Genomic DNA, 72,089 nt, shown 5'->3' on the forward strand with positions numbered 1-72,089 from the left:
CTACCATACATGCCTGATTGGTGGAGTGCAGCAGAGATGGTTGTTCTTCTGGAAGGTTCTCCTCAATCCACAGATAAACGCTGGAGCTCTGTCAGAGTGACTATTGGGTTCTTGGTCACCTCCCTGACTAAGGCCCTTCTCCCCCGATCGCTCAGTTTGGCCGGGCAACCAGCTCTATGAAGAGTTCTGTTGGTTCCAAACTTCTTTCATTTACGGATGATGGAGGCCACTGTGCTCATTGGGACCTTCAATGCTGCAGAAATGTTTCTCTACCCTTCCCCAGATCTGTACCTCGATACAATCCTGTCTCAGAGGTCTACAGACAATTCCGTGGACTTCATGGCTTGGTTTGTGCTCTGACATGCACTGTTAACTGTGGGACCTTATATAGACAGGTGTGTGCCTTTCCAAATCATGTCCAAGCACACATAGTCTAAATACAAACCGTGTATGTTCTCAAGGGGAGTTTCCAATTTTGTTTATTAAGATAACCCAATCATGAACATCTATCCCACTGACCAATGACAGATCAATGCCTCTTTAAAGTCACATAGAATACATTGTAAATCGTCTCCAGTTACGCATGTAACCTCGGTTCACTGAGATGGAGGTAACGAGACATTGCTATGGGGAATACTTTCCTCGATGACCTAGTTCAAACCCTTGTACAATAACAACAGTCCTCTGATTGTGTTTGGCAATGGTGTTTGCAGGAGAGGAGAAGCAGGAGACACACTCTCTTCCTAATTAAAAAATCTAACAAAAGTATGCAGAGAGGACCATCCTGCCGCCATACAAATGTCTTCCAAGGAAGCACTCTAGCCAATGCCCATGAGGATGCCATGCACCTCATAGAATGGGCTCAAATACCCTGATGCAAAGGCAAACCATGCGCCTCGTAAGCACTCGATATTCCATCCGCAATCCAATGGACAGTCTCTGCTTAGACACTGAAACGTCCCTGTTGCGGACACCAAAGCACAAACAACTGCTCTGACTTATGCCATTGGCTAGTACAGTCAACAAAAACCTGCAAAGCCTGTACTGGGCATAGCATATGTTGCCTCTTATGCTCCTTAAATGGTGGTGGAGAAAAGGACTGCAAATTAATTAATAATCTCTACGTCCTTTCGTTCTTCGAAACTCCAGCCAGGTCTCCTAAGCAAACAAATTGGCCCGGTTACAAGAGAGGGTGGAGTTACATGGGTTAACCTCCTTGTGGTCACTATACTGTGGTTCACTCTCTGTGGGGCACATGGTGAGCTGTGCGTGGATGTCGCGGAGTATAGCATGAAGCATCCACACGTGCTATGTCTCCGTGGTAACACGCTCAACAAGCCATGTGATAAAATGCATGGATTGACAGTCTCGGACGTGGAGGCAACTGAGATTCATACTCCGACACCTGGATTGAGGCGAGTCACTACACCACCACAAGCAATTATAGCACATTGGGAATTGGGCATTCCAAATTGAGGAGAAAAGGGAAGAAAATAAAAAAGGCTCGAACGGAGCAGATGAGAGCAACTCTAACACCATAGATTAATCCCATAAAGGGACATGGACAGGACGGAAATGTCTAAGCCTGCAAGCTCCGTGCATAAAACGAGAGACAAGAGAATGTCTTCTAATATAAACTCCATTCACCAGCACATGCTCAGCCGCTATAGTGGCTGTGTAAACTTGCTGGGGTAACCCCAGTCCCAAAATATTCATGCAAAAAAAAATCCAGCACTGAACCAACTGGACAGTGGACTGGATCGTCACTCCGCGTTGCGCACCAAGGCAAAAATATGACATTTAAATTTATATAACCTTCTTGTTGATGGAGTTCTAGCATTTAAGATGGTATAAACCACAGCGGGGAATAAACCATCATTCAAAAGAGTGCCCTGTTGAGGGGCCAAACCCACAATTTCCATAACTTGGGCCAGGGGTGCCAAATGACTGGACTCTCCCAAGGCATTCTCTCTGGTAGAGAGACCAGATCGGAAAACCATACTAGAGATGGGCAATACAGCGCCACTTACAGTAGCCGAACAGGATCCTCCAAAACCCTCTGCAGAACTGAGTGCAGCAGTTGATTGCTGGAAATGCATAAAGACACGCTGTCAGCGACTGATGCACCAGCGCATCAATGCCCAGTGGTACCAGGGGCAAGAGAGACAAACAGAGGGGACAGTGTGACATCTCACTTGATGCAAACAGGTCCACTTCCGCTCTGCTGAACCTCATCCAGATTTTTTCTACAATCTGCAGGGTGTAATATCCATTCTCCAGGAATCAGGACATCTCTGGCAGGAGATCCGCCCCAAAATTCAACAGGCCTGGAACATAAACTGCTCGTAGAGCTAGCACATTGTCTTGTGCCGACAAAAGAATGTGATGTGCTAGCTTTAGCATGGCTTGAGAGTGCACCCCTCCCTGATTGTTGATGTAGCCACCACCGACCTGTTGTCAGTTCAGAGGACATGACTGCCCCTAATTTCTGGAAGGAAAAACCTCAAAGCCAACAGCACAGCTGGCATCTCCAAACAGTATATGTGCCAATTCAGCCACTGACCCATACATACTTCTTGAGCAGGATGGTTCTCGTACACAGTGTCTCAACTCAGAGACAAGGTGTCTGTCGTCATCACCTTGCGGCGACACACTTGTCCCAACGGAACACCCATCCAAAGAAAGCAGTTCCATTTCCATGGTAACAGAGCTTGGCAGCACCCACGCATCACTCTGATGGGACGAAACGGATGCATCAGTGGTTGAAGTCCCTTTCGGAGTTCATCCTGCACTGAAAAGATCTCAAATGCAACATGCCCAGGGGAATGACAGCCTGCGAAACATTCTCACAGGGAGAATGTGTCCCACTTTAAACATCACTAGACACTGGTGGAATGACAGAACGTGAGTTGGAAACAGGCGCCTGCATTGTCCGTGAGTCTAGCTCCACCGCTAGAAACGGCATCTGTTGCCTCTGCAACAAAATGCTCTTGTTTAGCTTGACTCGCAGCCCTAGATTGATCAAGTGACATCTCGGTGTTGGGCAGCCAAACTCTCTGAGGGAGCTAACACCGATCAATCGTCAAGATAATTCAAAATGTGGATGCTCTGAATCCAAAAGGGTGTCAGTGCTGCATCCATGCAACTTGTGAACATACGAGGTGCTAAAGTAAGTTCGTAAAGAAGGACGCAAATTTGGTTCGCTTATGCCCCAAAAGAGAACATGAGAAAATACCTGTGCCTTGGCATAATTTTAATGTGGAAATAAGCATCCTTCAAACATATTGTCACACACCAGTCCAAAAAGCATTCTCTTTCGTTCAGATTACCCAATTCAGAGCCGTCACATGGGCAGAGAGAGGAATGATGAATGCATGATTCTCTATTGTAGCATTATAAGTAAACACTAGGTGGCGCTCTTGGCTTTCCTTTAGTGGTCGCCTTGCAATCACAGTGGCACAGTGGAGGGATGCCCTTGCGCCTCCATCATTGTGACTTATTGAATGGGGTTTAACAATGTTTGCCTTATTATATTTAGGTATAATTATTGTCATCCTGAAGTGTGCTTACAGCAGGAATGTTTACAAAAAATATATATATATATTTTCTGGTGATTTGAAAGGGGAAAACATTTATGTATTTTGGAGAAGAGTACTTGTGCAGATTATATGGGTTATGCCAAATGTAAAATAAAGTGTTACAAACACTGTTGCCAGTTTTTATTGTAAATGCCTGATTACATAAAGTTACTCCAAAAGCTGTGTACAGTAATTTACTGATTACTGTTCTAGGTAGCTGAGATATATTACTGTAAAAATATAAATGATACAGTGACTATATGTAATTGTCCCATGAAACACACACACACATATATATATATATATATATATATATATATATATATATATATATATATATATATATATGTATTATAGTGCTTATTTTTAATAATAAAGAAAACAGTTCTTTTTTTTTACTTATTGTTTACATTTTATTGGAACATGGCAGGAAAATGGAACTGAAGCATGACATGAGCAGTGCAATGTCACAAAAATCAGAATCAACAGTTAAACTAAAATACTCATTTTATGGTGTTTTCATATGTTGGTCAATACACTTCACTCCTGTTATCAGCTGTTTTTATTAATTTCATTTTTTTAATTACTATTATTGTTAATCATTTGGGTCATCTCAAGCATAGAAAATGAAGCAAGTTACAATAAATTAATTAAATGATGCACAAAAGGATTCACAAGATATGTCTGTGTCAAGATTGGCTACTGTGTGTTTGTTTGTATGGTATGATGTCTGTGTGTAATGCTGCAATTCACTTGTTTCAAGTGACTAGAGCAGGGTATAGGGTCTCCCCTATTGCAGAGCTTTGAACACTCCCAGTTGTTAATGGTCACTGTCACTCGTGTACAGTAAGTTTGCAGCTCTTATTGACAATCAGTGAGTACAGGTCGCTTTGTTGCTTCAAGTCTCTGCCAGTGTAAATGCCCATGTTGTCGGTTGCTTGGTTTCTATTTCTCTGGTGTACATGCATCAATTGTACAAAATTGATGTGTATAATTGTGACACACTGTATGGCTAAGAAACAGAACAGAACAGTAATAGTATTGAAAATAAATTATTTCTCTTGTATAGAGAAAGTTTTAGCAGTAGAGTGACAAAAATATATTTTTAGTAATTTTAGAATTAGTTTTACATAAAAGATGGCAAGGTGAATCACATGCATGAGTTGAATACATAATCATTTTTTCACAGGACATTAAATGAAATGCATTTGTAATGATATACCTGATTTGTATTCAGATCTTCTGAGGAAAAAAAGGATAGGATTTGGAAGACAATAAATTATTATTTTTTTATATATATAAATACAAGGAAATAAAACACGATGGAATTATTGCATTTACATTCAATGTATACATTAAATACATTAAAGGGGGTATTTAGAGAGAATTTTGTACACAGACTTACCAATTTCAGGGAACTCATCCCATTCTGACACACTGCTAAGGGATCAGGCACATTTATTAATATTATTATGCACATTTATGGAATTCGTTGAAACATTTAATAAAGAACAGAAACTAAGACATCATCAATGTGAAAATAGATGTAACAGAACAAAAAAGATAAAACAAGACTTCGTATGTGGAAACAGTCAGAGCAAGAAGGACAGAAAATAGAGGCTTTTTTATTAATAAATTAATCAATTTGAGATACAACTGACATTCACCACAAGACAGAGGAAGAAAGAAATAGAAGAAAGTGTGACAAGAGAATGACAACATATACTATTATTAATTAATTTTAACTGGCTTACCAGCCCACACTCTGTTTTTCACCTGTAGCATCAGCTACATCTGAAATAGATATCAAAGAGAAGCATTTGTTAATGTAACAGCCAAAATAGCTCTATCAGGTTAACAGAAGAAGGGAATGAAAGGGAGAGAGAAAGATAGGGATAGGAGATGGAAGTAGCTTTCCTTTTTCAGATGTTCATATTCAAACAAAATGATGTTTCCCATCTTTTTGCTTTGAGGCTAACTTGATTCTAGTGTACTCCTAACAGTTGACAAAATAACTTTTAGCATTTAAAATGTAATGTTTAGGCATTTTGCAGTACAATGTTTTGTCAGAGAAAATGTATAAATTGTGAATGGAGATCGGTGATGTAGTCTGAAAGCCAGGGAGAGAATTCGTATTTTTGAGTCATGGTTTCCCTCTGGAACTCCTAAGGGGTTTTTCGACTAGAAAGATAGAATAAGTAAAATTATTTAAGTAAAATAAGTAAAATGTTCTGTGGTTAGCAGAACTTTAAGATGCTGCTGACATTTTTTCCTGCAGAAAGTCCAGAACTGAAGCAATCTGGCAGTTAACTGGATCTGCATTATGTGCATCTTTCAAAGACACCCCATTTATTGGCGTAACTTCTTCTGGTAGAGGGAGCCCTAGCACTTAGAATGGTCTCGATAACTTCAGGTGAAAACCCATGTCCCTCAGTTAGTACCCTTTAGGGGCCAAACATGAAGGTTCCACAGATCGAGCTGGGGATGAAATACTGTCCCCTGCGCCTGAGACAGAGCGTCCCTCCTTTCCGGAATCGCCCAAGGCGAGCCTCATGTATCCTCATGTATCTCCGAGAACCATACCCTGTTCGGCCAGCGCAGCACTATCATTAAGAGGCAGGACCCTTGCAGGCAAACTCTGGCCAAGACTCCCGGGAGCAAAGAAACCGGGGGCAAAGCATAAAGGCACATTCTGGGCCATGTATGTGCCATTCCGTGGGTGACTCAGAGAGAAGTAGAGGGGACATTGCGCTGTCTGTTGGGAGGCGAAGAGGTCCACTTCTGCTCTTGTAAAATCTCAACCAGATTTGTTCCACTACCTCGGGGTGTAGTTTCCACTCCCCCGTCGGTATTTTCTCTCTGGACAGTAAGTCTGCTCCCATTAAGGCATCTAGGGATATAAGCTGCTCTAATTAACAGGAGCTTGCCCTGGGCCCAAAGAGAATCTGCCATGCCAGTCTGTTGAGCTGGCGTGAACGTAGACCTCCTTGATGGTTTATGTAAGAGACTTCCGCTGTGTTGTCCACCCGCACAAAGACATGGTAGCCTCTGGAGTAAGTATTTCAGGACCAGAAATACAGCCATCAACTCGAGACAGTTAATGTGACAATCGAGCTGTCGACCCTCCCATTCCGCTTGAGTTGGACGACCACAAGGCCGCTACCCAGCTCGTCAGGGAGGTGTCTGTCATTAGCAACATGCGATGGCAAGACGCACTTAGAGTGGGACCCAAAGTGAGGAACCGGGGTCTGAACCACATAGAAAGGGTACGTAGCATGCGGCGCGTAACCCTTATCAGCCTAGGGGATTGGCCACTGGATGAAATCCCCTGGCTTTGAGCCACAATTGAAATGGTCTCATGTGCAAAAAGGCCCAAAGGGATCACAGAGGACGCAGTTGCCATGAGACCTAGTAGTCGTTGATACTGATGAACAGTGCAACCTTGGCCAAGCCTGACTTTGCTCAGGGTGTTCTGAATGGACTCGATTCGAGCGAGAGACAATTGTGCCTGCATTGTGATCGAATTCCATACGATCCCCAGATAGGTAGTTTTCTGAGTGGGAGAGAGGATGCTTTTCTTGGCGTTGAGCCTCAACCCCAGAGAAACCAGAGGAGACGATATCCCTGTGCTGTAATGCCAGTTCTTGTGACTGTGCTAGTATCAGCCAATCGTCTTTGTAATTCAGAATGTGGATGCCCCGGAATCGCAAAGGAGCCAGTGATGCATCCATGCATTCTGTGAATGTGCGGGGTGATAAGGCTAGACCGAATGGAAGAACCCGATATTGGAAATCTTCGCCCCCGAAACACCAGAGGTGGGGGAATGGAGAGGTTTCGTGGAGGTACCGGAAGGGTCAAAGTGGATGAACCCGTCCCGAAGGGGGGCTACCTCCACAAGGCTGGGCGCAAAACTGTCAGGGTTTTTTCCTTTTTAGAAGTAACTGCCCTGAGGTCTTGCTTTGGGGGCTGCTGAGGGCGATGAACCAGACCCCAGTCTTTACAAGGGGGAGCACGATTCGCCACGCTTTGTTTTTGAGCCTCCCGTCTAGAAGGACCAGTGCGGGGCTGGGTGGCCAACGGCCCCTCCCCCCGAGCCTCAGCACCCACAATAGTTGAATATGTCAACGTCGAGGGCATGAAGACATTGGAAGCATAAGGATTCCTCCATGAATGAGAATACTTGTTATGGAGGTCATAGAAGAAAGGAAGGGACTGATATAGCATTCCTTTTTTTTTAAAGAAAACAGAAAGAGAAAGGTTTCTGCACACTGCCTAACAAATTCTAACTCTTAACAGAGGAAATAAAGTTCTGACAGGCTCATGAAGCACACAAACACAGAGTGATCTGAAGACAAAAGATCTGACGATGCACCTGTGACGCATCTATTTATAGCCCTGCCACAGGTGCATCCAATGATTACACTGGCAGAGGCTATAAATTCTGGTCAATGTTCATTGACGTGTTGCACACATATTCACAGCTGGTCGTACCTAAAGTTGTTCTCAAAGCGCTTTTCAGTGCAGCATCATAAGTGTAGCTTTTTGAAAGGGAACAGCAAAATGTATACAAATAATACCTTCATAGACAACTTCGGTTTCTCTGAGCTCCACCTCATTTTCTGTGAGTGATCTGTGAATTAGAAATATAGCAGTACTTTATATATAATTATATATTCAGATTTATACTTAGATATTCAGGATTTATAACTATATTTTCAGATTTATTTATTCATAACAATATATTCTGGAAATATTATTAAAAAAAATTATGAACTCACAATTATATATTCAGATTATAACTATGTATTTAGGATTTCAAACTATTTTGGACTTACAATGATACTTTTTTATATAATATAGATAATGTAATATAATATAATATAATATAATATAATATAATATAATATAATATAATATAATATAATATAATATAGGGTACAATGGGGCTAAAGGCTTTTTCAATAATCGTTCCATAAGTGAAAGTATAGTATTTGGGGTAAAAAGCCCACCTGTTGCAGGGGCTAAAGGCCCCTTTTAAAAATGCCAAATTTGTTTGATATTTACAGGAAATTATTGAATTTTTCTGAAGTTGTTATTTTGAGTAAGCATCATCTTAATTTGTTCCTCAAAAAAGCATCTAGCTGTCTCAAAATTTGTATTTGTTGAAAATTGTGCTCTATAACTATTGACCCTATATCTAAATAATGATATCACTTTAAACCCCCAGGTGTGGGTTAAAAGGCTCCCTCACCACCATTTTTTATTTTTACTGAATTTTAATTGAAACAGCCTTCCGTTATTATTACTTTTCAAACAAATGATGTTGCTCTGTCAATATTCAATACACATAGAATAGAACTCTCAAAATGACCTTTCATTATGGAATCCAGGACATTCAATTACTGTAAAGAGAAAAGAGAAAATACTGTGAGTATTAGGTGTAAACAGAACTATGAAATACTCTATGTCATTGTTGGAGGATGAGAGGATGTGTTCATCACTACCTTGCTTTTTCACCATTGCCCAAATTCCCAGAAACAGACAGAGGATCAACAGTATGCCAAAACACACTAGCATAATGCTGTTGGATGCCACTAATGTAAAATACGACCACACATTATAACAGAAACAAAGAGAATACAAAAAAAACATGTTTACCTTATATTGCCCAATGTAATCGGTTGCGTTATACTGATTCAATTAAACAAAGACACAATTCTCAAAACTATAAACACAATTCACCCGTTTTCACACGTTCCAGTTTGTTTAATATTTTCTGCAAAACTCTTGCTGAAAAATATCAAAACCTATCACTTTGCATAGGTTTATCCATGTTCTCATTTAGAAAGCACATTTCTCCAAGTGTAAACACTAAGTATCAAAAATGTTCACACACCAGTCAAAATTTCAGGAAAGATCAAAATGACTACAGGTAATTATAGTAAATGATGTGGAAAATTAATTCAAAACATTTTTAAGATATGGAAGGCAGAGACACTGCAAACAGAGACGGGGAAGATGAAGGGATTGAAGAACAGAGTTCCCTGATGATATTTGCTCTACAGTTTTCTGGTTGATTGTTGGGAAAAAAAAGTCATTTTACAGTTACATCTATCATTTATGTAAACCTTCAGACAAATAAAATGTAGCTACAGTAACTGCAGTAAATGAAACTTATTGTAGACAGGTAGGTAACCTACAGGGCTTCTATATTACATTACTGCAGTTTAGAGGCTACACACTGTTCATGACACTTGCTCTGATAACTTGTAAAAACAGATGCCTACTTTGTGTAATAGTATTTGTTCTTCTGGAATGTACTTCTACAGAATGAAGGAGCAGAGTACTCTTGCAATGCAGAGTAGTACTTTTTTTGTGCCAAATCTTACTTACAGTTTAACTGTATATTATATTCATTCATTTGTGCCATCATTCTCTGTATTATGATTTTTTTTTTATTATAGTCACTGATTTTCCCTTTTGAAAGTGATTTTCTCTCAGCATCACTTTCTCTCCTTACTCTCAAAATAAACTTTTTGAAAACTTTAATATAGTTATAATGTGTTATAATAGCAAAACATATAGAGACTGACCTGCACATATCTCCCTGGTTAGCAGAGGTTTTAGTAGCAGTGTTTTGTGAATTAATCCCACTGATGTTGTGTTGCATGAGCAGTGCAACAGTTTGTGTGTTTGCTGGGTTTGTGTGATATTTGAACTTTTGTCATTGACAGAAGATAAATGTGTTTGAGTGAAATGTTTGATGTTGATGTGGAAATTTGAGGTTGTACAAATTAGTGTGTAGTTTTGTGGTTGTGCTTATAGTTTTGAGAAAATGGTGAAATGTTTCATGAAATGTTACTTAGTAATATAAAAAATATATATATTAAGAGACAACATGGACAATATGTACTATTTTAAAATTAACCAGTAAAGGCACAATGCAATTAAAAATCGTAATAAATAAACGTATTACCGGACAGGAGAAAATGTTACAGGACCTAACATATGCGTTCCCTTATACATGCATTTTGATGTTGAAATAGAGTCACAGGTTGATATGTAATGTGTCAACTACCCCTTTTACATCCTTTACAAGCACCTTAAACCTTTGAAAGTAGAGACATTGTGAAAAATTATCCAAACAATTATCCTCTGCAAATACACTTGTACAGAGCATTCACACCATCACTTATCTACTCTATGTCAACACTGTGCATGTTCCCAAGGAGAGTTTCCCAATTTTGTTAATTAAGATCTCCCAATCATTAGCATCTACCCCACTGACCAATGACAGATCAATGCCACTTTAAAGACACATTGAATAAATTGCAAATCTAAGCAGTCACCTTCCATTCTTACCAGTTATCTGAAGATTGACTTCATTACTTCCATTGAGTCTCATTTCAGGATGAGGGAGTATATTTAACAACAAAACACAGCTGTATGTTCCAGCATCACCCATCTGGACCTTTCTGCGTGTAAATGTTGTCTTCATATCCTGTGTGTCCCAAATGCTGACCTCAACAGCCTTTCTGTCTTTGATGAGATAGGCCAAATTCAGATTCCTGGACTGGTTTGTATTTAAAGTGTATGATGATGTACAAGTAAACTCAGCATCACTTCCCACTGACACCTCAGACTCAAGCAAATGTATCTGTGCACGAATCAATGAATCTGTGAAGAGAATGAGAACTTGTAATATGGCTAAATGGTGTGGATTTTCCCTTAATGCATTTCCAAAACAACAATAATATACCAAACAATAATAATAAACCAAAATAATAATAAATAAAATTAAAAAAATAGTTTTTTTGAATATCACAGATCTGCCTATAATTAAAGGGCTATTTGTAGAACATTATGTGAATTTTGCTAAAAGTGTGAAAATGGAAAAATATCTTACAAATATAGATAATTTTTTTAAATATATGTAAAAAGTCAGTTAAGTAATTAAGTCTTCTCATTTACAAATGTAAGTAAACATGTTGTACATCTTACCGATCACATTAATGAAGATGTAATTATCACCATATCCCATCACTTTAGATGTTTCCTGCTGTTCTTCTGAGTACACACAGCTGTAGTTGCCTGAATGCTCCTTTTGAATCCTCTCTATTCTAAATTCTGTGTCATGGTTTTAGCTTTGTTTTTTCATATCTATTGCTTTACCATTTTTACAAAGATATAAAAAAACTGCCATTGTTGTAGAACCAAATGTGCTGCACTTAACCTCCAGTTTACCACCTTCTGGTACCTCTGTATTTTCACTGTATATCTTTGCCTTACGGAACATTTGACCTGTTGTTGAGAGAAGTATTTGGAATCTGTGATTGTCTCCATTTGCTCATCTTGATAGATAAAAAAAAAGTATATCAACTGCAAAGTAATTATTTTATGTTAAAACATACCTTGACTCTGATGGAATAGATTTACTGAGATGACTGAAAAAAAGATGAATCATCATCATTATCCAACTAACTCCACAAATAATGTGCTAAATAAAAATGGATCAGTTAAAAATTATTTATTGTAATGTCAACGATTAATAGATAAGTAAAATATTTATGAGTAAAGATACGTGTATTATAGATTTAGTAATACTTACATGCAAAGAGATACACAGCAACCATGTCAGCTTTGGAACAATTTTACTTCACTTTTCCTGCACCTCAAATATGTAGTTTCTATTTCAGCTTTTGACCAGTTTGCTATTGCAGGGTCAGTGCACTTTGAGCAGAGTGAAGCAGTGCTCACACTGAAAGGTCTGTTAGAGTTACATTGTGAAGGGGTTGTGATGACGTTGCAAAGGTAGAGGAACAGATACAGTATCAGTGCTTAAACAAGCATGTAGATGCATTTTATTATTATTGTACTACTTTATAATTGCACAATAAGAAATGTTGATTGTATTACATTAGTGATTTTTGATTTGGCAAGTAAAGAGAGTCACTATAGTCTACCAAAATTACATCTTCATTACACATTGTCACGATTCATTGTTGTTTGCCTTGTGTTTATCTCCTGTCATCTGTTCCTCCCAGACTACACTTTCCATAATTCCCTGCCCTTATTACTGCCAACTGTCCTCGATTGTTTTCACCTGTCCTTCATTACCCATTGTGTATATAATGCCCTTTTGTTTGCTTAGTCCTGTCAGTTGTTATGTGTTTTGACCTCCTGTTTATGACCAGTGCCCATCGTGGATGTTTCCTTTGTTCCTGTGTTTTCCCATCATAGATGTTTTCTTTGTTCCTGTGTTTAAACCGTTACGTTGTAATTTTTTTAATATTTAATAAAACTCTGTTTAGCCGGACCTAGATCCATCTCTTGGTATGAATGGTTTAAAAAACTGTAATCTAATGTACTGTACAGGGCAATTTATGCATCAAACCTACAGTGCATTCAGAAAGTATTCAGACCCCTTCTTATTTTTCATGGAAAATGTTTGTAACATCCAGGACTCTTCCAAGAGCTGGCCGCCCAGCCAAAGTAAGCAATTGGGTTAGAAGGGCCTTGGTATGAGAGGTGACCAAAAACCTGATGGTCACTCTGGTTGAGCTCCAGAGATCATGTGTGGAGATGGGAGAAACTTGCAGAAGGACAACCATCACAGCAACACTCCACGATCTGTGCTTTATGGCAGAGTGGCGAGATGGAAACCTCTCCTCAGTGCAAGACACATAAAAAATGCCTAAAGGACTCTCAGACTGTGAGAAACAAGATTACCTGGTCTGATGAAACAAAGACTGTGCAATACCATCCAAACGGTGAAGCATGGTGGTGGTAGCATCATGCTGTTGGGGTTGTTTTTCAATGGCAGGAACTGGGGGACTGGTCAGGGTTGAAGAAAAGAAATGCAGCAAAATACAGACATATCCTTAATGAAAATCTAGTCCAGCGCGCTCAAGACTTCAGACTAGTTCGAAGGTTCACCTTCCAACAGGACAATGACCCTAAGAAAAAGAGCCAAGACAACGCAAGAGTGGTTTAGGGACAACTCTGTGAAATGTCCTTGAGTGGCCCAGCCAGAGCCCGGATTGAACCCAATCGAACATGTCTGGAGAGACCAGAAAATGGCTGTCCACCAACGGTCCCATCCAACCTGACAGATCTTAAGAGGATCTGCAGACAACAATGGCAGAAAATCCCCAAACGCAGGTGTGCAAAGCTTGTCACATCATACCTCCCAAAAATGAAGGCTGTAATCGCTGCCAATGGTGCTTCAACTAAGTACTGAGTTAATTGTCTGAATATTTATGTCAATGTGATATATTCGTTTTTCTTTTTAATACATTTTCAAAGTTACTAAAAATCAGCTTTTTGCTTTGTCATTATGGGGTATGGATTGTAGATTGATGTGAAAAATATTTTATTTAAAGCATTTGAGCATAAGGCTGCAACATAACAAAATGTGAAAAAATGTAGGGATCTGAATACTTTCTGAATGCACTTTATGCTCTGTGTAGTGAATTTACTGCCATTTTTTCTGATATATTAATGTGTTCAGTTTTCATAACTGTGGCATGGGGGGCATGGTCATGTGTTGGTCCACGGGAGTGGGAGAGCGGTAAGGCTCGTCACCTGGGTCATAATTATCTCTAACACCTGTCTCTCATTATAGTGATGGTGGAGGGAGACCTGAAAAGGCATGCTAGAGCATCAGAGAGGTGAGAGTGACCAGAAAGCATGACACCCAGAATAGAGAGAGAGTGTTTATTATTTTAGAGTGCTTTAATTTATTTACTAATCCTTGGTTATCAACAGTTACCTTCGATTGTGTGTCAAAAGAGAGAAAATTAAAGGACTGACCTTGAAACTGCTTCATTGCCCACGAACCTTCACAATGGTGCCAAAACCCCGCTTTGGAGGAAAATGCAATTATGGAGTCCTCACCATAAAGACCGCAAAATCTTCAAGACCCTCACCAGCGTCTATCAAAACCAGCACCAGGCCCTCGTGGAGGTACGCCTGGAACAGGAACAACGCTTCGAACTCCTGCTCCAGGCACAAGCGGAGGACCGGCAGGTGCTCCAGAGCCTGATCGCCAGGGAGGGGGCTGGCGCTTTGACCTCCCCAGAGCCTACCCCACCAGTGTCCCTAACAAAGATGGGGCCAAATGATGACATGTTTGAAAAGACAGCAGAGGATTGGAGATGCCTCCTGATCAGTGGGCGGCCCGCCTGTTGCCCTTACTGTCTGGGAAGGCACAGCAACTTCCCGCCGCCAGCCTCCTGGATTACAGCCACCTGAAGAAGGCCATCCAGCAACGGGTCGGTCGGACCCTGCATCAGAGTTGGCAGCTTTTCCAGTCCCTGAGTTTCGGGAAGCAAGGTCACCCATTTGCTTTTGCGCAGCAGCTCCTTGACCCATGCCGGAAATGGTTGCTGGTAGGGGGAAGCCGCAGAGTCCTGGAAGTCGTCGATCTGGTGGTACTGGAGCAGTTAGGCAGTGAAGCAGTGTTTTCTTCCCACTCTCCACTATCTTCTCTCTCTCCACCCCCTGTGTCTCATGTTCCCCTCCTCTCCCATCCCCCTCAGTCCCGCCCAGTTCCGGCTCCTCGGAGGAGGGGAGGAGCCTCGCCCAAACCCGGTCCCTCCTACTCCCCCTGTCTCCCCCCACTATCCCCATCAGGTTGGCGAGACCGCCCCCACGAGTGCGGAAGGAAGACCTGGGCCGGTCTGCTGGAGCTGTGGGGAAGCCAGACACAGCCAGGTGTGGTGTCCAGTGAAGGAGGTGGGGACACCGGTCCAGATACCTGACGCTCCACAGGCCGCCAACATTTGGGAAGGGGTGTATTGGTAAGAGTAAAAGGGATACACATTAAACTTTTGTGGATACAGATTGTTCTCAAAGCTCAATCCACCAATGCTTGGTGCAAGGCAGGGCATTGGATAAAAAAGTGTGAGGGTAAGGTGTTTGCATGGTGACATTCACAAGTATCCAGTGGTTACCACTGAGATACGATTCAGGTGAAAAAGGCATAAAGTCGAGGCTGCGGTTAATTCCCGCCTCACCCATCCACTAATTCTGGGCACCAAATGGCCCGGCTTTAAAAATCTTTTGAGGGTAATGTGTATAGGGCTCACAGTTTAGGAGCGGGTTTGGTTATTAGCAATAATTAATGATTATCATAGATAATCATTAATTATTAAAATCAATAGAACATTGATTTGAATCAATGTTAGTTTTTTTAATCCTTTAAATCAACAATCATCAAATTTAACAGAATATTAATTATCAAAGATAATAATTAATTATAAAAATTAATAGAATATTAATTAGGATTAATGTAGACGGGGCACCACCCTGGAATCAGGGACTAATAACCAGACCGTATAACAGTCTCAATGTTAGATTGTTCTCGTAGGAAAATTGATGTCCGTAGATCATCAAGATTAAAAAGGGAACAACGAAGGGGTGAATTCGAGCACTGGCATCCCCTGCCAGCCTTTGACACATGTGTATGCAAAAAAAAAAAAAAATACTTCTCTTTTAATTTTAACAAAGTTTATTGCAGATATAATATCAATTAATAATCAGTACAATGCAGTCAATAAACTTCCGTCATTCAACGACAAACTAAACAGTGAGATGACTAGATATAGTAACCAAAATAAGCCTATAACATATGAGAGAAAGGTGTGTGTGTGTGTGTGTGTATATATGTGTGTGAGAGGAGTGATGCACACAAATGGCAGCGGACTCATGGAGTGTACACCTGAGATTCCGCCAGAAGTATGGCCGAATGTGGCAGTGAAGCGGTTAATGGCGTCTGCCCATGTGCAGTGTGTCTTTCGCTTGTGTGTGTGTGTGTGTGTGTGTGTGTGTGTGTGTGTGTGTGTGTGTGTGTGGTTAGTACGACGAGAGAGAGAGAGAGAGAGAAAGTGGCTGCGCCGAAGCCGGTTTCGCGATCGTGGGAGAGAAGGCAACTGTTATGGATAAACAGTTTGCCGGAACGTGAAAAGTGGCATGTGAAACAGAAAACACGGGGCAGACAACACAGGAACGTGACACTCCCTTTGTTTGATTTTGGTTTTTATCAGTAAGATTTATGACTTTGTTTTTGTGGGCCTCAGTCAGGCTTTACGACTGTGTTAGGCCTGCCTTTGTCTTGTATCTGAATACATGAGGCCCTACATGTGTGTGGATGGGCCCTGCAAAGTAGTGTTGTGGGGTGTGACGTGCGTTACTATTACTGGAGAGGTGGTTCCAGGGCTGTCAACGTCGCAGACAAGGAAATTCCCATTCTCAGGGTCTTCCCTGTGGAGGATTTCCCACTGGAGCAGTCACATGATGAGTCCTCATGTAGTGTTGTGGAGATACTCTTCAGTCCTTGCTGGACTCAAGATGGCTCCGACTGCAGTTTATTGTTTTTTTTGTTTACAATTTTTTTTGTCTTGGATGTTGTCTGCCTTATTGTATACAACAGACAAATGCTTTTGGACATTGGTTCTGCAATTACACACCAAAAATCGGACTTCAAATTCCTCAATGCCGACCCACTGTTTACAAACACGCCAGCGGAGCCCTTTGTCTGGGCTGCCCGGCCATGGAAACACAGAAGGAAAATGGGAAAAAGAGCCAGCGTTCTCATCAGAGTAAGACGTCGTGCAAATCGACCCCCGCTACCCAGTATACTACTGGCAAATGTTCAGTCTCTGGACAACAAGCTCTGCGAGCTGAGAGCGTGGATCTCTTTCCAATGAGAGACAAGGGACTGCTGCATTATCTGCCTTATGGAAACATGGATGTCTGCGGAGATTCCAGACTCAGCCATTGAACCCGTGGGGTTCTCCGTGCACCGAGTGGACAGAGCGAAAGACCTCTCAGGTAAAAGCAGAGGTGGTGGTGTATGTTTTATGATCAACAAATCATGGTGTGATCAGAGGAACGTACATTTTATCAAGTCTTTTTACTCTCCTGATCTGGAATTTCTCATGCTTCTGTGTCAACCATTCTGGCTACTGAGGGAATTCACAGCAGTCATTATCACTTCTGTGTACATCCCCCCACAAGCCGACATAGACCGGGCACTCAAGGAACTGTATGGGAGTATAAGTGAGGAGGAAACCACGCACCCTGAGGCCGCGTTCATTGTTAGCAGGGACTTTAACAAAGCGAAATTTAAAACAATCGCACCAAAATACCACCAACACATTAGCTTCAACACCCGAGGGGACCGGGTTTTGGATCATTGCTATTCTCCTTTCTGGGATGACTACAAATCCCTCCCCCACCCACCATTTGGCAAATCAGACCACTCTTCCATTCTGCTTCTGCCCGCTTACAGGCAGAAACTAAAACATGAAGCACCCACCCTCAGAACAATCCAGTGCTGGTCGGACCAATCAGACTCTATGCTACAAGACTGTTTTGATCACGCAGACTGGGAGATGTTCCGGTCCGCCTCTGATGACGACATAGAGGTTTACGCTGATAACATAATGTGTTTCATCAGGAGGAAGTTCGGTACCTGGGTTTACACCAATTTGTGACTCCTCCATTCGGTTTGTTCAGGGCCCCCACCACGTTCCAGCATCTCATGGATAAAGTTCTCATGCTTATAGTAATAATTGGCAGTGGCACATGCAACATCTGAGAGCTGTCCTGAGATCGCTGTGATGGGCGGGGCTCACAGCCAACCCAAAGAAGTGCGTCCACATGAGACTGGGCCAGCCCAAAGGTTCTGGTACCTAAGAGCAATGGGACAGTCCAGTGTCCAAATTTGATGTGTATCCAATGCCCCAGATTCACGAATTGCTCGATTGGTTGGGCATTGCTCCATTTTAGTTGACACTGGATTTAACAAATGGTTATTGGCAGATCCCCTGAACTCCAAAATCCAGATAAAAAAAAAATGCTGTTTTCTCACCGTTCGGCTTACACCAATTTGTGACTCTTCCGTTCAGTTTGTTCGGGGCCCCCGCCACGTTCCAGCATCTCATGGATAAAGTTCTCACACTGTAATGAATGGCAGTGACACATGCAACATCTGAGAGCTGTCCTGAGAGCACTGCGATGGGTGGGGCTCACAGCCGACCTAAAGAAGTGCGCAAATGGGCAGGTGGAAGTTCGGTATCTGGGTTTCCACTTGGGTCATGTGCAGGTGCGTCCCCAAGTTAACAAAACCTCCATGATCGCAGCCTGCCCAAGGCCCAAGATCAAAAAGGAGGTGAGAGTTTTTGGGGCTGACTGGCTACTACCGAAGTTTTGTGCCTGGTTACTCTGACGTCACCAGCCCGCTGACTGATCTCATGATAAAGGGGCCTCCCGATCCGGTCCAGTGGATGGAGCCATCAGACTTTTCTCAAAATAAAATCTGCACTTTGTGGGGGACCACTCTAACATGCTCCAAATTATTCTCTCCCCTTTATTTTGCAGACAGATGCATCAGACAGAGGACTAGGGGCATGGCTCTCGCAGGAGATGGGGGGAGGACGACCAGTGTTGTACATTAGTCGTAATCTCTCACTGAGGGAAACTAAGTACAGCACCATGGAGTGTGAGTGTCTAGCATTCAAGTGGGCCATCGTCAATCTCCGCTACTACCTGCTGGGGCGGGTCTTCACCCTCTGTTCAGATCATGGCCCAGTCCAGTGGATCCATTGCAAGAAGGATACCATTGTTGGTACCCGCTGGTACCTGGCACTTCAAGATGGCTGTGGCTGACTTTCTCTCCAGGAAAGGGGGGGGGGTTGACAAGCCAATGTTGCCCTGGCCTGAGTCGGGTGGTGGGGGTATGTGGTGATGGGGGCATGGTCGTGTATCTGTTTGCTTGAGAGAGGGAGTTGTGGGGCTCGTCAAGCTAGTTGACATAATTTCTAACAGCTGTTTCTCAGTAGAGTGATAGGAGAGAGCCCTTAAACATCTGAACACGCCAGAGAAGAGGGAGAGAGTACGATACGAGTGTGCAGCGACTGGCGTGTCTTATTTTAGTGTTCTAATGTTTAAGTGTTGTGAAGCTGAAATTTCAATTAGTTTATGCCTAAGTATTGTGAAGCTGAAGATTTAAAGCAGTTTATGCTGACTGAGAGTTTTGTTACACTGAACTGTTTGAAATAAGAAACGTCCTGAGAAGAACGCACACAGAGAGTGTGGAAGGCAGAAAAATAAAAGCCTACCTGAAGCGTGCCACTGCTCCCCGTCTCCTACTTTTCCATACACGAATGAGTGTTACAACCATATATCGCCCTTAAAGCTGATGTGTGTAATTTCTGTGCCACCAGTGCCACTGAATGGAATTGCAAAAATTAACATTTTTTCAAAACAGCTTTCCAAATTCGCCCCTTCTCCTGTTGATCGAACAAACAGATAGTCCCATCCACAACTCGTGCCACTAGTTGAGTCATTGTTATTGTGTCAGGCTGGACGGGCTGCTCAATACAAAAAGAGGACATTTTATAGTGCTGCAGAGAAACAATGTTTACAGTTTTCAAGGAAATTAACCAACAATCGGCTTACTTATATTTATTTGTCTCTGCATATTAAGGTGGGATTGGTAAGTATTTTAACACAGAAATAGTTACATGCTTGACATTACACATTTCAGAAGAAAACTACATGACAATACCAACACTTATCTCTTTTTTTCAAAAAAGTCCTTTCAAAACTATGACTGAGTATAAAAATAAACTACAATTGCTTGGTTGCATTGTTTATTTTGATTTGGCTTGTGAGGATTAAATTTTATGTCATAAGAAAGTGTATTTTAATTGTTTTTGTTTGTGTTAAACTTGGTCAATTTTGTTGTATTTGGGCTCTTTGTGGTTTTTGGTCATTAGTGGTGCTGTGTTGAAAAGTATGAGTCATTATCTGCAATGTCTAGCAAAGACTAAATTATTTATCTTGACACAGCATTCGGCTGATTAGTCACAACACCAGTCCATGCTACTGTCTAAGAATAGTATATAACATCATTGAATTAACCTGAATACATCAAGTTACAGTAACAAATTCATTCTAAAAGTTAGATCAAGTAGAAATATCTCCTCAAAGTAACACATGTATGTTACCACCACTGTTTAAATTGTATGCTCGTTTATCCATCTAGCACTCTTAAAGCTTGGTTCTAATGTCTAATGCCAAAAGATGTGTCGGTTAGTAACAGTTCTGCGGTCTTTCACTAGTAAAGTCACAATAGAATTGCTGGGGGAAGTGAATACGGAGTGTGTTTTCATGTCAAGCTAAGACAGAACTGAAAAGCAGGGAGGCAGACACAGTCACCCTTAATATATTCAGCACTATTGTGTTGAGTCAATGCAGCGTACTGAAATGGGGAATGTGGGGGAAAGAAAGAGTGGAGAGAGGAAGAAAGAAGACAAGGAGGGACACACATGCTATGATGCGGTTATGAGGACATATTGGGTCTCATGGACCTCTATCTTCAAGCCAGATTCATCAGGTTGTATGTGATTTTTATCTATTTGTGTTAGCTGGAAGTGCTCCTCTAGAAATATTTACAGCAACCAGAGACAATCATCAGAGCTTTGAAACTTGTTATTCAACTTCTGTTTTTCAAAAGGCTGCACGTAATGTGGTGAACAGACCCGTCGCAGACAGCATCTCTCTCTGTCTGTGGTTAAAAGCCACATCATGCTCACAAGAGCAATTTTTGAGTGCTGTTTAGTGTTTGTACCTGTCAAATGGAAAAACACACAAGAATACATGCTGAAAAAAAACTTTAATGAGACCACAAAAGAACTCTTGAGAGGTAAGATAAATAGCTCTATTATTATATCCCTTTTGTGCTAAGATGTATTTTGATTGGTGTGAACACTCTAACAATCCCCACAAATAAAGAAGCAATTGATGGCTGTATTTTAATAAATACTTGTATAGTTTTATCAGCAGTTCAATAAATTGAGCAGGTGGATCAAGCCACACTCTAATCTGTCATGCCAAAAAATATATATATTTATTTATTATTATTATTATTATTAAAATTTCTGGGGTCTTATTTTGGGAGCAATTTACATTTATTAATTTAGCAAACACTTTTATCCAAAGAGACTTTAGGTCCATCAGAATAAGTTTAATCAGTACGTGATTTCCTTCAAACCCCTGACCTTGGCGTTTATAGTACCATGCTCTACCAGAAGACATTTTAACTAAAACTGAAAGTAAAATGTTTGTTTATTTGTCATTAAGTTTCAGAAAACAATACAATATAATAATTATATATATATATATATATATATATATATATATATATATATATATATATATATATATATAAAATTGGCCAAACATGACCAAAATGTAGACCTAACTAATCAATATTAAAAATAGTAAGGCCTGCTGTAAGGACCCTTAGAATCTTTACCCATAAAAGTATGGAAATGTAAACATGCTGAGAAAAATAATATGAAATAATAAATGTTATGTGCCACCAATGCTATTTAGGCTAACTGTCTTTAGAGCCAAACAGGGCTATTTGTTAGCTCTGGTGCAGTTGATAGGCAAAGAGAGTGGCACACATAAGATAAGACAGCACAGCACATCCTGTAAACATCAACAGCATGTTTGAGTATTATGGAAGCCTCACCACGTATGAATGTTTGCAGCTATGATGCATCTTTCTATGGCAGTTCTGGTGTTGTGACCATTGTGGAATTATGGGTGAACGTGTGGGAATAAGGCCTTCATCACGACTGTGTGCCCTGGTGCTGGTCATGAGCTTTGTGCCAGTGTGTCAAGCTTTTTTGCCCAACTTCTGGTCTAGTGTATTGACAATGTCCTGGGATTCATACACACATCAGTATATGACTGAGCACGCTATACTCAACATCACCATGGAAACCCTGAGCAGAATGAAGGAACACCAACAAGATGTAGATAATGAAGTTCTGGTAGGTATCACACTGCAAAAAATTATTTTCAATACAAGAATTTTTGTTCTGTTTTCCAGTAAAATTATCTAAACATTCTTATAATGTGATTTATTTACTTGTCAAGCAAAAAGGGATATGATGTTAAGTCACATACATTTACAAAATGTATCTTGTGTTATGTCTAAAGTTCACTAAATTTGATTAGATTTTTCTCAAAACAAGATTTAAAATCTTATGCCAGTTTGCTTGTCAAGTAAGTATGTGATGTGGGTATTTATTTATTTATTTATGTTTAAGACATATAATAATGCAGATACTGCACTACCATAGTATGTTTCTTTATTTGGACATGCTTTTATTTTTTATTTTTTCATATATTGTTTCATTGTCAATGCTACTGCTTTGCAAAATCTTATATTGCCACAAGCTGTCCATCCAAATCTGAAAAAAACCCTGTTAAATACTGTAGGTCAGCATTGCCGTTTACTAGAGTATACTGTATACCCTTGATCATCCAGTTTCAGAAAGACCTTCTTGGTAAACGGCCATTTGCCATTCAGTAGATACTTTTTCAACATCTGGAGTGGCTTAAAATGGCAAATGAGTGATTCAATCCTTTGTTACTGAAACAATATTTCTACAGTAGATTAAGGTATATGGTTAGTCAAAAAATGGATCACTAAGAGATACTGTCTGTCACCTGTTTGTTCTAGTATACTGGGTTAGGTCGAGGTTTTTGGCATGCTGTGGGTGAGGTAGCAAGCGCCAATGCTGCTATGGACTTCCTAAACTCCACACGGTCTGATCCAATCTACCACTTTGACTCTGAGCGGGTGGAAGGAGCCACAGAGATGCTGCGAGATTTCTGGAGCCAGACACTGATGCTGACCAGGGCTAAAGAGTACCAGGGGGCCAGACGCAGCCTCGGCCAGCTCTTTCACTCACTGCAGGTATGCACAAACACACACACAAACACACACACATGTACTGTATACTGTTAATGTGAGAAAGAACACAGATTACAAAGTTAAAGATCATCTTGTTATTATGATTATCAATCTGCTAATGTTTCTCACTTTGAAGTAATATTACTGTTACTGTCTCCACATGCATATCCACAACAATAGTTCACCCAAAAATGTAAATTATGTCATTATTTACTCCAATTTATGTCGTTCTAAGTCAATATTCCTGTTTTTTTGTTTGTTTGTTTGTTTGTTTGTTTTTGGCTTCTTCCCATGGATACATGAGGAAGCTCTTTAATGTACAATAACCGTTCAAACAGTGACTAGCTGTCAAGCTCAAGAAACTAAAAGCTGTCCATATGACTTGTGTTTTATTTCATGTTTTATATATCCATACAATAGCTTTGTATGAGGAACACACTGAATTTTTTATTTTTTATTCCTAGACAAATAAATTATATGAATAAAGTGGCTTTTGGAATTTACAATTTTTTTTAAGGTAATTGGTTTCAAAAAGTATTTATCTTCATTTCAGAAATATGTAGAGTTTAAAAAAAAATGTCTTTAGTTAAAACTCAATTATATTAAGTAAAGTAAATGTTACATCAATGAAACACATATTTAATAGTGACATTTCATTTGTGAACGAATCAGTTTTTATGAACAAATTTTTTTAAGTGAACAAATCATTCTCGTTCACCTCCATACAATGACACATATTTCTCGTTCACTGCAGTCTCTCCCTTTCTAAACCAGTGAGCTGTAGTTTGAAGCACGAGACTGCTTTGGTGGCTTTTCATGTCTGTAAAGACTGATCATAGCACGAGCCAATACCTTTCAAGTTCTAACTGTGAAGGAGAATATCATTGGTTTGACCCACTGAACAAAAAATACCCTTTCACTGAACCAATCGGTCATCTCATTCATGAACAAACTGAATGTACTGGTAAACTCATTTGTGTCACGGTTATGCCATCTTTGCCAGTTTATTCTGTTGTTTTGTTTTTCTCCCTCCCTCATGTCACACATGCATTATCAGCATTAATGCGCATGCTACACCTGGTTCAATCTGATTGCACTCCCTATATATTCCATGTGTTTTCTCTCTTTCTTTGCTAGTTTATTGTTTGACCTGTCAAACGTTAACCTTGCTCTCTTGTCTAATTGGAGTTCTCTCATGTGTCTATTGGTTGCCTGTCTCTGCCCACGTATCGGGAAGTGTGGTTACCTTCCAGGTTGTCTTTGCCTGTTTTCGCTGCCTATTATCACTGGAGGAGGATTCCTCGTCTCTGCCTACATGTTGGGAAACACCAGCCCTCCTTGCCTGGGCTTTGCTTCGCACCACAACAGCTTCAACAGACACATCCTGCGGATCTGCTCCTGACTTCCACAACACATGCACTTATCCTATGAACATACTCCTCCCCTAACCCACTGCGAGACTACCGCTCTTCTCAGACTGATCTCGCCACTGCCGCCGGTGCCGGGTCCGCCTACCATTGCCTATTCATTAACGTTGTTGTTAAAAAATTCTTGAACTTTTTTCTACTGCATTTGAGTCCCTTTGTCTCACCCTCACCTTTGACAGTTTGTGAACTAAATAAATGAATCAGTCACTATGAACGAGTATCAGCTGGCCAGCTGAACGAGAGGAGGTGGCATGTTGATCGTTTAGCTTGTCTATCTTTTTTAACAAGAAAAAGGGGCAAGATTTAATATGAATAAAAGTGAGCGCTGACCAGCCATTACAATGACATATGAACATCATTGAAAATCATAATTACATTTTAGGCTTTTCCGTGGGTGAAAGGTGTTTTCCACTTCACCCGTCACCGTTCGCGCTCCATGTCGTGTTTTCCTTGTTGTTCGCCCCGTGTTTCACTGTCCTTGTCAAAACTACAATTCCCACAATTCCTGGCCTCTCTCACTGCCTGCACTCTTCATTGTTCTCACCTGTGTCTCGTTTAGTCTTCATTGTGTTTGTGTATTTAACCTGGTCTGTTTCTCCTTTCCCCGGTCGGTCTTTGTTGTAAGTAGATGCCCGTTTCCTATGCTCCCATCATTGTTTTCGCTGTAGTTATACCCTTTGTTTGCCTTTCGTGTTTTGTTTACCTTTTCCCATCGTGGATGTTTCTTTTGTTGGTGTTCTTTTGTGCTGCCGTTTATGTTTAATAAAACTGGCTGCGTTTAGATCCTCGTCCCGAGTCTACCTTCACCGTCATTCGTGACAGAAAGACCGACCGCAAAAGATGGATCTAGCAGCGGTTTTCACCATACTGGCCCATGCAAATTTTCCCGTTCGCGAGTACTCACGGCTCTTCTCCGGGGTCGCCACCCACACCGGGTTCGACGACGCTTCCCTGAAGCTCATCTACCGGGGCGGGTTATCATCAGCCCAGTGGCGGGAAGCGCCGGAATTCGGAGAGCACACGTGGAGGGAGTACGTGAGTCTCACTGCTCTGCCTCTTGAGACCCAGAGCCTCCCTCAGCTTCATCTCCAGAGCCCCTTGCAGCTCCGCCCCCAGGGTCTCCTGCGGCCTTGCCTGCGCCTCCTTCGGTGCCACCACCCAAGTCTACGACTGCACCATCTCAGAAGTCCTCCTTGGCTCCGCCAGCTCCCCTAGTGGCTACTCTTCCTCCCAGACCTCTTGAACCTGTCCCTGCCCGATGGCCACCTCCCAGGCCCCTAGACCTGTCCCTGTCTTGTGGCCGCCTCCCAGGCCTCCTCGAACTGTCCCGGTCCTGTGGCCACCTCCCGGGTCCCCTGAACCGGCCCCTGTTCTATGGCCACCTCCCAGGCCCCCTAGACCTGTCCCTGTCTTGTGGCCGCCTCCCAGGCCTCCTCGAACTGTCCCGGTCCTGTGGCCACCTCCCGGGTCCCCTGAACCGGCCCTTGCCCAGTGGCCAGCTCCCAGGCCCTCTAAACCTGTCCCTACCCGGGGGACGTTCCCCAGGCCACCCGATCTGGTTCCCTGCACACACCCCCAGAGACTGCTCACCTGCCCTCTTGGCCTCCCTGGTCTGCCCGTCTGCCCTTTGTGCCCCCGTGGACTGCCTATTTGCCCCTTTTGCCTCCTTGGACTGCCTAATTTCCCCTTGTGCCCCCGTAGTCTGTCTCCATGTCCCTGGTGCCCCCTTGGTCTGTGTCCCTTGTGCCCCCTTTGGTCCGTCTGTTTTTCCCCTTGTCTAGCCCCTCTCGCCTTGAACATCTGTTTATTCCTGCTATTGTTTCCTGTCTTTGTCTTAAGTCCGTCTGGAATCCGGTCCTTTTGAGGGGGGATTCTGTCACGATTACCTGTTGTCTGCCCTGTGTTCTCTGTAACACGTTTATGTCATGTTTCCTTGTCTGCTCCGTGTTTTCCACTTCACCCGTCACCGTTCGCACTCCATGTCGTGTTTTCCTTGTTGTTCGCCCCGTGTTTCACTTTCCTTGTCAAAACTACAATTCCCACAATTCCTGGCCTCTCTCACTGCCTGCACTCTTCATTGTTCTCACCTGTGTCTCGTTTAGTCTTCATTGTGTTTGTGTATTTAACCTGGTCTGTTTCTCCTTTCCCCGGTTGGTCTTTGTTGTAAGTAGATGCCCGTTTCCTATGCTCCCATCATTGTTTTCGCTGTAGTTATACCCTTTGTTTGCCTTTCGTGTTTTGTTTACCTTTTCCCATTGTGGATGTTTCTTTTGTTGGTGTTCTTTTGTGTTGCCTTTTATGTTTAATAAAACTGGCTGCGTTTAGATCCTCGTCCCGAGTCTACCTTCACCGTCATTCGTGACACTCTTCTATACTGAACAATATGCAGTTACAAAATGACTTACCAAGTGTAATCAACAAGGTTTATATAACTTTAAAGGAACACTAATCTCCATGATGGTGACCAAAAAACAGCTCGGCTGAAAGTTTTTTTTTTTCTGATTGACATTTAACGAAAATATTTTTTCTTTAATTTTACTTAGTAAAAATATAGAGCAAAATGTTATCATGCAATATACTATAATTCTTTTTTTTTTTTCAGTGTTTGGAACAACATGGATGTGAATAAATAATGACAGAATTTTCATTTTTGGTTGAACTATTAATTTAATTTTCAAGTCATAACATTGTTAGTAACACAATATACAGCATGCAATTGTGTACATATGTTTGCATGGGTAGGACTTCTACAGTCACAGTAACTGGGTTGAGATGGGTCAGCAAGCTGTATACCTTCACCTGCTGAATCCTAAAGACCCTGCAGTACCTGTGGCCTCAGGTGAGCTCCTCAAAAATGCTCTACCCTAATCTACTGCAATAGATAAAAAAAAAATTAAGCCATTTCTCTCAGTTTGTGTTGCAATCTGCATTTTGGCTCTGTATGGCAGAGGCAGAGTAGCTGAAACCGGTATCACAGCAACAGTTTTGGCGGGAAGAAAATGTGTATATATGCATCTGATTTCAGGGAAGGCCATCTCAATGAATGCCTTAAATCTTCTCTATTCTCTATTTGTGGTTTTCAGAGGATATTCCTACATGTGCAGAGTGCTACAGATTCAGCTGTTATAACAATCTACTCAATGAGCTGATCCGGGGTAAGACAGAGCCGCTACTGACCACTGGCTATTTCAGCACATACCCACTCAAACCACCAGGTACCTAATAAAGTTCTAGTCTGATGGAAAATCTAGCAATATGTTTTCACATTCTATACTGTATTTCATATTGGTAGCTCTGGTATCAGCAAATGTTTCCAGAAAGGTATAATACAGTGCTCTGATCAACTGCAAACCCACCCATCTCTTCACCTGAACATGAATCAATCATGACAAACAATGGAGTAGAATAAATCACTTTCTGAATCTTACTGTGTCCTTTGGTGAATCTCATGAAAACATGTCCAGGTCAAATTTGAAATGTAGTTTAAAACATAAAAAAACACATCTTGTGAACTATGTATTCTGGTGTGTTTTTTAAACCTTTTTGAAAACATGCAAGAGTTTTGCAAATCATTAGTAATGCAAAATTGACACTCTTCAACTTTAAGTTATGGTTAATGCTGCTGACCGTCTTGTTGTTCAAAGGCAAATGCAGCCACGGTGGAATTCTGGACAGCAGTCGTCACCAGGGAGCTGAGGGAGGCATCAATAAGGACAGCACCTCTCCTCTGTTCTCCCCTCATCACTACCTCCATAAAGAGGCTGCTTTTCTAGCAACCTCAGCAACCTTCAGAGTACTGAAAGACCTCTGTGATGAGGTGGGGCCCATGAGCTTCCTCAGGTCAGAGGACAATTCAGTTTAACTACTGTTTACAGTGATCTACAATGAAAGGTTAGAAATTGTACTTTATACATCAGAGAAAGTGAAGAGAGTAGGGTGAGGGGGAATATCACATCTCATGAAAAGTACATGACTGTGGCAACATTTCTGCAAAATGATAGTACATGGTTCCTTACACATATTGCGACAGTTCCAAGGTTAAATATCCAGTGGTGTGTGGCGCTACACAACTCACCCCAAGCAGGATTCGAACCAGCGATCCCTTGGCGATGGAGCCGGACGCGCTAGCAAGGAGGCTATAAAACCCATGGCCTCTAGCCTTGGTCACTAGTGCATCTCTTAAGTCTAGGATAGTGAGGTTTACACACTGCACAGCTATCACCTACCAGCTGGCTACTGTTACACTCACCTCTCTAAACCGCACTCCCGTCTGGGTCACGTCACCAGTTCTAATCAACCTGCCCCAAGCGGGATCCAAACCAGTTATCCCTGGCATGGGAGTCAGATAAAAGTCTATATGAGAGACTATAAAAGTCATGGCCTCTGTTGCTAGTGTGTCTCTTTAGGCCAGCAGAGTGAGATTTATACACTTCACAGCTATCACGTACCAGCTGGCTACCTTTACACATATCGAACGCAGCTATAATGTCATTAATACAAATGTGAGATAAAGAATAATTGAGGACTCATACTCCAGTCCTTTGCATCACAAATTCAACACTCCTTCTGTAACTGCACTTGAACAAGCTTGTAACTGTACTTGGTTATGTAATGCAAGCATTAAAATCATGCACCATAGTAAAAGTGTTTTGATGGTATAAGATAGCATCGTGTGAGGAACAAGGTGAAAAGTAAGTGTTTATGAACTGATAATCTGCCCTTTTACTTGTGAATTTCGTGAAGGTGCATAAAAACCATTGTTGTTCTAGTAGGTATTGTAACATGCTTCTTTGAGACCGGGTTGGTTTTCTTTTTTGTTTTTAGTAGTTCATATTAAACAGGAAGCTGAGGTGGGGCATATTGAAGGGATTGTCTCTTCCTTTAAAAAAGCCAATAGGTTTGGGTTTACGTCACAGCCATGAACCATGATTTGCTTCTTGCTATTGCTAGTCAGTGGCCAGCGGCAGGTGGTATTTTGTACATTCTCATTCTAGAGAACATTTTACTTGTAACAACATTTCCATACAACTTTGATTTCAAGATGAGTTACTAATCTAACCTTAAAGCTTAACAGACATGGACTAAAAGACACAAAACTATTTTTATTTTGTAGATTTAAGAATTAAAAAGAGTGTATTTCAAATAAATAAATTAGATAGGCTAAATAAAGATAACTGAATATCACAGCATAAGTGTTGTCATTTGTGGGAACCTGCAGGCTCTTCAGTGTCCAGCAGCTTCCAGCACTGGTCTTTGTCATGGACACCACCGGCAGCATGTTTGAGGAGATCACAGCCGCCCGCCTCCGAGCCCTCTCCATCATTCAGGCCCGAGAAAAGAGGAGCAGCACTAGTCTGCCTGGCACCTTCATTCTGGTGCCCTTCCATGATCCTGGTTAGAGTGACCTCCTATCTGCTTATAAAAAAAAAAAAAAGACTGCACTACAGTAAACATTTTCTTGGGGATAAAAATATTCAGTTTAGCTTTGGTGTTTCTACAAAGTCTATTTCTGTAATGCCTGGGCAAATGTTTGTAAATGTTAAAAGGCTTGACACTTTTGAATCCATACATCCATACTTTTTAATTATGATTATTAGTGCAAGCATCATTATTTTTTATTGTTTTATAAGGGTTTCATAGAATTGGTTATCTCTTACTGTGTTGTGGTGTGGTTAAATAACATTACACTGACCATTAAAAACAGGCTGACAAAGCTTGTTAAAACTGCTTCAAGGTGATTGGAGTGCAACAAGCTCAGCATAAGGAAATCTATAACAAACAAGAAATAGAGAAAGTGTACTCAAAACTCGATCACCTTGATCATACATTTTATAAAGAATTTGATTTCCTGCCTTCAGGCTTTAGCTATAGAATGCCCGGGGGAAAAACTTAAATATTTACTCATTCTCAGATTAAATTCAATGTAGTTTTTGACTTATTTATTCTATAAACGTTTTAATTTTGTAATCTTTCCCTATTGCACTTGACCTGAATACTGATTTCTTCTCTATTTGTATTATTGACTTATGAGTTAAACTTTAAATTTAAACAAATTAAATTTTCCATGGGTATAAATAATAAACCAAAACTAATAACTTTTGCTCTTCCATAATGTTCAAGATTTGCACAAACCCCAAGCCCTAAGGATTAAACTTCAGCACATAAATTGTCTCACCATTTGAGCTAAAGACATGTATGATACCTCAATTTTTTTTAAGGATTGTTAAGGAGAGGTCTGCTTTTATATTCCTAAGTGAGTGGACATTTTCCACCTGGCGGACATTAAAATGGGCAAACAAAGTCCCATAATATTACATTAAAGGAGGGACACTAACCATTTTTAGAGACCAGAATATTATAGAGACTTGAGGGGCTGGAGTTCACTTCGACATTGAGACTGGATAGGAGATTCCTTCCTCGACGACCTAGTTGAAACCCTTGTACAATAACACCAATATTGTGATTGGCAGTGGTGTTTAAGCCCACCCCTTTAGACAAATAGTTGGCCTTTATAAGCGAGTGTAAAAACACAATTTCTGCAGAATTTTCTTCCTTTTTGACCGAGGACATCTTCATCTTGGAAACCTTTATGTTTTGCCGTCGATATACACACCTTCCAGAAAAACTCTCCGGTGAAGAGTTTCTCCACTTTGCCATTGAAGATACTCTTGAAGCTCCTTGAAGACACCATCGAAGCCCCCCGTACGCCTGATAAAGTGTCCTCGTCTGTGCAATATGCACGTGATAAGCTCTGGCCCTCTATTGGAGCACACAGCCTCATTATGTTTGGTGGCTCTGACAATGGGGTTGACGCTGTATCCCTCGCAGCATCAGGTGAGTGGTCCACGGAGGATGTCGCCGCTCATTTCCCCATCGTCAACAGACTGTGGCCCGGAGACATGTCCATGAATGTATGGGTTCATCGCGTGACAATGCAAAGTTAAAGCAAGATACCACTTGTTCCAGCAGCGCTCCAGCTGGAGTTACATTATCATTTACATATACATAATGTTTATGAGCCTCAGGGCTTTCACAAAAAGAGTAGCTTATGTGTGAGTATTTTTTAAAATGTTGTTCCACAAGCGACATCCTGCCGTCAGACGAGCATGAGAGCTGCATTCGTTGCCTGGGCTGCACGCACGTCAAAGCGACTCTCGTTGAGACAAATCGACCTCATTACGAGGGCATGATTTATGCTCTAGGATCGCCCTCATTTTTGGGACGATCCAGTCTCACGCGCCCTCCTGACTGCCTCCTCTGTGTTAGATCCTGAGGATTCACACAAGAAGGCAGGGTTAAAAATTATAACTTGGAAACAGATTTAATCGCACATCCATCCCCAGGAAAGTTTTGCATCAATAGATCTGAAGAACACATACATTCATGTACCAATTGTGCTTGAGATTCACCTTCGATGAAACTGCATATCAATTCAAAGTCTTTCATTCCTTCATTTCTTTCGGTCTGTCTCTGGCTCCTCCCACATTCACAAAATGTATCGATATGGAGCTTGACCCATTGAAAATTAATGGTAGGCACTGTAAAGCAGTCAATGGAAAGGAACCGGCTTGACAATATTAATTATATTTTAATGATAAACTTAAAAGACACAAACACACACGACGGACATGTCCGTAAACGATCTCTCTCTCCCACACAATCCTCCGCAGTCGGCCTTTATCCCTCTCGGAGGCTTAATTAGCCTGATAAGGGACCGGGTGTGTAGAATCACGACCCCAGCATGACGTACACCCCCCCCCTTTCCCTTGGGGAGGGCGTGCCCGAAGCCCCGTCTGCCGGCAGGTCATCCCCATCCACCTGGATGAGGAAGGGGACAAGGGGAGGGAAACAGAAGTAATAAAAATGGGGGGGGGGGTTACTTCCTGTAACAGTGTAGTACCCCCCAAAAAACACTGTAAAATTTAAACGAGAGGAAATAGGCCAACGCAGAGCGGCAGTGAGAGAGAGAGGAGAGAGAGATGAAAAAATAAAAAAAAAACACTTACTCGCCAGTTCTCCGATATGCCGTAGCTTGTTCCTCGGCCACTCCTCCATCCTAAAACGGACGACAGCCACGCCTCTCCGGGCGGATCGGAGGCAGTCCTCCAGCCCCTGGCCGACGGAACACCCCGCCGCGATCTCGGGGAACAGAAGGGTTCTCCCCGCCCCTGGCAACGATTCTCCGGCTCCAGGCGGTCGGCAGCGAGCCCCTCCCCGCTCGCGGTTTCTGACCCCGCCACATTTCAGTGGCTGGTAGGGGTCTCCTCCGCCCCTGGCCTTGACCTTGACCCCTCCATGCGGTCGGTTATGAGCCCCTTCTCCCCTCGCAGTCGCCGACCGTTCCTCTGCTTCCAGGCGGCCGGGCTCCTCCATTCCCCAGCAGATGGCCACGGCCGCTCCGTTGGGGTGGATGGTAGCGGCGAGAACTCCCCTACGGCGTATGCATATGTGGCCCCTGAACGTAACACACCGAACAAGGCAGAATTGCCTGAACATTATTTGTAACATATTACAGGCTAGAGCACCATCCACGAGATGCATCTATGCTCTGAAATGGTTTGTGTTTGATAGTTGGTGAAGTACCTGGTGAAATGCTCTAAAGCTGAGATTCTCACATTCCTTCAAGAACGGTTGGATTCAAGGATTACCCCGTCATAGCTTAAGGTTTATGTAGCAACTATCTCAGGATATAACACCCCAGAGGCTGGCTGCTCTATAGGCAGACATGATCTTCTCATCAAGTTCCTAAGAGGAACGAGGCATTTTAACCCCCCATGTCCTGCTAAAGTGCCGACTTGGGACTTAAATCTGGTGCTGAAAGCACTCATGGGACCACCGTTCGAGCCATTGGAATCAGCTGAGTTGCATGCATTCTCTCTAAAGGACGCACTCCTGTTGAATTTGGCATCATTTAAACGGGTGGGTGGCATGTGCTGTTGGTCGACAGCTCATGTCTGGAGTTCAGACCCGATCTTTCAAAGGCCACCATTAAACCTAGAAAAGGTTTTATCAATGCCCTTCAGGGCTCAGGTGGTTCAATTGCATGCCTTTTTTACCCCACTGTTTAATTCAAATGAAGAACAAACCATACACTTGTTATGCCCGGTGCAGTATTACACACGTATGTAGAGCTTACCCGTCAGTTTAGGCTATCAAATCAGCTCTTTATTTGTAATGGAGGTCATAGAAAAGGCATGTCCATCTCCAAACAAAGGCTCTCTCACTGGATTGCTTATGCAATCACCCTCGCTTATGAATCACAGGGTGTGAATTGCCCTATTGGTTTAAAAGCACATTCAACTAGAGGCATGGCCTCTTTGTGGGCATGGACAATTGGTGTGTCCTTACAAGACATATGTCTGGCAGCAGGCTGGTCTTCACAAAACACGTTCACAAGGCTTTACGACCTAAACATGGCATCTATCCATTCACGAGTCATAACCTAAAGAGCACTCATTCACCTACATTCAGAAGTGAGCCCAAACATTTCTTGTGAAGGCTACCTAATAAATATTCATACGGTTGCCGATATGTAGACTGAAGTTGAATTACCCCCCTAAATAACAAGCACTTATATGTATAATACTACTTTCACAACCACAGTTGCGAATGGTTTAAGATTACACTGAGTCGGAGTCATGTGACGCTTTGTGAGGGTTGGCTGCTTAAAGGTGAGCTCCGCTTAAACTTTGATGTGATTATACATTAAAGCAATTTTAAGCAGTGAGAACTGTGACAGTTTTGTTTGTTAAACTATGCTGGCAGGGCAGAATGTTGAAAAAATCTAAATTGTCCACCTGTGGGGACATTAAAAAGTATTTATGAGAGTCGAGTGATGCCATGTGGGGGTCAGACGTGTGAACGATGAGCTCTGCGCACTTTGCTAGTTTTTAATAATTTTTATGTCTTAGAACAGTGAGATTCGATACAACTGTTCAAAGAAGTCAACATGTCCAAAAATTCTAAATCCTCGGGCTCTTGAGATAGTAAGACACTTACGTCCTGAAGCTGGTACCTCTGACAGGCCCGCAGACCAGGGATTCGGTTTGGATGGGGCGGCAGGAGAAATCCAGCGGCAACTGTCGAGCATATCTGTAATACTGACACAAGTCGTTGCTGACCTGGAGGATCTTGCTGTAATACGTTGATCGATTACAGTGAAATTCACTGAGTTGGTTACAAGATTGTTGGATGTTGCGAGGCGGATCGATTATCTGGAGTCATCAGAGAGGGAATTAGCTGCTAATCCGCAAGAAACCAAGACAGACTTGGAACGCATTTGGGAAAAGCTGTAAGACCTTGAGAATCGTAATCGCAAAACAACGTCCAAATTGTTGGAATTCCTGAGCATAAAGAAGGTAACCGATATGGTGAAATTACTAGATGAGCTCTTCCCGAGTCTGCTTGACATAACAGGCCATAAGCTGGAAATCGAGCGAGCTCACAGTGTTCCGACTCTGAGATTGACTGAGGGAGACAGGCCCATAAATTCTGCCCAAATTTCTGAGATCATCTGATAAAGATCTTGTGTTACGTGAGACAAGGAGCAAAAGAAGGCTTTCTTGGAAGAACCACAGCATGTTCTTGTTCTCAGAATTTGAGAATTCAACTAGAGAGTAACGTGATCGATTCAAGGAATGCACTTACATCAATGGAAGATCGCTATTGCACTGATGTTCTCGGCCAAATTGAGAATGGATACTAAGGATGGCCTCAGGGTATTTGCATGCCCACAGAAAGCGATGTCTTTCATATAATTAATGGATGGAAGAATCATGGTGTGTTTCTAACATTGCCTCCAAGTGAGCTTGTCTTGCTGAACATATACTTGACCATCCATGGAAACTGGTTTTGTTTTGGTTTTTTTGTGCTGGTTCCGCCTAGCAGCTGGAGTCTGTTTTGTGGAATAACACTCCTTTGGGACAGTTGTGGATGAATCTGCTCATTCTTTGTGTTTATGCATCCTGTTGGCTGGAGTTCATTTTGTAGAGTATTTTGTGCAGGATGTTGGAAGGATTAGGTCATCTGCTGCACTTATGAAACAGTCGGTTCATTAAACATTAATTTGACTGTCTGAGAAAACTGAACGGCCCTTTTTTTCTTTTTTGTGCTGGTTCCGCAAGAGGCTGGTGCTTGTTTTGTGGAGGAACACACCTTCGAGACATTTCTGTGAATTAATCTACACGTTCTTTGTGTTTATTCTGCCTATTGGCTGGAGTTTGCTTTACAGAGTATTTTCTGTTATGTAATTATGCCTCACAAAATTTGTACAGAAACACTGGACTTGAGCAATCCAACGGCAAAGTTGTCGCAGAGAATCTGGTAGGCATTCATGGACAGTTTGTGTTTAGAGGGATGGACGCCAGTTGGCGCAGTCATACACGGGGTTAATGTGCGTGTTTTTCTTTTTTCTGTTTGTTTGGTTCTTGTGGGGAAGTTCAGGGCTTGATTGTTGTACTAATGGGGAATGTGGTCTTTATAATTTTGTATTTGGCACACAATCTATTTTTTCTAAAATGTCAAAATGTCAAGTGGACTGTCTTTCTTCACATGGAATGTGAATGGGTTAGGGCAGTGATGTCCAACACAAAGCAGAGTCTTTTGTCTAGACATAAACTGAGTGAGTGTGTCTGCATCTGTTAGGGAGACTTTTCTATAGTTTAGGAGCCGAATTAGAAAATGATCTACCTCCTTTTGTGGATTTTGATATTCTAGGATCTATTAACAGGCCAGAATTTTGCGATTGTAATGAATATGATGGAATATAGCATGGTAGAAGGTCACTTAAGTGCTCGGAGCTAGAACATTCAAAGCTTTGTATGTAGTTAACAGAATTTTAAAATTAATCAGAAATTTAACGGGTAGCCAACATAACGATGATAAAATGGGGCTAATATGATCATATTTCTTGTTCTTGTCAGAACTCTGGCTGCTGCATTTTGAACCAATTGAAGTTGATTTATTCTTCTTGCTGGACATCCTCCCAGTAATGCATTACAATAATCTAGTCTTGAAATTATGATTGCATTAATTTGTTAATTTGCATCAGCAATAGAGAGCATGTGTCATAATTTAGCAATATTTCTTAGGTGAAAGAATGCTGTTCTACAAACATTGGTAATTAGATTTTCAAAGGACAGATTGGTATCAAATATAACACATAAGTTCTTCGCTGTTGAAGACAATGTTAACAGTACATCCATTGAGAGTCAAATTATATTTTAGCTGTTTATTTTAGAGGTTTTTGGTCCAATAATTAGTACCTCTGGTTTGTAGGAATTGAGTAGAAGGACATTTCTGGCCATCCAAACTTTGGATCATCCAATTTCATTGATACGCTCTGCTAATTTGGAGAATTGTGAAATATCATCAGGTTTTGAAGAAATAGAATGTTGGGTATTATTGTTGAAACTTATTCCACAATTCCTGATAATATCTCCCAGGGGAAGCATATATAATGAGAAAAGCAGAGGCCCTAAAACTGATCCCTGTGGCACTCCATACTTTTGTTTGGTTTGACAATTCCTCATTTACATAGACAAAGTGGTAGTGGTCTGCTAAATAGGACCTAAACCATGCTAATGCATCTCCACAAATGCCCAGATAATTCTTTACCCTGTTCAAGAGAATATTGTGATCTATCATGTTGAATGCAGCACTAAGATCTAAAAGCACTAGGAGTGAAATGCAGCCACGATCAGATGATAAGAGCAAGTCATTTGTAACTCTGATAAGACCAGTCTCTGTACTGTGATGAGGCCTAAATCCTGACTGAATTGTTTCATATATACGATTTCTCTGTAGAAATTAACATATTTGGGAGGATACAACCTTTTCTAGTATTTTCAACATAAATGGTAGATTTGAAATCTGTCTATAATCAGCCAGTTTGCCAGGATCAAGCTGTGGCTTCTTAATAAGTGGTTTGATAACAGCCATTTTAAAGTTTCTTGGGACATATCCTAAGGCGAGCGAGGAATTAATATTATTAAAAAGAGGTTTTGAGATTACAGGGAATTCCTCTTTTAAGAGCTTATTTGGTATTGGATCTAACAAACATGTTGTGTCTTTTGATGTTTTGATAAGTTGTGTTAGCTCTTCATGACCTATGACAACGAAGGATTGAAGTTGCACATGAGGAAAATTATGAGACACTGTTTTCTGAGGTACTGTGTTACAATCCCTGGTTGTCTGCCCCGTGTTTCTTGTATCGCCATCACAGACTTCAATCACCATGATTCCCGGCCCTCATCACTGTGTTATTGTGCTCACCTGATTGTTGTTTGGTCATCATCATGCCTGTGTACTTAAATCCCACTGTTCCTCCATTCCCTTGTCGTTCGTTGTTCTGATGATTTGCTTGTTCTGATGTTTGCTCATGTTTGGAAGTGGTTGTCGTGCCTGTCTTGTCGTGTTCATCCCAGTTCATGTGCCCTTGAATGTTTTTGTGTTTTAGTTTCAGTTTTCCCACCGTGGATGTTTTCTTTGTTCCTGTTTGCCTTGTTTTCACTATTGTTCAATAAACCCGCGAGTAGATCCTCACTCCTCGTCTGCCTCCGCCCGCTTAACGTTACACTGTGACAGATGATTGCATAATTCCAATTTTATTACTGATTATTAAAATTTTATCAGTAAAGAAATTCATGAAGTCATTACTCTTGTGATGCAACTGAATATCTGGTTCTGTTGAGGCTTTATTCCTAACCAATTTAGCCACAGTACTGAATAAACACCAAGGATTGATGTGGTTATTTTTTATGAGCTTGCAAAAATATGCTGAACTGGCATATTTTTCATGCTGCGAAATACCTCTAATTTTCTATTCTTCCACTTGTGCTACATTTTTCGAGCGGCTCTCTTGAGAGCATGAATATGATTATTGTACCATGGTGCAGGGCTTTTTTCTTTAATTGAAGGGGGGCAACACTATCAAGAGTGCTAAAGATAACTGTATTTATATTTTCTGTTATTTCATCAAGTTCTTCTAGGCTTTGGTGTTTACTGAGTGTATGAGATAGATCTGGAAGATTATTAGTGAAGCTATCTTTAGTGGTCGAAAGAATAGTTCTACCTGAACTATAGCATGGTGTAGATTGAGTAACATTAGCTGATCGCAGCATACAAGAGACTAAATAAATCTAGCTTATGATTAAGCCGATGAGTTGACCAAGAGAGTTGAGAATATCGATAAATGCTAATCCCAATTTGTCTTTTCCACTTTGTGAATGTTGAAGTCACCAACAATTAAAGCTCTATCTACAGTAACTACAAAATGTAAAAAATTCAAATTCACCAAGGAAATAAGAATAAGGCCTGGGTGATCTATATACTGTAGCAAGGGTAAAAGAGTTTTTTTTTTTTATTTATATCTATATCTGACTGTGTCACATTAAGCATTATTAGTTCAAAAGACTTAAAAGTAATATCATGTCCTCTGAGTAACACCAAAAACTTCACTGTAAATTGTAGCAACACCTCCTCCTCTCTTTAACAGGCCAGGTCTACCCCAAAAACTCTTCCAATTGTCTATAAATCCTATTCTTTTCTCTAGACATCCAGCCAGTCAGTGACTCTACTATTAACATTGTCACCTGACAAGCAGGGAGGGGGCCAGAGCATATTACAGTGTCTGACATCATTTTTGCAAAGTCACACACCTCTTTATCATTATCTTCAGTGATTTCCTACTAGCGTAGCCAGACATCATTAGTGCCAACATGAATAACAATTTTTGAAAATCTACGCTTAGTATTAGCCAGCACTTGTAAATTTGATCTGATGTCGGATGCTCTGGAACACAAAATGCATTTAACAGTAATGTCTGGAGTCTCTATTTTCACGTTCCTTACAATAGAACCACCAATAACAAGGGCTCTTTCAACATGATTCTCAGTGGGTGCATCACTGAGTGGAGAGAATCGATTGGAAACCCTAACAGGAATGGGAGAGTGGTGTTGCTTCACTGAGCAAATATGCCACAGAGACCTCATCCAAATGCCCTGCTGCAGGGGCTATACAGTCGGAACCAAAGTGTGAGTGTTGCTCTCTGTTCTGCCTGCATCCGAAACAGTATCTGCTATGTTCTCAAATGGCTTCAATCAGAGAAGCCGGTACAGTCTTTCATTTGGAATGGTAAGTGTCCCAGATTACATTTCAGTAAGCTGCATAGGCCAATTGATAAAGATGGGCTAGGCCTACCAAAGATTTTGGTTTATTATTATGCATTCGTTCTCAGACATTTGGCTCATTGGTAGCTTCCACCTGAAATAGCCCCTTCCTGTTTTTTCAATGAACAGGACGTTCTTGCCCCTATTTTGCCATTGCAAAGCCTTTCTATCAATCTAACCGGAGAAGTGAAATTACACCCTGTTATCTCGCATTTGCACTCAGTATGGGCAAAAGTTTTTGATTTGGATATGTATCTAAATTTTGCCTCAAGCTTATGGCTGAACCCCAAACTACATATTAATAAGTTCCCTTTCTGCTGGTCACAGTGTATTGTGAGGGGAGTTACTACACTCAGTGACCTATATGAGAGTAGTGTGTTGAGATCCTTTGAACATTTGGTTCAACATTTTGGGATCCCCAGATCCCTCAGTTTATTAGGTATCTACAGCTGCGCCGCTTGCTCTGCACTATTTTTGGGAATAGCATACACCCCCCTAAAGTGGCAGATACTTTGAGAGTGGTGATTACTGCTTTTGGAAAAGGTCATGAGGCATCAGTTTATTACTCCATGTTAATTCAGAGTCTGGGGGATGGAGCCTCAACCACTCTCAAGAGATTTTGGGACAAAGATTTAAACTAGGAATTGGAGGAGAGAGAGTGGGCCAGGATTCTAAAATGTCAAGACTGCATCTAGAGTGGTGTGGCGTAGTGGGCTAAAGCATGTAACTGTTAATCAGAAGGTTGCTGGTTTGATCCCCACAGCCACCACCATTGTGTCCTTGAGCAAGGCACTTAACTCCAGGTTGCTCCGGGGGATTGTCCCTGTAATAAGTGCACTTTATGTCACTTTGGATAAAAGCGTCTGACAAATGCATAAATGTAAATGTAAATCTAGAGACGCAAGAGAGTGCCTTATGCAATTCAAGATTTTACATTGGTTCTATTGGACCCCCTCTGGTGTACGATGTATTTGGCACTCGGGTATCATTTTGCCCCAGACTCTGTATTTCCGTATTCGTCAATTCTCACCGGAGCTTATGCTAAGCCTGTCATACGCCAGAACTCGACTCTCTCATGAACACACGGACTGCCGTTACCGGAAGCCAGTGATTATAGTTTATAAAGTTATAAATATGGATATTTTTCGTACAAAAATGCTTCACTTCAGAAGGCCTGTATTAACCCCCTGGATCTGTATGGATTACTTTTATGATGGATGGATGTGCTTTTTTGGGCTTCAAAATCTAAGGTACCATTCACTCCCATTATAAAGCTTCGAAGAGCCAGGATATGTTTTAATATAACTCTGATTGTGTTTGGCTGAAATAAGAAAGTCATATACACCTAGGATGGCTTGAGTGTGAGTAAATTATGGGATAATTTTCATTTTTGGGTGAACTAAACCTTTAAGGCAGATCTTAGGGGGCGGATCATACAATAAGCCTCATTCATTAAAAGACCAAAGCACAGAAATTCATAGAACTGGAAAAGAGTTTTAAAACTGCTGAAACAGAGCAGAAGCACTGAATGTCATCCAATGGTCTTAGTGTTGACTCAGCTAAAATATAGGTACAACACTATTTTGTCACAGAAGGTAGAGTTTTGGTTATTCAGGGCAAGACAGACATATTTTGAGTTGGGGGACAAGGCAGGGAGACTCTCACAGATATTAAAAAAGCCTTCGAACAATTAAATTTGTATCATTAAAGATAAACGCCAACCATGACGCAAGCCCTCATCAGTCTCATTCTTAATAAAGATAAAGACTCAAATTAATGTAAAAGTTATTGTACAATTTCCTTGATCCAGATGTAAAAAATATTGTCTAGAACACTGGCTAATCAAGTGGGGTTAATATGTAATTGTAGTTCTGATAATATTAGACATTTATAAATATTATGTGGTCAGTAGTGAATGATCAGACCCCGATCGCTGCAATCTCACTTGAGAAGGGGTTTGATAGGGTGGAATGGGGCTATATTTTTTATATTTTGGAAATGTATGGGTTTGGAAACACTTTTATTGGGTGGATTAGGTTACTTTATAAACAACCAGTAGTGGTAGTGCAAACTAATGGATTCATTTCAGATTTAATTTCTCTTGGTAGCGGAATCCGGCAAGGCTGTCCTCTTAAACTTCTACTCTATGCAGATGATATATTATTATTTGTCTCCGACCCTAAAATATCTATGACTTTCCTCCATAGAATTACTCATTCTTTCTCCAAATTTTTATGATATAGGGTGTATTTGTCTAAATCGGAAGCTCTTGCTCTGACAGCATATCTCCCTGCCACTGCTTTCCAACCTGGAACCATTCAATGGCCCAAGCAAGGCATTAGGTATTTAGGCATTTTATTTCCAGCAAATTTGAGAGATTTAGTTAGTTCATTTTGACCCGTTAATGAAATGTTTCTCATGTGATGTGGATAGTTGGGCTTCACTACATCTATCTATTGCAGGGAAGGTCAATGTTATAAACATTAATTGTATCCTCAAATTAAATTATCTACTACAGTCTCTCCTTCTCGAAGTTCCTCATTCTTATTTTAAACAATTTGATAGAATATCTATGTCTTTTATATGAAATGGTATACAACCTCATTTGCATTTCAGTAAGTTACATAGACCAATTGACAAAGGAAGCTTAGGCCTCCCCAAAATGTAGTTTTATTATGCTTTTAATCTTAGACACCTGGCCTATTGGTCTCTTCCACCTGAGAGAGCCCATCCCTGGTACAACATTGAACAAGCAGTCCTTGCCCCAATCTCACCGATAAAAAAGTTTTTCTATTAAATTGCCAAGAGAAGCAAAATGCATCCTATTATTTCACATTTACATTCAGTATGGACAAAGATTTCTCATTCTGATACTTACCTAAATGTTTCCTAAAGTATATGTCTGAACTCCAAATGATGCATTAACAAGTCACCCTGTTGCTAGAAAGAATGGATTGAGAGGGATATTGTGAGATTATTTGAAAATATAACCTAGCAATTTGGGATTTCTTGGTCTCCATTTTACAGGTATTTACAGTTGAGCTATCTACTTTGTACTATTTTTGTTGGTAGTGCACAGCCCCCTATAGCAGACACCCTCTGTATGATGCTTACAGCCTTTTGGAAAGGGTCTTGAAGCATCAGTGTATTATTCCTTGTTGATTAAGAGTCTTGGTGATGGGGCCTTAACTGCTCTTAAGAGGTTATGGGAAAGATATTCGAATTTGGTATTGGAGGATGGGGAGTGATAAAGTATTTATACAAATATTAAAACTATGTCTAAGGGATTTTAAGGGTATGCTTTGTTCAGATTAAATTTTGCATAGTTTCTAACGGACCTCCTATATATTGGTTTAAAAGACACACCTACCTGCTGGGTACCTGCCCATGCTCTGTGGTTCTACACTAAGATTCAAGAATTCTGGGTGAATCCAGAATTTTATCTGTGAGGTTTTAGATATTCAAATTTCATTCTGCCCCAGACTATGTATATTGGGTACAAAAAGCTGGGTCCAGACCAGTGTAATTAAGGTCAGACTGATAATTCTTAGAGGATGGAAGTCAGTTGGCTCTCCCTCATTTCAAGAATGGTTCACCGAGTTTGGTAGGGTGGCAGCATTTGAAAAGATATCATATAACCAGCTGGGCAAGATAGACATGTAATGTATGGTATGAAATGGGACAGGTAGTTGGCCTTTCTGGAGACCTCTCAGTGAGGACTATGTGGCGAGAAACAGAATTGTGGTGGTAATTGTAAATTATATTCTTTGTGGAAATATTTCTTATCTCTTTGTTTGTAGATTTTTATATTTTGATGTGCTCAAATGTTTTGTTTTGTTTGTTTGCTTATATGTGTGCATGGTGTAATTTAGGCTGTGACCACAGGGATATTTTTTGAGGGAAAGGGTGGGGTTGGGGAGGGAGATATAATGGGAGTTGAGTTCATTCTGTGTGTATATGTTCTGTTTATTCCATATTTCACATAAGAATCAATAAAAATGTTAATAGCAAAAGATTTCACTAGGTATATTTATATGGCTTGTATAAATTCCTAGATTAGTATTCGCCATGTGAAGTGGTTCTTTATACATATTAATAAGTAATAAGTTACTTCTTATACATATGCTTTTTGAAGTGTTATATTCATGGGGGTATGACGTACGTAGTTCCCCTAGCGAGTTGCAATGTCGAAGTGAACTGAATCATTTGGGAACATCTCCAGTTACACATGTAGCCTCGGTTCCATGAGATGAAGGGAATGAGACATTGCGAAAGCAAGCCGCACTACTACTTTAGAGTTTCGAGGTTTGAGTGATCCGCTCAGAAAATGCTGAAGAAATGATGTTTGCACACCTGCTTATATAGCCCAGCAGTGCACCAAAAAGGGCAGGGCTTAAACACCATTGCAAATCACAGGATTGGCATTATTATACAGGAGTTTCAACTAGGTCGTCGGGGAAGAAATACCCTAGTGAGTCGCAATGTCTTGTTCCCTTCATCTCAAGGAACCATGATTAATGTGTTTTCATCTTGAAAATTTTATTTATAGCATAAACACATGTATTTGCCAAATTTTGCAAGTGATGATGAAGTCTGTTATGTCTCAGATTTTGGGCCAGTGATGGAGACGGATAGCCCTCATGAGTTCATGCGGTATATGGAGGATCTGACCGCTCTCGGAGGAGGAGATGAACCAGAGATGTGTCTCTCTGCCCTTCAGGTAACTTTCAGGACACTTCAGGACATGACAGGCAGGGGTTAAATTGGATATTTTAGGAGGGGGAACACTAACACAACCACCACCACATTATTTTATAAAATTTTTTCAATCGGATGTGCCAGAACGCCGTTCTGGACCAATCTCCCCCAATTTTACCCCTGATGACGGGTAACAAAAAAGGACAATTCTCAGGAAATGGTGCCAAGTGTTTGATCTTGGTCCCATGACTTACTACTGATATAATTTTCAGGACACAGTAATACAAATATTACAACCATAACAGAGTTTAAATAATGTATTGCTTTAGGGCTAATTTTAAGGTAAGTGATGATAAATAAACTATATTTGGTATGTTACAAGGCTTTGACCACATATATTTAGTATTGGTGATAATAGTGTAAGAACTGGCTATTGAAAACATATTTGTTAACCACAGATCTGAATCCCAGTAAACACAAACTGACAAAAGTTGTTGGTATTTAGTTACTGCAAAGAGTTTGAGATTTTTTTAAATTTAGCCTTATATACAGTGTATATCTATCTATATAAGATAATGATGCACATCCTAAGTGTCTCTGTCTGTATGTGTGTGAATGTGTCTGTGCATCAGTTGGCTCTGACCCACAGCCCTCCGCTATCAGAGATTTTTGTGTTCACGGACGCCTCTCCTAAAGATCATCATCTGCAAAGTTCAGTCCAAGCTCTCATTTTAGAGAAGCAAACAAAGGTAACAGACAAACATAAAATCATCACATTCATACACATACACACTATTTTTATGCACCTAATCTCTGTATTTATGCTAGGTAAACTTCCTGCTGACAGAAGATCCAAGCCTTATAGCAAGAGGAAGAGGGATGAGAAAGAGGAGGAGAACAGAAACTTTGTCTCCCGATAGATTCTCTCTATATTCCTCTCTGTCATCTGTGTCTGGAGGAATGACCATCTTCACATCAAACAAAGACATCCAAAAAGTATCAGCCATTGTAGAAGACATAACAACTTCCAGCAAGGTACAGTCATCTGGAACAACAAGAGGACCAAAAGACCACATCCCCTTACTGTTTCAAAAATGTAATTTGTATTAAAGGGGTCATATAATGGTACATGCACTTTTTCAAGTTGATTGTACTGAAATGTGTGTTGGCTGTGCCTGTACACAACCATCCTATTATGATAAAAATCCATCCAGTGTGTTTTTGTTTTAATCTCCTTATATATTTTCCCCTGCCTCAAATCGAGCCGTTCGACCGTGTGACGTCACACGGTCGGACACCCCTCCCAGGATTGTTGATTGACAGCAGTGTTTCAACACAGACCCGCCCTCGCTCGTGAGCGAGCTGTCAATCATAGTCCGTCATCATTGTTGATACACTGGAGCAGAACGGCACCTAAGCGATTGTGGCGTTCTGTTCTTCGGTGTAATAACGAACACAGCAGTCATTTTGATGTTCCTAAATCTGAACCGCTGAAGACGCAGTGGCTGAGTTTTGTTTATGATGGGAATATTCCCCACGAGCAACGTCAATGCGTTCATGTTTGCGCGAATCATTTTTCACCAGACTGCTTTATAAACGAGGGTCAGTATAAAGCTGGTTTTGCTAAGAAGGGGCGGGGTGACCAAAGCTCATTATCATTTAAAGTCATATGCACTGAAACCGCGTGCTGAAAACGGAGCTGTTTTTGAGCAGGTAAAATTAGTGTTTTCTTAAAATACTAATGAGAATTTTTAATAAAAGTATATTACAAAGTTTTCATTTAGACCCTAAAGATTCATATTAACTTGTACAAAAATGGCATTATATGACCCCTTTAAGGTATTCTGCCTGTTTTTGTTAACAGATTTCTTATTTGTTTCTCTGAATAGGTATCTCTGCTTCACGCAGAGGGCAAGTTGGACTCACCGAACTCCTTTCGCGTGGACAAAGCTGTTACGAAAGTGATGCTGCACATCACAGGCCAGCACACACACTGTGAGCTTGTCAGCCCCTCAGGTACACCTACTGACCTACCTTACAGTCTCTTACTTTCTGAACAGCTTTGACTAACAGGAAAAGTAATTTTTATAGACTTCATAGATATTACAGCTTAATTTTCTATTGTCATCATTGTGCATTTTATAAAAACATGAGTGTAAATTGTGTTTAATAATAAATAAGTAAATAATAATTGGTTTTAGAACCCCTGTGAGCAAGCCAAATGTGACTGTAGCAAGGAAAACAAAACTCCAAGATGTAGGTTAATGGAGAAAATAACCTTGGGAGAAACCAGACTCACTGTGGGGGCCAATTCCCCTCTGGCTAAAGAACATGAATATAATGCCGATATTGGTCATTTATGTGTAGTGCAAGAAAGAGAGCATCTGTGAAGAGTTAAAGGGATAGTTTACCCAAAAATGTTAATTATCTCATTATTTGTATCTCAGGTGTGTATGACTTTCTTTCTTCACCAGTACACATTTGAAGAAAAACAGAAAAAATATCTCACCACAGTAGGCCCTTAAAATGCAAGTGGATAGTGGATCACAGATAGTTTCACAGACGTCATTTATATGACTCCAGTGGTTTAATTACTGTCTTCTAAAGTGATATGATCGCTTTTGGTGCAAAAAGTACTTTTTAAGTACTTTTTATACTATTATCCTATAAAACTATGTTACTTTAGAAGACATAAATTTAACAGTTGGACTCGTATGGATGACGTTTGTGCTGACTATCTGTGATTCTTGGAGCTTCAAATGTCGAGTCACCATCCACTTGCATTTTAAGGACCTACTCAGAGCTAAGATATTTTATAATTTTCTTCAAATGTGTTCTGGTAAAGAAAGAAATTCATACGCACCTGGAATATCATGAGGGTGAGTAAATGATGAGAGTATTTAAATTTTTGGTGAACTGTCCCTTTAACCAATCACAGTTAATTTTGTTTTTACATTTAGGGGTAGGTTTGTCTGAAATGCCGCACTAATAGACGGATGCTGAAAAAATTCTGTGAACAGGTGGACGAAAAAAGAAAACCTGAAGAAATGTTCGTAAACTTTGATCAGAATTTCTGTCAGTCTGAAAGTAAAAAGCACTTATTATTTCATAGACACAACTCAGAAATCAAAGCAGAATTTACAGTTCTGCTTGTGAATATCTTGTGTGCTTGCTATTAAAGGCAGTTCTCATTGAACAGCAGGGCTGTTTTGTACCAATCCAGGCTTGTTGGTACTGTTATGGTTTCTGTCCATTCACTGTGGTGCTGTGAAAAACATGAGTAGAATGGACTGACTGGGCAAGTGACCGATCAAGAGTCACCAAATCACTACAGACATTCCACCACCAGCATGGTTCACTGTCCTGAGTATGGTTAAGTAAAGTAAAGTCAAATCAAATTTATTTGTATAGTGCTTTTCACAATAGGCGTTTTTACAAAGCAGCTGTTCATTAAATTATGCTACAGTATAACAGAAAATGAATGAATATAATGGGAACTAACCGTGCTGAGAAATCAAGGAATGGTTTGGAATGGAATTGTACTGGACTGTGCTCCAGTGGAAATGCTACTGGAAACTTTCCTAAATTTTCCTCCATCCTGACCAATGGTGAAAAAGTGCTTTAAGTTTCTCAAACAAAACTTTGTAAATCCTTTCTTTCACAAAATGTTTTTAATATGTTTCTGCCTTCAAAAAAAGATACCATTTCAATGAACACTGGACTGTAATGCACATGAAGTGTTAAAGTGTTTGTAATATGTATCTCTCTCAGGTGCTCGTCAGTCTTTTCCTGGTTCTGAAGGTCCAATGGCAAAACTGGACTCATCTCAGGGTCTGTACAGAATAAGCCTGCTACCTCCTTTACAAATAGGCATATGGCAGCTCATGATCAGAGCCATTGGACCGGTTACATTCAACGTCTTAGGTAAAGATGTTGGCAAAAACACTAAGTCTAGTAATAACTGGTAATAGAATTGTGCATAAAAAAACCTTGTTGTCCCCTAGGTGACAGCAGTTTGGACTTCCTGTACTATTTTGCAAAAGAGGCCAATGAGACACATCCAGGACTGAGGAAAATAGAAGGCAGTCCTATAGCAGGTTTGTCTGAGACATGTTTCAGCTTTTTACAGAATTATTCTCTGAACGTTATACTGTATGTGTACAGTTGTTGTATAAAATATCTTTCAGAAATGTTTGTTTATATTTTCATACAGTGGCATACACTTTGATTTCTAAAATAAAATAGATCTACGCACTGCAGCTGATTATGTGAGTTTTTGTTCCTAGGCATCCCACTCTTTTTAGTGGTTGCGGTAACAGGCCTCTCACCCAATGAGGAGGCCTTTAGTCATGTGACCTTGTTGGGGCTCAGTGGAGAGAGCCTGCAGAAAGTGTTGCTGAATTCATCTTCTCACTGGTCTGGAAATGAGTTAGTTGGCCATATGGACTCCGTTCCCAGAATGCCATTCAGCTTACGTCTCTCTGTGAAGGATGGAAGGGGGAACCTGCTAGAAAGGGTTTCCTCTGAAATGATTCAACCAACACACGTACAGATACAGGTATAAATGTAGACAATTCAGAGGAAAATATCTTGGCAAAATGTGAAATAGCTCAATGTGACAGGGCGGAGGTCCCCTGTCAGGCTAATTAAGCCTCCGAGAGGGATAAAGGCCGCCTGCGAATGGTGGTTTGAGAGAGAGAGAACGTTTACGGGCAGCTGACCGTCATGTGTGTGTTTGTGTCTTTTGTTTAAGTTCCTCATTAAAATATTATTTATATTGTCAAGCCGGTTCTCACCTACTCCTTTCCATTGTTCCCTTTACACTCAATTATAATTGCGTCTCATCCATAGGTCTACTCTCCTCCACACCTTCTCCCAGGTCGCACCTCTGCTGTGCTATTTGAGGTATTTAATCATGGCCCCAACTGTCCCTTCACGCTTTCAGCAGAAGATGACCATGGGTACCTTTCCCACAGAGACCAATCCAGGTAAGCAGTGTAGAAGGAATGATATAACAGGATGAATCAGTGAATGACATGCTGTAAAATTTAAACTGAATTGCCATTTGAGTTCTCAAACTTTTAAGTACACTTTCAAAAATGTCAGTTCTATGAGGAACTTGCAAAATGGAACCCATACTCTAAGTTCCTGCACAAACTCTAAAGACTGTCTATGGGTACTCAGGTAACCTCACCAGTAATGTTTTGAGGCAGTGGCAATATATATATGAAACCCACAATAGGATAATGAGCTTATTCTAGGGCGGCACGGTGGTGCAGCGGTTAGCACTGTCGCCTCACAGCAAGAAGGTCGTGGGTTCAAACCCTGGTTGCCCTGGCCTTTCTGTGTGGAGTTTGCATGTTCTCCCCGTGTCTGCGTGGGTTCTCTCCGGGTACTCCGGCTTCCTCCCACCATCCAAAAGACATGCAGGCTAGGTTAATTGGTGTCTCCAAAAAAAAAAAAATTGCCCTAGATGTGGATGTGGAGGTGAGTGTGAGTGTATGTCTGTCTATGTGTGGCCCTGCGATGGACTGGCGACCTGTCCAGGGTGTCCCCCGCCTTTCGCCCAATGTTAGCTGGGATAGGCTCCAGCCCCCCGCGACCCTGTACACAGGATAAGTGGTTGACGATGGATGGATGGATGGATGGATGGTCTAAGGATAGTCTACATAATTATGTAAGGACATTTATATAATTGAATTAGTCGCGTTCACCAACCATTTTAAATTAGATAAATGACAAATAACTAGATTATTTGTCTGAATAAAATTCTCCACCATTAAAATGGCCACATTTTCATGTGCCACAGAACAATAACTCCTTCTTATGAATGTTGATTTACAAGCAGACCAGAATCAACTTGCACAAATGTACACAAAAGCTTTATTTAACTAAGTCACGAACACATAACTAATCTAAACAAAAACATACAGCCAAATCACACATACATGGGAAATGGAAAAGTGAAAGTGAATGAAACTGGAACAGAATAGGGAAATTAAGCAATGAAAAGAGTAATTTAACCATCTGAAAGAACCATCCATTTCTTACTTCAAAGCATCTTTGTTACAAAGGGGTTTTCAATTTATACTAAACCTCGGTTTAGTTAGTTAATTGTACAATACTTGCAATGCCTTGGCTGTTGAGAGAGTGTCCGGATGCAGTCTCAGGAGAAAGTCTTGATGGTTCCTTGAGTCGATGGTGTTGAAGTTGTAATCAATTTCTTCCGCGTTGAATGAAGAAATGATGATGAAATTGCAGTGTTAGTTTGACTCTATTTTGGTCAAGGAAGTTACACATGGCTTGATGTGTTGAGGCCTGCCGACCCGAGACCTCGTGGTCGGACCAAGGTGTAGCGAATTTGGAGGCGAGGTGTAAAGCAAGACTTTCTTGGAAGAATCACAACATTTTCTTGTTCCCAGACTTTGCATTATCGACAAGAGAGAAATGTGATCGAGTCAAGAAACGTCAAGAAGTTACATCAATGGAAGATCGCTTTTGCACTGATGTTTCCTGCCAAACTGAGAACAGATATTAAGGTTGGCCGCGAAGTATTTTCATGCCCCAAACAAGCACTGTCCTTCATAAAAACATTGCAGTGATTGAGCCATTTGGTGTTTCTCATGGAAGTGGATTGACTTGCTGTACTTACTCTTGGCTATCTGAAGAAGCTGGGCATTGTTTTACAAATTATTTTCTATTATGTAATTTTGCCTCACAAAATCTGTATAGAAGCACTGGATTTAAGCAATCCGATGGCAAAGTTGCTGCAGGGACACTCGTAGGCATGCATGGACTCCTTGAGTTTAGAGGAATCGACCCCGGTTGTGGTTTTGACAAACAATTAATTTTTTCTTTATATCAAAATGTCAAATGTTAGTGTGAGTGGATTATCTCTCTCCACGTGGAATGTGAATGGGTTGGGGCACCCCATAAACAGAAGGAAGGTTATATATTTTCTTAAACGTAAGAAATATGAAATAGTTTTTCTTCATGAAACTCATCTTTCCCTGCAGAAAGCTGAAAAAGATATGGGGTGGACATGTTTTCTTTTGGCTCGAGTAAGAGCAGGGGAGTCATTATAGTGATAAATAAACATATACAATTCAAATATCTCAAACAGAATAATGATAAATTAGGGAGAGTCATTATTGTTTTAGCTGAAATTCAAGGGCAAATGTTTATTTTGGATAATAATTATGCACCTAATGCTGATGATCAGGGCTTTTTATAGATCTTGAAGGGATGCGGCAAGCCGCTGGTACCCCTCGTGATATATTGGGAGGACACTTTAATCTATTGATGTACTAGTGATCCTAGTGAAGCAAAAGTGTGTAAGCCCCTGTGACACTTCACAGGATGTGTAAAAATCTTGGTCTTACAGATATTTGGAGAATTTTGAACCCATCTGGAAGGGACTATACATTTTTTTCATCAGTTTATAAGATTTAATCTAGAATAGATAGCCTCATTCATCAAAAAATGCAAAGAACGAGAACTTGTGGAGTTGGAAGAAAATATTAAAAGTGCCAAGGCAGAGCTGAAGCACCGAATGTCATCTGATGGCCTCAGGGAATTGACTCGATTGAAATACAGATATAATAATATTGTGTCGCTGAAGGTGGAGTTTTGGCTATTCAGGGCAAGATGAGTCTGGGGACAAAGTAGAAAACTTCTGGCTAGATATTTAAAACAGAGAGTTTCTTTTTGTACCATTCCCTCAGTGAAATTTGTTGGTGGTGAAATATTTACCTCAGCCACTGATATTAATCATGCTTTTAAATAATTATATTTTGATCTTTACAGTTCCACATATTTGTCTACTGATGAATACATTAGAAACTTTGTGGAACAATTAGAAGTAACTAAATTGACGAGTGTAAAAGTTACCGTCCAATTTTCCTGATCCAGCTAGATGTAAGAATTTTGTAAAAATGTGGTTAAGTAAAGTCATGACATCTCTTATACATATAGATCAAGTGGGGTTTATTCGGGGATGCAGCTCTTCTGATAACATTAGGCGTTTCATCAATATCATGTGGTCAGAGACGAATGATCAGACTCCGGTCCCTGCCATCTCACTTATGCGAAAAAGGCATATGATATGGTAGAATGGGATTATCTTTTTAAGATTTTGGAAATATATGGATTTGGAAATACTTTTATTGGATGGATTAAGTTGTGTTATAGACACCCTGTAGTGGTGGTACAAACCAATTGATTAATTTTCAGATTATTTTCCTCATTGTTGTTCTGTCTTGCACTGGAACCATTAACAGCCACAATAAGAAAGGAGGATGATTTTCCAGGGGTGATGGCGGGAGGTGTGGCGTATAAGTTTCTGCTTTACGCAGATTATATTTTATTATTCATCTCTGACCCCATGAGATCTATGCCTTGCCTCCACAGAATTATCAAGCTTTGGCTCTGACTGCATAATGCCCAGTAACGTTTTTTCGGCTGGGCGCCTTTCACTGGGCCAAACATGGCATTAAGAATTTGGATATTTTATTCCCAGCAAATTTATGTGATTTAGTCAGAGTTCATTTTGATTCTTTAATAAAAATGTCTGATGCAATTTAAGACTTTGCATCGGTTCTACTGGACCCCCTCTAGATTATATACTTTGGGTCTTAAAGACAACCCCACCTGCTGGGAGTCCAATCAGAAGACAGGGACACAATACATTTTGGGGGATGTGTAAAGATCCAAGAATTTTGGTTGGGGGTTCAGAATTTTATGTGTGAAGTGTTAAACACTGAAGATTAATTTAGCCCCAGACTCTGTATCCTGGGCGATGGTATGACACTTAACACTGAGGACAAATATTTAAAAAGTTGGGTCCTAGCCAGAGTCATGACAAGTTGGAAAATCATCCTCAGGGTGTGTGTGTGTGTGTGTGTGTGTGTGTGTGTGTGTGTGTGCATGCATGCGTGCGTGTGTAAAACAGAAAACATTCTTAATCGGACATCAGACAAGTATATCATGATGCTTAATGTCGAACCCTGTTATCTAAAAGCTAATCTAAAACATAACCATTTCATCCAGTTTTCCGAGCTGGGAACAAAAACCGCAGTTGGAGATGAAGAGGGGCCTTCCTAACTTGGCATTCTGATTCCAATGTCTGAACATTCTTAAGAATTAAAAGTTCATTGCTCTTTGAAAGGGTGTACTTGCATTATTATGTTATTATATTATCATTATATCAGTGGCATGAAATGGCCTTAAAATGACAATAATAAATGTTCTGTCATTCATAGACTGAACATTCATAGAAATCTGTTGGCTGTTCAATGATTGAGATCCTTGATTTTTTCCAGGCAAAGGTTGTTAATTGCTGAGATGGGCTCTGTGAAAAGGGAGGTTGAGATAAGGGTCCCTCATGATGCTCAGACAGCCAGGGCCATCACCCTGACCCTTACTGTCCAAGCAGAGGATTCACCAGAATCCAACTATGCTGTGGTTCATCTGACAGTGATACCTGAGGTGGGAACTTTCACAAATACAACTAATATTATCCACCTTTTTCCTACGTTCCATGATACTTAACGCAAAATGTGGGCGTTAATTCCGTTATCAAGTACACAGATGTAGTTGAGGCATTCGTCCATTCATTCTTTTGTTGCAGTGTTGGGGATTTGAGGAGATGGTGTCTGATTTCATGATGGCATACGTATATCAATAACTATGTCAGTGTGTTACTGCAAAAAAGTCAAAGACAAAGAAAACACGAACATTACCGGTGCACTGTTTCTCCCAGATGCAGACTGAATTTAATCTAAGCACAAATGCAACATTTCAAGCAAAATTATCCATTGTTTTAGTGGAGTAGACTACCTCTGTTAGTTCAGCTTCAGATGTATGTGTCATCAGACAGACTGAGGAAGAGCCGTAAAGTTCTCATCCTTGGTTATCATTGCTTTTACAAGTTGTCTGATCAGATGGTAATTTAATTTTAAATCTGCATGTAAGTTTAAACTTTTGCAATGGTCATTCTGACCATTCGTGATCGGATCATCCGAAACGCATCTTAAAAAGGGTCTAAAATGACTGCAGCCGGAGCTAGCGAATGCTATAGAAGTCGCACCCCACATTCGTTTCCCCAGTAAGACTGTCAGCAAAAAGGTGGATACAATGAATTCTCTTAAAACATTTTTTAAATGAAGCGGAAAAGCAGTTGGTTTCTTAAAGGATGAAAAACCCTCATGCCATCCGAGATGTGTTTCTTTCATTTTCTGAACTCAAATTATGTTTTTTAGAATAATTACTCAGCTCTTTGGTCCACACAATGCCAAATGGGTGCCAAAATTGTAAGCAAAATTCCCAATATCCTGTTTCATTCAGACATCCGTCAGATTAAGGACTTATAATTGGTTGCAAATGCCACTTCATGTAAACTTTATCTAGCCTGTAAAAGTAAATATTGTATTTATAAATGCAGCAACCTCATAATTCTACTACTTTCTGAACAGGAGCCTGATACATCTCCTCCTGAATGTTCCGCCCTGGGTGTGGAGTCTGCCTGCCCCTCTGTATGTGCTCTGGGTATCTGGAAAGTCTCACTGGTAGCAAAAGACAGAGGCCACTCTGGACTGGCATCTGTACAGCTGGCAAAAGGAGAAGGCACCCTCATCCTGTCCGAGATGAGTAGAGAGAGACGCCAAGACCATTTCCAATATGTTCATGAAGAAACTGCAGAAGCAGTCAACCTCCCTTTGTTACAACCACAGAAGAACACTACAGAGTCCATGGAGTTTCACATTAATCAACATCTTGAAACAGAAGTTAAACATGGACCTCAAAGGCTGGAGGGTTTCCAGTTAGTCAGTGGGGATCCTCCATTGAACATCAGTGAATGGACAATGGGTAAGCCTGTAATGTTGAACTATTCCTCAGGCTGCTGTGCCCCTCAGGCAGAGCTGGTGCTGTGGGACAGAGCGGGTAACATGAGACGCTGCCATCTCATAGCCAGCCAGCAGAGGGCATTAAAAGAAAACAACAGTACACACAGAGGGACATATATATCATGGATAGTTCTCATGATGTGGATGCTGTGCTGTCAATTAGCATTGAGTGTAATCTAGCTGAAATGTAATGACTTTTTATTATGCAACACTGTATGAACACAAGCCATTACTTGTATTTAGTGTTTCATATGCATTAATAATAATTCACTGAAAAAACAGAAACTGACAAATAACTCAGGGCTAATTGTGCTTTTTTATTTTGTGAATTGCTAGTTCTTCACTGGATTCTATTAGAATGGCATGTAAAATTCTAGCTTTACATACCCATTGTAGTATCGAAAACAAAGTAAAAGAAGGCCTAATATAATTCTTTCATGTTTTTTTGATTGATATAACACGTCATACAGAGTGTTGTGCATACTCCACTTTTTTATATACTGCACTGTCCTTACCTAATGGACATATGTTGTTAAAATTTACAATAATAATAATAATGAAAGATATTAAATTAAACATGAGATTCAGACAGCACAATCATACTGTCTTAAAGTTGCAGCACAATGGTTCATCTGAGTACAGTAATACTGCTTGTCTTAGTTGTATTTTTGTTGAACTTTTTTTTTTAGATATTATTTATAAATAAATATAAAGGAGTGCATTGTGAAAAACATGGCTGGTGCACTCAAAGGATTCACAGGAAAAACTCCATCAATGTGTTAAAATTTGTAAATACTCTACTGGTCTGTAAGTGTGGAGATGTCTGCAAAAAGCTGCTTCTCTAAGTAAAACTAGAGGAACTATGTATTTATCCTAATGAGAGTGGCATGGTGGAGGGCGGGGCCGGGTTGTGATCACCTTTGAAGGAAACAGGTTATAGGGATCATCACTTCTGAATGGAACGCACTCCATTATTTAGATGAGTTGAAAAGATGTAGCAGCGCAAGCCAGAACTTCCTGAACTGTTTGCCGAATTTCACCAAACCCTTGCATAGATACTGTAGGATACTGTAGAATGAATTGTTAAATTCATCAGTATTAAAAGTGAATTTAAAATATTTAATCATTTATTGTGCCCCCTTTAAATATATGCATTTAACCACTTTTTACAAATGTTCTGGTCTTTGACATTATCCAAATGTAGTCTGAGTACACTATCGTACTGGCTAAACATTTGAACAAGTTCAAGGAAGTTGCCCTGGTTTGAGCTGGAAGACTCGTCATCACCCCTGAAAGCCTTCCCCTGCCATGCAAGATATAAAGTTATGTCAATTAATGGGGGTCAAAATTTCTCTGTTTCTTTGTTTCTTTCGCTCTCTTTTTGCATTGTTTTGAACATCTGATACCTCAAAAGCTGCTTGTAAAGCACTCTTTTTGTATGTGTTCCATCACACCATGCTTGTTAAGTGGGCCTCTGCATGCCCTTTTTCCAGTTGTTTACCCCAGCCACTCTCAATGTACTCTTGTTGTACTTTGGTTTGTTAAGAAAAAGCCGACAGCTGAAGCAGTACATACCGTAATTTCCGGACTATTGAGTGCACCTGAATATAAGCCGCACCCACTGAATTTTAAAAGAAAATATTATTTTGAACATAAATAAGCCGCACCTGTCTATAAGCCGCAGGTGCCTACCGGTACATTGAAACAAATGAACTTTACACAGGCTTTAACGAAACACGGCTTGTAACAAAAATAAATAAGCTTTAACGAAACACGGTGTGGCAGCGGGGGCGTAGTCAAGCGCCCGTCCGGGAGAGAAAAGCGGTAAGGGCACTTACATCAAGTGCTGAAAACTGTCACACTGGTGCCAGTGTGACAGTTTTCCCAAGAAGGACACGTGAAACAGGGCACTTGACGTTCCAGGTAAGGCTTTTAATGGCCACAGCAATGTTTACAATCAATTTTATAAAGTTTCTCAATTCTTGGTCTTCTATGCGCCAACACTAGACTGACGTGTGTCTGTCTGTCACTCACTCACTCTCTCTCTCTCACTCATTCGGTCTCTGCTGCCTTTTTATGCCGCTCTACCCACGCTTACTGAAATTAGACACAGGTGTTAGACATTAGCTCAGGTGTAAGCGCCCTTACCGCTTTTCTCTCCCGGACGGGCGCTTGACCACGCCCCCGCTGAATTTGATGTCTACGTGTGCACGTGCATATGTATGCATGTTACAGTGTCAAAATAAGATACAGTTTTTTAATAATGTGTTGTATTTGTTCTTGGTCAATATGCGTGGATTGATCAGTATTTATTTATATTTTCTTCTTTCTAGTTAGTGTGTTTTCTTTTCAGGTGCTGGTTGTGCAGGGCAACTGATTCATTCCTACAGCTGCATGTATTATATAATCATTCTGACCTGGGCCATTTTTTATATCTTATCTCCTAATTCAGCTCCCACCTGCCATGGGCCAGCTATGACAACACCTGGAACACAGGTGATAAATCATCCTCATTTAAATCAAACAAAACTTACAGAAAACAGCAGCACATAAGCAGTAATTTCTGTATCTGGAAGGAAGTAAAATCAACAGTCAAGGTGTGTGCAAGAATGTCACTTGAGACAAAGTTGTTAACCTCTTTGTCTTCTTCTGCATTCGCTACTGTTTACATAACAACATAGTATACCAATTTTTGAGTTCTCATTTAAGTTCACATACATTTAAGTTTGAATTCACATACAAATGACTTTTAACTGTATAGCAAAATAAAAATAAATTATTACATATTAAACTTTTTGGAGAGTTATCATGTTGAAATGTGACAATTTCTTGTATTGTGCCTGTAGATGGTGTATTTTGCAGCCAAATGTCCTTATATGATGTTTCTGGTGTTGATGATCCTTGGGTTGATTCTTCCCTGTTTTTGCTTACATATTATTTTGCTGAAATTCTTGTTTAGTTCCTCGTTCCTGTTAGTTTTGTAGTCCTTTTGTAGTTTTCTTTCATGATTGGCTTTCCCCTGATTGTTTTCCCCAGGTGTTCCTCGTTCCCTTGTTTGCCCTTGTGTATTTAAGCTCTTGTTTCCTCTGGTTTCTTTGTTAGTCTTTGCAGTTGTTGTTATGTTCTGTACTGGGTTCCCTGTATTTTATTCCTGGGTTTTGGTCCTTTATATTCTGAGTACTTTGTTTATCTTTTGTTTCATTATATCTGCGTTTAGATCCTCATTCCTCGCCTGCCTCGTTACAGAAAGATTGACCAAAAATAGATCTAGCTGACAAAATTCTGCTTCTGGACCAACGGGTCCGTCCAGTTGAGGATTATGTCTGAGTTTTTAGAGCTAGTGAATTTAGTGCACTATCCAGACCGCTCTCTGGTGGTTTTTTTCTGGTCTGAATAGTGCATGGAAGGAACTGATGCCTCTGGCTGATCATCACTAGACACTCTTCAAATATGTTTAGGAAACTTTGCCATTCTTGAGGATGCAGACTATGATGACCATACTGCAATATAATAAACAAAGGAACAGCCTTAGAGCCTGACTTCGTGATGGCTGATGAAAAGTGCTGTAGAGTTAGACAGACTTGTGTTTTAGAGTTCTGAGTAGAGGAAGGCAGTAACCATCGAAGTACGCATACTCTTTCGGGTTATAAAACAGTTGAACTGAAGGATTTTCAATTGAAAGATCTCACTCTCAGATCATTCAAAACCTTTAGGGAAAGTAAACAAAAGCCCACCACTTGTGAGAGATCTGGTCTTTCAAAGTCTGTAATGTCATTGATAAAGCATTGGAAGTGTGTTAGAGAGGTGGATGGCTTGCTTTATCGCATTGTGATTGGTTCTACTTTGTACAGGGTCATAGATGTGCAGGCTACCACACATACAATTGAGCCTCTTGAGGGTGGTCTTATAAAGAGAGTCCATAGATTTGACTTGCACCCTTGTGTTTACTATTCCTGAGCCAGAGGTGACTGAAACCTGTTCTCCCATAACACCACAACTGAGGGGAGAATCTGTTTCTGAGCAGGTTGAGGTTGTGCATTCTGATCCTGATTTTGTTGTTAAAAGTCTTTGTTTGTCCTAGTCTGCAAGAGACGGAGAATGTGTACCCTGTGTTAGCCGTTAAAGCCCCTATATGTGAACCTGTACTGATTTCTGAACAACAAGGTTTGGTACCAGAGAGAGTTGAGTCTAGCAATGACACAGCTCCTAGAGTGTCTGGTCCAGAGAGGGTTGGGTCTGACACTGGCATGGCTCCTAGAGTGTCTGAACAAGAGATTGTACCAGAACAAAGAAGAACTAAAAGAGCCAATGCTGGCATACACTCAGACCCATTTAATGAGCCAAAATCAGCATGCAATCCTGTTTCACTTAGTTCTGAAGTCTTCTCTTAGGTGTTAACAAGTAGTGTGTCCTTTAGTGAAGCTGTTAAAGAAGTCAAAAGCATTAAGCCATCAGGGACAATTACTTTTAGCAGGGGAGAATGTAGCCAAGTAGAGAAATGTCATGTAATTTTATTTGTCATAAATTGGACATGGACTGAACTGGAGTTTTGTGACATGGCAGTTTTGCAACACTTGCTTTTTAAGACCATATGTGGTGCAAGAGAGCTCCCAGTTTTGTTCATCATTTGAGAATTACTTGGGTAAATATAAAATTTGATACAAAATGCTCTTAAATTGCATTAAATATGTGTTCAGAAGAGTTGTATGTTAAAACAGTGTTTGTTATGGATAATTTCTGAAGGATGCATATGGATTGTATGTGTGGAGTTTGACCACATTTTGGCATACATGGACTGAGCTATACCTCATTAAATGAGTTTAATACCCAGAGTGTTTTCCATTTTAGAGATTAAGTGTTATATGTGAAAGTATGTATAATGAGAAATGTATTGTTTAAACTTTTATATATGGCCTTAAAGCCTGGTTAAAATACATAAACTTTCTGAGCAAAAGTTGTATTAACAAGTGAGAAACTCGAAGTTCTAGATGGTACATGAGTTTCCAAATTGGGATGTTTAGAGGGGCGTGTCGACGTGAAAGATAATGAACAGCTTTGATTTTGCTGAATTATTTCAACTTCTGTAATTTATTTCAATAATAATAATAATTTGCTATTTATGACAGTCAACTAATGACATACCCTTCACGGTTTGTACAGTATAAAGCAAATTAATTAATAATATGTTAGATCCCATGCATCAATAAATCATATATGTTGGTTATAAGTGATGCTGGTTTATTCACTAATGTTTATTCACTGGTACAGCAGAAAAAGGGCCTTTGCCATCATTCATTGCATAATTGTTTAAGTTTGGCTTCTGTTTTTTCCCACATGAATGCGTTAAATGTCATAACGAATGCCGACTTGAAGAAATCACTGCCTGGTACGGCAACAGCATCACTCTCAACCGCAAAGCCCTGCAAATGGTGGTGCAAACTGCCAGATACATCATCAGAGGTGAGCTTCCCTCTCTCCAGGACATCCATACCAGGCAGTGTGTGAAAAAAGCTTGGAGGTTCATCAGAGACTCCAGCCACCCGAGCCATGAGCTGCTCTCACTGCTACCATCAGGCAGGTGGTATCGCAGCATCAGGACCCGCACCAGCTGACTTCATGGCAGCTTCATCCCCCAAACAATCAGACTTTTGAACTCTTTATCGCTCACGATTCATATAACAGCACCGCATTTTATTAGCCTCAGACTGGTCACACATTTTATACTTCTCTTAATAACACATTGGCAACTGACTATCAACCGACAGCTGAATGTCACAACACTTTATATTTATTTTCACTGATTACATGGGGGTGTATTTTTATTGTATACAGTCTTATATTGTGTATACTGTATATTGTAAATTATTAGGTGTATATTGTACATTGTGTCATGTAACAATTTGTGTGAATTGCGTTATGTGTAAATCAGATGTTTATTGTAATTTTCATATTGCTATTGTATGGTAATGTTGCTTGGAACTGCACCCAAGACTTACACCCACTATTGAACTTGTGTATATGGTTGAGTGACAATAAAGGGATTTGATTTGGAGGTAAGAGCTTCCTAGGTGCAATTGAAGACAGCATCCGATTTCAAGATGCAGGAGAGTGACTTCACACAAACATGTCAGAACGAGGGGAGATATACAAAGTAAGTGATAAACATTCACTTTTTTCAAGTAATATCAATAAATGAGTCAAAGTTCTTACATTACATGATATTAAAGCTTGTTTAACAAATTTCTGCAGAAGCAGGTGTATAAAACTTGATATATTATACTCTCTTTTGATAACTGTACACCTGCAGCACAAATGCTTGTGTTGCAGCATTGTTTATCAATTGGGAGGCTAGGAAACGTCTCTGGTTACAGTCAAACACCAACTAAGATAACGTGAGCATTACAGATTTGTTTCCTTAAACGTCGACTTCCGAGAATCTGGCAATGGAATGCCTTTATGATCGGAGATTTGAGATATCAAGTCGGAATATCCCACATCCGATTTGAATGGAACGCAGCATGACTTGCAGGAATGCAGAAAATGTGCTCACCCAAGGCTAGATGGAGCTATTCTCTCTGACATCTGCAGCTTGTGTGCATGAAAGTTGGGGTTGGGGGGCATGCCTGAACTAGTTGATACAGGAAATCAGCAGCATAAAAAAAGAGGTTGACAAGCACAAAGTATTTTATGTATTTTGAAAATGCACAGGTACCAAATTTAAATGTTTTTAAATACAAATTACATTAGATTTTGTAATACAATTTTGTATTTCAAATGCATGTATCTGAAATACTGCCCAACCCTGCCTACAACTAATTAATTTTTTGATCACAAATGCCTAATATCATTGACCTATGATTATTTTTCAATCTATCTTCAATTTGAAAATTTACAGTTAATGAGAGTTATACTAGCATATTAAAATCCTAGTTAATGAAAATTATACTAGCATCTTAAAATCCTGCACCTCCTACACAAACGTTAACATTTTAAGGTGTCTTCCTCAAGAGAGCGCTCACCAGCTGAAAAGCAGAATCCTCCATTTGGCTGCTTGCAAAACTCAGGACAGACTGGAACCATTTGTACACGAAAATTATCCCTGTTTAAAGACCCTGTGAAATCAAAATTAAAGTTTCGTTGCTTTTAGTCCATATCTATTAGCTATAAGGCCAACTATATGCTAGTGTACATATAAACGTTGACAAAATTTGTTTTCAGAAGATATAAGCATATAAAATCTACAGTCTCTTCCAGCCCGAAGGGTGCACAATCAATGCTGAAGCGTCATTTCCAATAAGAACCACTTAAAATTTTTGTGTTAAAGAAGAATTTACAGATGTGCTAGCATGTATTCTCAACTTTATATTGCATGTCTTACAAACTCCTGATGAACACATTTAAATTATTATTTAAATTATTACCCTGTGTGTCATATAAACATGTGTAGCTATGTCTGTTAAAGGATGTTGTCCATCTAACTCATCAAAATGCATTTCATATTCACAATGTAATTCACACATACTGTAAATGCCGAACATATTGCATTAGTGGGGTAAAGCTAGTTTTAGTTTCGCAAATTGATTTTGTACTCTGCTTCACAAATGTAAATGAATGCACTTTTGCTTTTGTGATAACTTTTGATAACATCTTGGTTACTGTCGTAACTCCATTCCCCAATGGAGAGAACGAGACATTTTGTCGATGTAGTGACAATAGGGGGTCGCTCTTGAGTGCCCTGAACACCTCTATTCTTTTGAGAAAAGGCCAATGAGAATTGTCAAGTGGAATTTGCATGCCACTCCCCCGTACATACGGGTATAAAGGAGAAGGAATGCCCACTCTCATTCAGGTTTTGTGCTGAGGAGCCGAGACATGGTCTGGCCATTTCAGCAGCTAGTACAGTGTTGTCGCAAGAGGGACACAACGTCTCGTTCCCTCCATCAGGGAACGGAGGTTACGACAGTCACTAAGATGTTCCCCTTCTGTCACTCACTTGATGTTATATCGATGTAGTGACACTAGGGGTCCCTATAGAAAAACATAACCTCCAACAACACCCCAAAAAGACGTCATGTAGTTCCCCATATCCCTGAGGGGGGGGAGCAACGTGACTAGCATGGGTGCAGGCAACGCCAGCCGCGGCCTTTTCTCTCTATGTTTTCTCTCCACGGATTATTAGACCGGCTATGTCCATCTAACAGATTATTTAGATAATTATTTAGATTATTTACTAATAACTATAAAAACTCAGGAGCATTGGGTTACCTGAGTAATCGGCACCTGTGGAGCACCTATCCCATTACAGGGCATATTAGTACCCGTAGTGGGTCTGGCTGCGAACTCCTCCACCGAATTTGCAAGCCACAGGGCTAGGGAGGAAGGACATCCAGGATCATATAACTTTGTGAACTTGACTGGGGGTAAAAGCCCACGCTTTCGCCTCAGGGAAGGGGAAAGGCGCTATACGCAAGTGATACTCTAGGCCAGTTGTTCTGTATTACCAAACTCTACCTGTTCGTACCTGAAAAAACATGGGACGAAACCGGCTCAACCCGGAAATTTTAAAATCTCACAAAGGTATTGGTTGGAGTGTTATTGTATTCCCAAAGGGGTGAGCATGGCCTGGGCCTGGTATGCCAGAGCGATGGCATCCACGATCCAGTGATCCAGAAACTGTCCCAAGAAATTCACTAGGATTGTCTGTGATCTGGACAGCAGTTCAACAGGCAGCTCCACATAAGATAATCTATGCCACAGTGTCGAAGCAACTAAATTATTCACTATTAAATCTCTCCCTCTAACAGAATCCATTTCCATTTTTTTTATTTTCCCTCCATTTTTTCAATCACCCCTTCCCAATTATTTTGCTGAGTATTGGAATCCCCAAGATATACTCCTAAATATTTAAAAACCTTCCCTCTTCCAAGTCATCCCACTGGTAGCCCTCCCTCCCATTTCCCAAGAGCCAGTGCTTCACCAATGAAATTGTTCCAAAGTCATTAACAACAGAAACTAGATGGTTAATGTCTTGTTGCCCATTTACAATAACAATTACATCAGTGTAAAAGGAAATCTGATGCTGTATATCATGATGCAATAATAAACCTTTAATCTTGGTTCAATTGCTAACGAGAACCTGGCCGGCACACAAAGCAGCAGGTCAGAATGAATGACCTGACCCATCACTTTTCTCAGTCTATTAGTCAGAGTCTTAGAGAGGACTTTAAGATCAGAAAATAGCAAACAGGTCACCAGTTCTTGATCTTCTGCAAATCACCCTTTTTAGGTAGCATAGTGATATGATCACTGCTCTTCTACAGCTCAAAGGCAAGGAACCATCAGCCAAAGTTCTTTATAAAACTCAACTGGGAATCCATCAATCCCAGGAGCCTTTCCGTTCTCCATGCCCTTCAGAGCATTCAGGAGCACTTCTTTAGAAAGAGGCCTCTCCAGCTCTGCCTTTGAGCACTCCAAAATATTTGGCAGACCTTCATAGAAGCCAGCAGATAACTCCTCCTTTCTGTATTCACTACTGTACAATTTGTCATAGAATTGTACAGCTTGTTTTCTAATTTCAGTTGTCTGTTAATTCTTCCCCATTTTCTGAGCACAAAGAATGAATATAACGACTATGACCATTCTTTTTTTGAAGACCAAAGAAGAACTTCCATGGGGCATCTATCTGAGTTAAATTCTGAAAAGGAGATCAGACCAGAGCACCCTGCGCTTTAATGACGAGCAAATCTTCAAGAATGGATGTCTTTAGCTTTAAGTGTCTTCCCTCCCCAGTAGCCCCTGCTAACCCTTATATCTCCATTATTTCAGATTCAAGTTAGTGATGTCCCGAGAGACACTGAAAGTATACTGTTGACAAAGCATTTTCTCTTTAACCTTTCCATAATCCCACCATTGGCGTAAATTCTCAAAACACTGTTGTTTTTTTTATTATTATTATTCCCGAAAAAAACAAATACATCTTTAACACTTCCTTGTTGAATGATGTGAATTTTAAAGTGCCAATATGCACTCCTTGTCTTTATATTTGTTATAAACACGTTACATGTGACTAGACAATGATCAAAAAAGCCAGTTGGTGCAATAAAAAACTTTTCACAACATTAAATCGTTGCCTAAAACAATAAAATCTATCCAATCTGGCTAAGGAAATAACATTTTCCATATTATGTGCCCATATGTATTTTCTTATATTATTATTAATCTCCTTCCATATATCACATAAGCTATAAGCCTCAATGAGCTCATTTAGAGCACAACTTGAAGCAACATGGGGTTCCATATGAGTTCTGTCTAGACTATAATTCTCTGTACAGTTAAAGTCCCCACCCAACAACAGAAAATCATCTGAACTACAATTCTGCTGAATTGTATTTACATTTTTGAGAACAATACTCTTTCATTACCATTTGTAGGAGCATACACACTAATAGACACAGCCGTAAATGTTTTAAACTGAGCACTCACTAATATTTGTCTGCCAGAAATCACATGTTTAACCTCATGTAGCAGTATGAGTTAAAGTATAATGAGCTGGCGTACATTTGACCAATGCCCGTGCGAGGCTCCGTCCTATAAATATAGCGATTAGTCCTTCTAACGCCCTCTCTTGCTCGTTGGTGACTGAAGAGGTGTTGTGCTTCCGGGTCGCTCTCTCCGTGTGTTCTGCTGCGCTAACAGGTAGGGTAGCGGCTTCGCTGTCTCTACACGAATATCAGTTATTATCTGCTGTTATGGTTACTATGTGTTGAACGCTCAGATCTCCGGTTGAAGGGCCAATCTTGCTGTTCAGCACATTCAACGAACTGATTTGCTGCATTATCTGTGCCGTTGGCCCGCGTCAAGCTGTTTCCCTTGGGTATAAATGAATGCTGCTTGATCGGTATGTATGCCAAATGGCGTGTGACTCATTTATTTTTCTTTTATTAATTGGGGTTATGCCTGCATCGCTGTGTTGCCCGCACTGCTGCTGTTTGTTTTATGCCTGTGCTGCTGTTTGCTTTACGCCTGCACCGCTGTTTGCTTCATGCGCATGCATTGAACATTGTACCAGCAACTGGAGCCGATTGCTGTGCGCTGGTCTTGCCATTATAACCACTGGGCAATTAAGGCTGCATGGCTAAAAATATGTGCCATTTGTTTCATGTGGAATGCAACTGGAATGTAGGCAGTACCCCTTACTACCCGAACCACAATTTGGCGCAGTCGGCAGGACAATTTAACGCCAAGACGTGTTCAAGTTTGTTGTATTTGTTTCTTCTGTCTTTTTCTCTTTTTTTTGTGTTATAGGCAAAACAGCAGCTGGCGTTCTTCCTCCGCCTTCCTATCTCCTAACGGTATAGTTTCCCTTTGTTGGGTAGGGTAAGTATGGAGGGAGAGGTACAGGAGTTGAGGGACTTAGTTGAGCAGTTAAGAGCAGATAATGAGAGGCTGCGCCGGGAACAGGCTGTGCCTGGACCTAGTTCCGCACCCCCTAATGTGTTACCTACTGCCCTACCTATGGCTAGAGCCCCTATAACTGAGAGACTGGTTTTTGTGCCCCGTGATTGAAAATGTCCTATGTTCAGGGGAAGATCAGGTATAGGGTTAGCAGAATGGATTGAGGAAGTGCAGTCTTGTATGAGGGCGCGCCATTTGTCAACATCTGATCAGGCATTCTTTTAGTTTGATCACCTAGAAGGAGAGGCCCGCGATGAGGTAAAGTTTCGTCCTAGTGCGGAACGTGAGGATCCAGCTAAGGTAATTGCCATTTTACAGGAGCTTTGCGGTTGCTGCGAATCCTATGTAGCTCTGCAGGAAGCATTTTTCTCCCGTCGGCAGCGGGAGGGGGAAACCCTGCAAGAGTTCTCCCTCGCGCTGATGAGTCTTATGACGTCAGTAAAGCAGCGCGCCCCCGGCGATATACCAAATGCCGAAGTTTTGCTATGCGATCAATTTGTTGAGCATGTACTTGACGACGCTCTCCGTCGTGAGTTGAAACAGTGTGTTCGTGGACAGCCAGCCGCTACCCTGCTAGAAGTGAGGGCAGAAGCGATCCGGTGGGAGCGAGAGGGCTTGCCAGGGGGCGTTAGGGGACGGAGTCATTCTGTCCCTTCAGCCCTTGGGTTTCAGTTTGGCGTTCAGAGTGATTCTCGGTCGGTTGTTAGTTCACCCCAAGTTTCTGAGCAGAGTGAAATGCGAGAGATGCTGAAGCGGCAGCAGGAGCAGCTTAACCAGCTTACTCAAAGCACTGCCCGCCTGCAGAGCTCTAGCCAGCGCGGTCGTTCGTTTCATAATGGCCCCATAATATGTAGGCGGTGTCAGCAGCCTGGCCATTACGCCAGGGAGTGCGAAGGAGAACGTGTCCCTGCTTGTGCACACTTTTCTTCGTCTGTCCCTTCCACATCTATCAGGCAGTCGCGCCCTGCTCCAGCGTCGGAAAACTAGTACCCGCCTAATTGCAGAGCCACGGTTCGGAAGGGGCAGCGATTGGTTCAGTCGTTTTTAATTATTTTGCAGAGACTTCAAAGCTGATGTCCTCTTGTCCACATTTAGATGTGTGTATGGGTGGGGTTGAGGTTCCCTGCTTGGTAGACACCGGGTCAATGGTTTCTACAGTTGCCGAGAGTTTTTTCTCCAGCAATTCGAGCCATGGGGTCAAGAGAGGCTTCAGTCCTGTCACTGGCTGCAGCTCAAGGCAGCTAATGGGCTGGCCATTCCCTACCTTGGCTACTTGGAGCTTGACATTGAGCTTTGTGGTAAATTAATGCAGCGGTGTGGGCTGCTGGTAGTTAAAGACCCCCCTGGGGTTGTGTCTTCTCAGGTTCTTGGTATTTTGGGAATGAACGTTATTCGCAGATGCTACAGAGAGCTTTTTAGTCGGCATGGCTTAGCCATGTTTGACTTACCGGTGGTGGCCAACAGCCCAGAACCTGTCGTGAAGGCGTTGCAAGGGTGCCAGCAGGCCAGCCCTCGTTCCCTTGGTGTGGCTGGTAAGGCAAGAGTGCGAGGTGGAAAGGCTTGTTGGATTCCTTGGGGCGCGATGAAAATTGTCCCCACCACATGTTCTGCACAGTACTCTGAGAATACTGTGTTGTTTTTAACCTCTGAGCTCTGGCTTACCAGCTGGACTTCTTGCTTCTCCTGCATTGGTTCGGGTAGTAAGGGGTACTGCCTACATTCCAGTTGTGAATGTAGGTACCCTTGATGTGCTGCTTTATCCACACATGGTGGTAGGTACATTGGACGAGGTTTGTGTCATTAGCCTGCCAACAGGAGTCACGGAGGTACCTTTAGGTGTGGCCACAGTGGCATCTCAGACTGTGGCTCCCACTGTGCAGGAGCAGATAAATGCCATGGACCTGTCATCCTTGTCTGCTGAAGAGCAGGGTCCGGTGAAGTCCTTTCTGGGGAGATATAGCTCTGTCTTTTCTGTCCATGATGGAGACCTCAGTTGCACTAATCTGATTGCCCATGATATTCCTCTTTTAGACAATGTCCCTGTCAGGCAGCGTTACAGGCGTATTCCTCCGTCTGAATATGAGATGGTTAAAGAGCATATTCACCAACTTCTCGAGGCACAGGTTATCCGGGAGAGTAGCAGTCCTTACGCCAGCCCCATTGTCCTGGTTAAGAAGAAGTATGGGACTCTAAGAATGTGTGTTGACTATAGGCAGCCCAACGGTAAAACCCGGAAAGATGCTTTTCCTCTTCCTCGCATCGATGAATCTTTGCACTCACTTACTGGTGTTCGCTGGTTTTCCACCTTGGACCTGGCTAGTGGGTATAACCAGGTCCCAGTTACTGAGGCAGATAGGCCCAAGACGGCGTTTTGCACCCCCTTTGGGCTTTTTGAGTGGAACCGCATGCCTTTTGGGCTTTGTAACGCCCCTGGCACCTTTCAGAGGTTGATGCAATGGCTGTTTGGTGATCAACAAAATCAGTCTTTGTTGCTTTATCTTGACGACATTGTAGTTTTCTCTTCCACAGTTCAGCAACATTTGGAGAGGTTGGAAGTGGTGCTTGGCCGGCTTCAACGGGAGAACCTAAAGGCAAAGCTCACCAAATGTGCCTTTTTCCAGCAAGAGGTGCGTTATTTGGGGCATGTGATTTCCAGCAAGGGGGTTGCCACAGATCCAAGCAAGGTAGAGGTGGTAGCCAACTGGCAGCCTCCCGCTACAGTTTCAGAACTGCGGTCATTTCTTGGGTTTGCCAGTTATTATCGTCGCTTTGTGGAGGGTTTCATAATAGTGTGGAGCATTACATAAGCTGGTGGCACACCTGGGGCCACGAAGTCTAAGAGAGGGACGGCACAAGTTGTCATTGAAAACTGGACCACGGAGTGCCATAGCAGCTTTGAAGCACTGAAAGTCAGGCTCACAGGTACCCCGGTGCTCGCTTATGCCAACTTTTTGCTCCCTTTTAATTTAGAGGTGGACGCAAGTCATGGTGGCCTGGGGGCTGTTTTGTCACAAGAGCAGGATGGTAAGGTTAGGCCCATAGCTTATGCGAGTCGGGGTCTGAGGCCTACGGAGCATAACATGGTGAACTACAGCTCTATGAGACTGGAGTTTGTGGCGCTTAAGTGGGCCATGACGGAGAAATTTCGGGAATACCTGCTGGGCCATAAGTGCGTGGTATTTACTGACAACAATCCGCTTAGCCACTTGTCATCTGCTAAACTTGGTGCAACTGAGCAATGTTGGGCAGCTCAGTTGGCATCATTTGATTTTGAGGTAAAATATCGTTCCGGCAGAAGTAATAAGAATGCAGATGCTTTATCTCGTCAGTATCCCCCTGGCCCAGCAGATATAGAAGCTATGCTTCCTGGTACGTTATTGCCCAAGCCTTTGCAGCAGGCTCTCCAGGGAACACAGGCTGAAGCAATTCAAACTGCCGTCATGGCCTTACCTCATCACACAACTTCCGATATTTGTGCCCTCCAGCAGGCTGATCCAGTTATACAGGAGGTCTTGGTGTTCTGGAGACGTGAGCAACGTCCCAACTTTGAAGAGCATCAAGGAGTGTCCCAACTTGCACTGGCGTTGCTCCGACAGTGGGACAGGTTGGTGGAGAGGAGTGGTGTCCTGTATCGCCGGGTGTTTTGTCCTGACGGCACGGAGATGGTCTTGCAGGTGGTGGTGCCTGTTTCCCTAAAGGAAGAGGTGCTAACTAAGGTCCACCAGGAGCATGGCCACCAGGGTATAGAAAGGACGTTAGAGCTCCTACGCCAGCGCTGTTATTGGCCAGGTATGTCTGTAGATGTGTCTAAGTGGTGTCAGGCATGTGAGAGGTGCCAAGTTTCCAAGGACACTAGACCTCCTAATTCCAGTTTTATGGGGCATTTATTGGCCTCCCGGCCTAATGAGATTATAGCCATTGATTACACAGTGTTGGAGTCCACCCAGAGTGGGTTAGAAAATGTACTGGTCATGACTGATGTGTTCAGCAAATACACACTGGCTGTTCCCACTTACGACCAACGAGCTCCCACTGTGGCTCAAGCTTTGGTGGTAGAGTGGTTCTCTAAGTTTGGTGTCCCTGCCGTATCCACTCTGACCAGGGCCGTAATTTTGAGAGCTCCCTGATCCAACAGCTGTGTCGACTTTATGGCATCGAAAAATCTCGCACCACGCCATACCATCCTGCTGGTAATGGCCAATGAGAACGGTTTAATAGGACGCTCCATAATCTGTTGCGTACTTTGCCAGTGTCTCGGAAGAGGGACTGGAGTTCTTGTTTGCCACAGGTCCTCTTCTCGTATAACACTACTCCCCATCAGGCCACTGGTGAGTCTCCGTTCTTTTTAATGTTTGGGCAGGAGCCTAGACTACCGGTTGATTTCCTCTTGGGTATAGTCCAGGACCCCGTGGGTGGAAATATCCATGAGTGGATTCAGGAGCACCAGACCCGCTTGCAGTTGGCCTTCGAAGGTGCCACAGAAAGGTTGCGGGTTGCCGTAGAGCGTCGTAAGCATAACCATGATCGGCGGGTGAGGGTTGTGCCTCTTAAATTAGGCCAGTTAGTGTGGCTTCGTGATTTCGCGGCACGGGGCCGTCATAAGCTCCGCAACCTTTACGGTCCTGTACAGTACAGAGTCCTTAAAGTGCCCAGAGAGGAAGGTTCAGTGTATACAATTGCACCAGTGGACGAACCGACTAAAGCCAGGCAGGTCAACCGTGCACTGTTGAAGGCGGTGGTAGGGGAGTCTCCTTCAAGTGGGGTTGCCTCACCTTGTTCACCTCTTGCTGACCAGCCTCCGTCGGAGGACGAGGTGCCAGGGGAAGATCTGTTGGTTTGGAGACATGAGGCCCCTCTGGTAACTCCCACTCAAGTGTCTGTTACCCATCACATCCCTCTCACCCCAGTACCTATTAGGCAAGGCTTGTTAGTGACCACTATTACCAGGGCAGCAGAGAGATCCCCTCTTTCTTCAACCCCTTTGCCTACAGCTGTCCCTGCAGTCAGTGAAGTGGCTATACGTCGGACAGCACGGTCAACTGCTGGTCAGCATTCCAATGTTTATCACCTTCCAAGACCTT

General features: G+C 41.3%; 2 protein-coding genes across 7 annotated transcripts; one reads left to right on the top strand and one right to left on the bottom strand.

Moving 5' to 3' along the window:
- Positions 1–3,943: 3,943 nt before the first annotated feature.
- Positions 3,944–12,325, bottom strand: LOC127622860 (uncharacterized). Of its 5 annotated transcripts, XM_052096973.1 has the most exons (11): positions 12,187–12,325; positions 11,990–12,022; positions 11,580–11,879; positions 10,941–11,255; positions 9,083–9,172; positions 8,950–8,980; positions 8,156–8,208; positions 5,333–5,372; positions 4,984–5,018; positions 4,801–4,820; positions 3,944–4,590 (listed from the first exon to the last, which is right to left on the bottom strand). In XM_052096973.1, the coding sequence occupies exons 3-11, from the start codon at positions 11,617–11,619 to the stop codon at positions 4,546–4,548; spliced, it is 669 nt and encodes a 222-aa protein (XP_051952933.1). In that variant the 5' UTR covers positions 11,620–11,879; positions 11,990–12,022; positions 12,187–12,325; the 3' UTR covers positions 3,944–4,545. The 5 variants fall into 5 exon arrangements, with proteins under 5 accessions (XP_051952933.1, XP_051952935.1, XP_051952932.1 ...); XM_052096975.1 differs by lacking the exon at positions 9,083–9,172; XM_052096972.1 differs by having other exon boundaries at positions 4,984–5,015; positions 8,950–9,172.
- Positions 12,326–20,677: 8,352 nt separating this feature from the next.
- Positions 20,678–56,267, top strand: LOC127622845 (von Willebrand factor A domain-containing protein 7-like). Of its 2 annotated transcripts, none has more exons than XM_052096954.1 (17): positions 20,678–21,291; positions 22,145–22,429; positions 23,125–23,361; positions 27,528–27,624; positions 27,869–28,000; positions 28,430–28,625; positions 30,004–30,179; positions 44,560–44,672; positions 45,283–45,399; positions 45,479–45,685; positions 46,540–46,666; positions 48,422–48,574; positions 48,655–48,747; positions 48,937–49,208; positions 49,502–49,638; positions 53,971–54,136; positions 55,123–56,267. In XM_052096954.1, exons 2-17 carry the CDS (start codon positions 22,196–22,198, stop codon positions 55,732–55,734), a joined length of 3,069 nt encoding a protein of 1,022 aa, XP_051952914.1. In that variant the 5' UTR covers positions 20,678–21,291; positions 22,145–22,195; the 3' UTR covers positions 55,735–56,267. The 2 variants fall into 2 exon arrangements, with proteins under 2 accessions (XP_051952914.1, XP_051952915.1); XM_052096955.1 differs by having other exon boundaries at positions 21,243–21,291; positions 22,169–22,429.
- The last annotated feature ends 15,822 nt before the right edge of the window (positions 56,268–72,089 follow it).

Source organism: Xyrauchen texanus, chromosome 29 (genome assembly GCF_025860055.1).
Source record: "Xyrauchen texanus isolate HMW12.3.18 chromosome 29, RBS_HiC_50CHRs, whole genome shotgun sequence".
In the NCBI taxonomy this organism is placed as follows: Eukaryota; Metazoa; Chordata; class Actinopteri; order Cypriniformes; family Catostomidae; genus Xyrauchen; species Xyrauchen texanus.

Excerpts from the sequence above, each read along its gene's own strand:
- LOC127622860 (XM_052096970.1), bottom strand. The coding sequence starts at position 11,619 with ATGGGATATGGTGATAATTACATCTTCATTAATGTGATCG. Across the intron at positions 5,019-5,332 it reads GAAAAACAGAGTGTGGGCTG|CAGTGTGTCAGAATGGGATG; the intron begins GTAAGCCAGTTA and ends CTGATCCCTTAG. Across the intron at positions 4,821-4,983 it reads GGATGAGTTCCCTGAAATTG|AAGATCTGAATACAAATCAG; the intron begins GTAAGTCTGTGT and ends TTTTTTCCTCAG.
- LOC127622845 (XM_052096954.1), top strand. The coding sequence starts at position 22,196 with ATGGGTGAACGTGTGGGAATAAGGCCTTCATCACGACTGTGTGCCCTG. Across the intron at positions 44,673-45,282 it reads TGTGTCTCTCTGCCCTTCAG|TTGGCTCTGACCCACAGCCC; the intron begins GTAACTTTCAGG and ends TCTGTGCATCAG. Across the intron at positions 49,639-53,970 it reads TCCCACAGAGACCAATCCAG|GCAAAGGTTGTTAATTGCTG; the intron begins GTAAGCAGTGTA and ends GATTTTTTCCAG.